Source organism: Macaca fascicularis, chromosome 1 (genome assembly GCF_037993035.2).
Source record: "Macaca fascicularis isolate 582-1 chromosome 1, T2T-MFA8v1.1".
NCBI classification, from domain to species: domain Eukaryota; kingdom Metazoa; phylum Chordata; class Mammalia; order Primates; family Cercopithecidae; genus Macaca; species Macaca fascicularis.
In genome coordinates, this window is record NC_088375.1 from 205,391,715 (window position 1) to 205,463,803 (window position 72,089).

The following is a 72,089-nucleotide window of genomic DNA, read 5'->3' on the forward strand; positions in this document are numbered from 1 at the left end:
AATTAGACAGCTGCCGACAGACACCCGGTTCACAATCACAGAGCATCGATTACAAAAGTGATGCTGGGCTGAAGGGCTTTAATTGGCTTCCGTGTTCTGTCTTTGTGGAGAGGGACCTTTGTAATGAAATGGCTCCCTCTCTGGGGAAATGAAGCTATTTGGGGATAGGATCGGGATTTGGCAGAGTGCAGGAATGGAGGGATAGTGGTGGGGCGGCGGGGGTGGTCATGGTGTTGGGGTCTGTACACGCTTCCTTCACCCAGAGCTTGGCTGTCAGGCTCTGAGGCCCAAAATGAAAAGTAAGGGCCATCTACTGACCAGCTGAGTGACACGGGCATCAGCCTCTCTGACCTCAATATTCCTCATCTGTAAAATGGGCACAACAATGGAACCTTATCAGGGGGTTGTTCTGAGGATTTTGGTGACTTGATTGATGCAATCCTATTGGCAGAGGGCCTGTCACAAAGGGAACGTTCTCTATCTGGAGGCTGGTGTTGATGTTTCTTACTGAGTGTCCCTGAACATCAGACACTCCACCAAGTATTTTCATTGCCTGATCTTATGTAAACGTCACATCAACTTTATGAGGGGTGGTTTCCTTTAAACAAACAAGGAGGATTTCAACAGATATTAAATCTGCTGGGAAATGGCAGCTTTGGGTTTCAAACTCAGGTCTGTCTGACACCCAAATCCACTTCTATCTCAGCCCATCCTTTCCCTCTCCTGCTGCTGCTCCTCCTCCTCCTCCTCCTCCTCCTCATCCTCTTTCTCCTCCCCCTCCCTTCCTCGTCTCCTCTTCCTCCCACATCTACCCAGCCAGGCCATCTGCTCACAGCTCCTTCATTTCCTGGGGCCCCCTCTCCTCTGCCTGGGCACCTGCCGGCCTTTCCCTCCCTCCAGCCTTCATATTCTGTCCACTGTCAGGGCACGGCCCCTCCTGAGACCCTCCCCAGTTCCCTGGATGGCAGTGCTGTGTTGACTGACTGCCTCACTGCATCTCACCCAGCCTCACTGCTGTTGCATCCCGTTTTCTGATGTTTTGAGGGGCACCGTGGTTCAGGGAAGCTTTGAGCCAGACAGACCTGGATTCAAATCCCAGTTCAGCAACTTCAAGCTCTGTCATCACCATTTAACTGCTGACTCCCAGTCCCTTGGGATAATCATACCCACCAAGGCCACCAGGATTAAATGGGAAGAAAATCAGCCATGGTCACCCTGCTGAAACTGGAAGTCCCCTGGGTGCAGACAGAGTTGGGGGGGGTATGAGGAGGGAGGCGGGGGCAGAGTCACCACCATTCACACCTCCATGGTGCCCGAGGTGGTCATATATTTCACCAAATATTTTCACATCAGCCCGCTTCAGGGACCATGCTGGAAGTCTCCTGCCATCCCCCTGTAGAGAGAGAAAGTGAGACCTTGTGGCTAGTTCTGGGCAATGAGTTGTGCAGGCGGAAACACTGTGTGTCACTTCCCTGTTAAGTGTCTAATGGCTGGTACCAAACCCATCGGAGTTCTCCTCTCCCCTGGTATGAGAGCTGCTCTATCACCCAGGGTCCCTGGGTGGACATGTTGAGCACAGCTACTCCACCCCGCCCTCAATAGATTTGTAGGATTCACAAGAAATAAATATCTGGGTGTTTTAAGCTACTGTGCTTTGAGAGTGTTTGTTCCTGAAGCATAGCCACCTCACCTATCCTGACTGGTCCAGTGCTCAGCATGGGGAAGGCCTCCAGCTAGACGCCCTCCATGATTGGCTGTTGAACTAAGGGCAACTGCCCCTCTGATGCTGCTCCAGTGGGTCAGGCATGGGGGCAGCAGTGAGGAAGGCAGGAAGGGAAAGAAAGAAGAGAAAGAAAGAGAGAGAGAAAGACAAACAGAAAGAAAGAAAGAAACATACAGAGAATAACAACAAGTGATAGAGAAGAGATGCTGTGTAGCTGTAAAGAACACAGACACGGGAGCATACACCAGGCCAAGGTTCAAGACCTGACTCTGCCACTTTCTTGTCATGTAACTGTTGGCAAACCCCTCTGTGCCTCAATTTTCTCACCTGTATCATGGGGATAATATCAGAAACATCAGAAATATCGGGGATGCCGTGAAGATGAAACAAGGCCCATACCAGGTGCTCAACAGGGCCCTGGCTCCTAGCTGGATCACAGCAGATAACCATTTTGTGAAGCTGCAGAGATTAAAGCTGACCCATTTTTACTGATGACCTGCAGGGTGCCATTAAGGGCCTCCTGAGGATAGGGAAGGACCCAGCGCCCTGTCCTATGACGCCATCTGCAGCTGTGTCTCTAGCTGTCCCTGGGGAGACACACAAATATGTTTCATGAAGAAAGAACTGGAACAAAAGAAAAGGGGCGGATATGAGTGAGGTGCCAGCCAACCATAGAGAAGGACTTTGTGGAACCCCCCCAGTGCTCTGACTCCCAAGTCCAATCGTCCTGGCTTGGCATTCCAGGCCCCACAGGTTGAGGCCCCACCTCTCCAGCCCTTTGCCCTCTGACTGCAGACACCGACCTGCAGCTGCCCCAGCTGTCCACCCAACAGAGTGGCCTTTCCTTTCTTGTCCCCACAGGCCAGCTCTTTACGGTTCTCCAGGAACCAGCTCAGAGAGCCCCTCCTGCCCAGGTCCACCTCCTCAGTCCCTGGAAGGGCTCCACAAGTGTTCATTGTTACTATTTTTAATCAGTTAGGCTGAGGCTCAAATGGAGGCTTTGCCACTTCCTGGTCATGCATTCTTGAGTATGTGACTCAGTCCCCCTGGAACCCCACGAAGCCCATCTCACCAGGCTGCTGCAGGGAGGGGGCGACATCCTGCATGTGAAGTACTACGCCCAGGGCTCAGTCCAGGTGTGAAGCCAGCAACAAGACACCAAGGTCCACACTGCAAGACAGCCCACCAGCCTCCCAGGGCCCAAGGAGTGGGCATGAGGCAAGACATTAATTTGCAAGAGAGATGGTTGGTTACCAGAAAGGATGTGAGAGGAAGGAAAAAGAAATCACGATCCTCCCGCTCAACTTTGTAATCAGCATTGATCTGAGGCAGGAGTCACCAGTGTTGCAGGTGTATTGATTGACGGGGCCAGGATGGGCCTCTCAGGGCGATGCGTGCTGCATACACAACGGGTTGGGAACCTGCCCTCTCCGCACATGGATTACAGGGATTAAAGGTGTCCATAAAGCTCTGAAGGATGTGGTCAGCCTCCAGCTGTGTGAGGTGAAGCAGGGTACCCAGTAGTGTCAACAGCCCTAAAGGGAAGGCAGTGCTTAGTGTGGCATACCCTGTGTCCCCATCTCCACAGAGGGGTTCAGGCCATGCTCCCCTGCTGAGGCCGGATTGCAGCCAGAGGAGGGGCAGCAGTGAACACAATGAACAAAATTCCCCTGCCTGCCTGGAGCTTACGTTCTCTATATTATAGTCTCAGCTCCAGGATGTATATTCTCTGAGGTCAGAGGCCAGGTCTGTTTCCCTAGGATACAGCCTTGTGCCTGGCACATAGTAGGTGCTTACTTGTTTAATAAATGAGGTCCTTTAGCTCCCATTCACCTGGCTCACACTCCTGGAACATTCAGACTATGAATGCCAGAAATGACGTAGAAGGTACTAAGGCCTGGGGAGGGGAAGGGACATTCCCGAAGCTCCATGGCCAGGTATCTGCCCCACCAGCACCGGAACAGGAGTGCTGACTCCCTCAGGGCAAAGCCTCTTTGGCTCCTGCTCACACGTCCTCAGCATGTGCAAGGCTGCAGAACAGTGATTTTATTAGAGTGTAAAGACAATGTATTTCTCCCTAAAAATAACTGAAAAATAAATGACTGCAGGAGATACTCAAATGTTTGTAAATGTATTAAAACCACGTTATCAGCATATAAAGTGCAGAAGCGTAAACGAGAAGGCTCCAGCCTGCCAGGTGATGACGGGCCTGTTCTGTGTGTGTCCATAAATGAGCAGGCTTAATAGGCACCCACTAAACTGGGTGAGAAATCCCATTCAGGGGGGGAGACAGACCCCATAAAATGAGTTTCGGATCCCTTCTCTATTCCAACTTATCAGCAGTCAGAGTAGAAGACAAAATCTACGTTGTCTTGTATCAAACCAGCATCTTTCACAGAAAATTCCCAAATCACTTTAAGAGGGAAAAATGGCCACTTCTCATGTAGAAGGTGACAGGTTCTAAGATAGAAAAGAAAATGTTACAGAACAAGGAGAAAAAAAATATGTAATTTATTGAGATTCTACTGTGTCTGACATGGAGATGAGCAGTTTCAACTCATTTTTTTAAGTCCACCCACAAACCATGTGGAGCAGGTATTATTATTACCAAAGCCCACCTCGAGGCCTGCTCCATAAATATCTGCTGATATCAAACCCCCACTATTTAAGCGGGTCCATGCAATTCACTCTAGGGCAGAAAACAGTCACTCCACCTAATGGCATCCATTAGTCAAGTGTGACAGTGTCTGTTTCAGCAGTTACCTGTTTGCTTGGTCCCACACCCCAGCATCTACTGTTTCCCAAGGAAGGACCACCAGCCTTGGGCATCTCTTGCAGGGGACAGGCGTGTCCTCGAGTGACAGGCAGTTGACAGAGATGGCACGCTGAGCCTCACAATTGGCTCCAGCCCATCTGCCCTGCTTTGTAGAAAAGTGGTGTCGAGATTTTATGGAGAAGGCACAGGCTTTGAGACAGAAGAGCTGGGTTCAAATCATACCTCTAATCCTTATGCACTGTTTATCCTTCACTAGCCCCTCTGAGCCTCAGTTTTCTTGTCTGTAAAGTGGGGATAATACTACTTGCCTTGCAGAGCAGGTGTGAGGACAATATGAGATGATGGATGCTAAACAATTTGCTTGGTCCTTGGCACTTAATAGATGCTCAATAAATGTTGCTTTTTTTCCTCCCCTGACAGGAGGAATAATGACCTCCCAAAGATATCCACATGCTAATCTCCAGAACCTATGACTATGTTATTGATATAGTTTGGATATTTGTCCCCTCCAAATCTCATGTTGAAATTTGGTCCCCAGTGTTGGGGGTGGGGCCCAGTGGGAGGTGTTCGGGTCATGGGGACAGATTCCTTTTGACTGGCTTGGTGAAAGAGCCTGGGCTGGGTGTGGTGGCTCAAGCCTGTAATCCCAGCACTTTGGGAGGCAGAGGTGGGTGAATCATGAGGTCAGGAGTTCAAGACCAGCCTGACCAACATGGTGAAACCCCTCCTCTACTAAAAACACAAAAATTAGCCAGGCATGGTGGTGTGCACCTGTAATCCCAGCTACTCAGGAGGCTGAGGCAGGAGAATCACTTGAACCGAGGAGACAGAGATTGCAGTGAGCTGAGATCACACCACCGCACTCCAGCCTGGGTGACGGAGCAAGACTCTATCTCAAAAAAAAAAAAAAGGCCTGGCACCTCCTCTTCTCTCTCTTGCTTCCTTCCTTTTACCATGTGATGCTGGCTCCCTTTCCCCTTCCACAATGATTGAAGCCCTCACCAGAAGCAGAGGCTGAGACTATGCTTGTACACCCTCAGAACCGTGAGCCAAATAAACCTCTTTTTTCTATACATTTCTCAGCCTCGAATATTCCTTCAAAGCAATGCAAAATGGACTAAGACAGTTATCTTATATGGCAAAAGGGACTTTTCAGATGTGATTAAGGTCATGAACTGTGAGATGGGAGACTGTCTCAATCTAATTTGAGTGAATGAGGTAGGCCCATTCTAATCACATAAACTCTTAAAAGCAGAAGAAGGAGGCAGAGAGATAAGATGGGAGAACACAGAGGAGAGACTCAGAGTGTGAGAGGGAGTCAACCTACCATCACTGGATTTGACGGCAGAAGACAGGGGACATGAGCCAAGGAACGTGGGTGGCCTCTGGGATCTGGGAACACATTCAGCTGGCAGTCAGCAAGGAAATGGGACCTCAGGATCCTAAGGAACTGAATTTCTTTAACATCCCAAATGAACAAAGAGACAGACCCTCCCCCAGAGCCTCCAGGAGGGAATGCAGCCCTGCCATTTCCTTATTCTAGCCCTGTGATATCTGCACCAGACTTATGGCCCCCAGGACTATAGAGATAATGAATGTGTGCCGTTTTTGAGCAGTTAAGTTTGTGATGGTTTGTTAAAGCAACAACAGACACTCAGTACATCCTTCCCTCTGCCCAAGCACTCAGGGACACTGGGATATGTTCACCCTTTCCCAAACCTGCCCCTGTCCTTCATGCTTCTGTCCAGGGAGGTACCACAATGCTTCCACCTGGAGAACTCTTACTCACCCATCAAAAACCCTCTTGCCGGTCACCCACTCTCCACAACACTCCCATATGGATCCATGAGTGCTGGGCCAGGATCAGGTGCAAATGGCCAATGCCCAGCAGTACTTACAGTCTCTGTTCAGTGTTCTTAGAGTCAAACTTCTCCTGCCTTCCTACTTTACTGGCCTCTCTCCTTGAACTTCTGCCATTTCATCCAGCACTCAGCTGTGCTTGGTCTGCTCACATGCTCGGTTGGCCCTTGAGGTCTAGGCCTGCTTTGACCAGGTGAGTGCATTTAAAGCAGGGCCCGGGCAGCAGCAGATCCATTGGCCAGCAAATCTTGACCACATTCTCCAACTCAGCTTCAGCAGAAATAAAGGAGATATTTTGTGTTCCATGTGCCTGACTTGTGGGTCTTTCCTCCACCTGGTTCGTAATTCAGGTGAGGGAGTGCAGGTGTTATTAGATACATGGAAAGAGCCCCGTGTGCCCCCACTTCTCACCATCCCTGTGCAGCTGCCCTGCTCTCATCTGTCCCCTATGCCACAAAAAAGGCCACTTAAATGACCTCTTTGCTGCCAGAACCTCCGTCCCAGTTCACTTGTCCCCAGGTGCCTTCTCAAAAGGCAACTGCCCTGAGCCCATCCTCCTGCCGAAAAAGAAACAAGCCGATGAATCCCTGTGACCCACAGGTGACATGTAAAAGCCACACCCAGCACTCAAGGATCCTCCTGCTCTGAGTCTCGTGGCTCCCGACCTCCCATGCTGCTTCCCCTTCGCAGACACCATTGCCGCAGAGGTCCAGAATGCCTCCCTGACTGCAGGGCACCCGCACCTCTGTCCTTGGCCTCTGCACAGCGCCTCAGCCCTCCATGTTCTCCCCGGTCTCTGCCTGGTGAATCTGGTACATCCTCTAGGACTCAGCCCAGAGGTGACCCTGCAGAGCTGACCTTGACCTCTGCCCTGCACCCCCATCAGGGTAGGAGTGTCCATTCTGCTCAACAATAACCTTTAACTGTGGTGGTCCATGGAGCCCCCATTTGTGAGCCCCTGAGGGCAGGTGGGGCCTTTCTCCTATGGACTCCCTCAGGGCTTCTCAGCCCCATCGCAGAGCAAGACCCAGCCCCCAACCACGCATCATGTGTGGAGTCTCAAAGGCATCCAAACTGGATATGCACAAGCCCAAATTCATGAGCTCCCCCTGCAAACCGGCTCCCTTCTGGGACCCCTGCTTGCTGGGGGAATTGGATTCTGGGGGCTATTTACACCTGCAGGGTAGCCCAGCCGGGGGTCCTCAGACCCTGATGCTCAGTGGTATCAGCATTCTCATAACTAGACATCCCTAAAGACCCAGCAATGGGCAGAAGAGGCACACTGGCTGCACCATCCTCAGACCCTCCAAAGCCAACCTATTCACTCTTTAATAAGGAGCCCAGGGAATGTCCACACGGGCCTCAGGCTGGGACCCAAATCACAGTGGTAATGAATTTCTAAGCCCCTTCAAAGGCTCCAGTGTCCTCAGCAAACACAGAGCCACAGATCAGAGCCTCTTGTATCCCCCACAGGCTCCTTTCTAAATCAATAGATGAGAAGTCAGGGGAGCCAACCAGGATGGGCCAGAGTGCAGGGTGGGCCTGTAGGAGGTGAATGGAGGGTGGGCGGGCTTGTGGATGAGGCTGCTCGCTGTGGCACTCAGGTCAATCAGTGTCCTTTGCTGGGCAAATTTTACCATGGTGAGCCACATGTGGCTCAGATACCGGGAAGAAGTGTCTTTGCCAGCTGTTAAGAGGCCCACTGGACGGGCACCAATCACCAGGGCTGGCCAAGCCCCAGGGACAGATCCCGACAGGCCTGGGTTTGAGTCTGGCTCTGCCATCCACAGATGGAGTGGCCTCGGGAGAGTCTCATCACCTCTCAGAGCCTCAGTTTCCACACCTGGATAGGTGTGGGTGGGGTGGGAGGGGAAGGGGCAGGAGCTGGGCCTCACAGGGGCTTGAAAGCAGCGCTGGAGGTCTGGATCTTTGCTTTAGGAGCAGGAGGAGCCCCTGGGGGGTTTAAACAGTGGGAGGACTGGAGGGGTTTGCATTTCAAACAGATCACCCAGGACCTTTATCTCAGCCCTGCTGCGGCTTGTGGGGACAAAACGGTAAAATACTGCTGAAAAGCTTAGACCGGTGACGGCTCCAAGCAGCTTCCGGGAAATGGCAGCAAATGTTTCAGGGTGGAGGTGCGTGGAGTGTGAGGTAGACCCGTGGACCCTGCAGCCCTGCCAGTCTGAGCATGTTACTCACATTTCACTGTGCCCTCATAGTGCCGAGTGAGACAGGTGTTATTACAACTCATTGTACAGGAGGTGAAACTGAGGCTCAGTCCTGGAATGGGAGGGACCTTAGAGATGTGCTCTCAAGGCCCACCCACACCCCTTTCACAAAAGAGAAAAACTGGGGCCCAGAGAAGGGCAGTGGATTGCCCGCAGCAAATTGTCCAGTTCAGTTCCATTCTAGAACATTTAATAAGGACCAAGCTATCACCAGGGACTGAGAACACAGAAATGAATCAGGCACAGCCCCCACCCTGTCTCTTAGCAGGGAGAGAGCAGCAGAAGTCCTAATACAAATCAGGAATTACAATTTAACATGAAATGAACAAGGCACAGAAATGATGCAGAGAAGAGATGAACTCCATGTAGGTCTGGCAGGGGTGAGGAGAGGTAAATCAGGGAAGGATGCCGGGAGGAGGTGGCAGGACTAGGACCAGAGGCCTGAGCTCCTCCCTCCCCATCTTCTTCCCTCCAGCCTCAGGAAAGAAGGGGAGTCGGGCAGGGCTGGGGCACATAGGGTCTGCAGGTACATCAGGATATTGTCATTCATACAAGAGCAATGAGGAGACACAAAAGGGTTTTAAGCCAAGATATAACACGGTTAGACTTTTATTTTCAACGCATCACTTGGAACTGGAGGAATATAGTCATCTCTGCTATTTTTTCCCTCTAAAAACACTTTTTAAATTGTCAGAAACAAAAATGAAATGCCCTGTAATCTCACCTCAAGATATTTATTTCTACATTTTTTACTTACCTAAATAAACATGTCAGTTTTACATAACAGGCATGCACACATACACATATGCATTTTTAAATCCCTCTAGTTGATTTTTTTCCATAACTGTTGCTGAGTGCCTACTATGTGCCAGGCACAGTCCCTGGGACCCAGCAGTGAACAAGGCTAATGAAGGGCCACTGTGCTCAGCAGCTCCAAAGTCCTCAGCAGGAGTCCTGGCGCCCACAAGCAGCCACAAGCAGCCAGACACAGCGTGGGCTTCCCAGGGAGACACACCTGGGCTGGAATCTGGCTTTGCTCAGTCACTCACTGGGTGAACTTGGGCAGGGGGCTTTACTTCTCTGTACCCTATGTTCCCAACTATTAAATGAGGACTATAATCCCCACCAAACAGAAACAGAATAAAATGAGCCCAGGAAAAGCAAAGCCCTGAGAAGTTTAATAACCAGAGGTCTCCACTCTGCTCTGTTCCCCTGACCCTGCCCCCACCATGATGCTGTCAGAGTTCCAGCTGTGGGCGTCTTTCCAGCACCATCAGGATGTAGTTGAAATGTGGAATGGATGATGCTGGGCAGTCAGTTCACCCAGTTCCCTTTGAGTCCCCATCCCTCTGCCCAGGTTGTGATAGGAACCTCTCAATTTCAGCTGGGCTGTCCATGCTCTGGTTCCCAGTGTCCAATGTCTCCTGAGGCCTCTAAGGCAAGATGACACAGGACGGGAGGCTGGAGAGCCAGTGGAAATGAGGGACTGGGGGCCTGAGGGGCTGGGGTCTAGGAGACTGAGGGGCTAGGGAGCTGGGGGGCTGGAGGACTGAAAGGATGAGGAGATGGGGGGCTGGAGGTCTGAAAGGATGAGGAGATGGGGGGCTGGAGGACTGAAAGGATGAGGAGATGGGGGGCTGGAGGACTGAAAGGATGAGGAGATGGGGGGCTGGAGGACTGAAAGGATGAGGAGATGGGGGGCTGGAGGACTGAAAGGATGAGGAGATGGGGGGCTGGAGGTCTGAAAGGATGAGGAGATGGGGGACTGGAGGACTGAAAGGATGAGGAGATGGGGGGCTGGAGGACTGAAAGGATGAGGAGATGGGGGACTGGAGGACTGAAAGGATGAGGAGATGGGGGGCTGGAGGACTGAAAGGATGAGGAGATGGGGGACTGGAGGACTGAAAGGATGAGGAGATGGGGGACTGAAGGACTGAAAGGATGAGGAGATGGGGGACTGGAGGACTGAAAGGATGAGGAGATGGGGGACTGGAGGACTGAAAGGATGAGGAGATGGGGGGCTGGAGGTCTCACAGGAGGAGGACTGAGGAGCTGGGCAGCTGGAGGGCTGAGGGGCTGGGGGGCTGGGAGGCTGGGGAACTGGGGGTCTGGAGGGCTGAGGGGAAGAGGGGCTGGGGAGCTGGGGGTACTGAGGGACTGGGAGGTTGGGGGACTGAGTGGCTGGGACGCTGAGGGACTGAGGGACTGAGGGGCCAGAAGGCTGGGGAACTGAAGGACTGAGGGGCCGGGAAGCTGGGGGACTGAGGGACTGGGAGCTAAGGGACTGAGGAGATGAGGCGCTGGGGGACTAGCTCCTGCTCCACTTAGGACCTGGGTCACAGGGAGGGGGAAAGTGTTGGCCTCAGAAGTGAGGAAGTTGGGGATCTGGCTGGGAGTAGAGAGGACTGTCTGCTTTCAGCTTTCACAGAAAACTAGGCATTCCCACCTTCACAGGGGAATCCAGAGAAGAGAACACTGGTGGAAAGGGGCCTTAGAGCCAGGCAAGGACAGGGAAGTGGCGCCACCAGCCACTGCTCCTGTGAAGCCTGGTGGGGCGTTAGGGTGAGCGGGCCCAGCTCCTCTTGCTGTTCCTGGTGGAACAATGGGACGGGAAGTGAAGGGGAGGGAGACTGTTTTGTCACCATTTGAGCTGAGACGGTCACAGAATCTCGGAGCTGAGCAGGTCTTAGCTTTAGCTCCTTGAGTCCAGGTCGCTGCCTGGAATCCCCCTGGGGTCCAAGGATCGTTGGATGAGCACAAGGAACACAGCAGGGCACACACTGTGCTCAGCCTCAGAGCCAGGGGCGCTCAGGGGTGGGGGCCGTGTGTACCCAGAGAGCCCAAGGCTCCCTGTGGAAGCAGATGCTGCCGGATCCAGCCCACTGTCCGGGCCACACCCAGTACGGCCAAACCTCCTGGTTTTTCAAGAGAAAAGGAAATTAGATTTTTGCATGTAAAATCTCACTTCTTAAACTTTGCCAACTCATTTGATTTTTTTCAAAAGACATTTTAAGGGGGAAACAAAGCACATCCGCGATGTGGATGCATCCTGCTGGCTGCCCCTCTGCAAGCCCCGACCAAGTAAATTCACAGTGTACTCAGCAGGGATGAGGTTTCTTTGTCAGGGGCCTTAAGTGAAGTCCAGGACAGGACAGAGGGAGTGTCTCTCCCTCTCTCTTTCTTTCTCTCTGTCTCTCTTTGTCTCTCTTTCTCTCTCCACCTCTCTCTCTCTCTCTGTCTCTCTATCTCTTTCTGTCTCTCTGCCTCTCCCATACTTGTCATCTCCTCTCTGCCTCTCACTCCAGCCCTCCACCTCCGCCCCCTCCTTTCTCTCCCTCCTTCCTTTCAGTGACTGTGTTTATTTTCAGAACCTCAAAAGCCTTCCCACGCCTCTGACATTTACTCTTTGGAATTAGAATATTTTCTATTTCTTTTTCCCAAAGCGAGGCTGCTGGGTAAGATTTCCCTGGGGTTCCCACCTGCCCTTCTGGAGGTGAACTGCTGGGGCCAAACCTGGCATAACTCAGCCCAGAACTGACTGCATCAGCCAGCAATTATTAGACACCCACTGCGCACCAGGCTCTTCTCATGAATTATCACCTTCAGTTCATGTAAGAACTCTGGGGGTTTGGTGGTACCATCTGCACATATCAGATGCATGAACTGGAGGTTAAGTAATGAGTCTGTGCTCCTTCAGCAAGTAGGGGATGGAGCAGGGATAAAACTCATACCTCTCTCACTCCAAAGCCCATTTCTTTCCTCTGTGCTCTGCTTGCAGCGTTCATGGGTTTACTGGTGCATTGAAGGGCATGCAGCACTTGGGCAAACCAAGAATTTGGGAGAGGGACATTCCAGACAGAAGGAACTACAAGAACCAAGGCCCAGAGTTAGGAATAGAACCTGTTTGAGGAGCCAGTCAGTGAGGCTGGTGCAGAAGCTTCAAGCCCTGGAACAGGAGAGGATGGGCACAGCTGCGGAGGCAGATTCTGCTCGTGTAGGCCAGGGTTCTCTGGTTGCAAGTGACAGAAAACTTAACTCATCCTCACTAAACTTAAAAGGAAATGCATTGACTCATCTAAGTGGGAAGTGCATGGGGAGAAGGGGCTGCTCTCAGAGGGAGAATGTCCTCCTCAGTCAAGAAGAAGAATGAGAAGAAGGGGGAGGAGGAGGAGGAGGAGGAGGAGGAAAAGGAGGAGGAAGAGGAGAAATAACTAACAGATCCCATGAATAAGCACATACCAAGAGTTTTCTACGTTCCAGGCATTGCTCTAAGCACTTTATATACATAACTCATTTATTCCCATAATTCTATGAAGTCCATGTTACTGTCTCCAGTCTATAGTTGAGGAAACTGAGGCTCAGAGAGGCTAAGTAACTCCTTCAGAGCCACAGCCAAGCCAAGGTTTTGACCAAGGGAACCTGGCTTCACAGTTTGAGCCTTCACCACTGCACTGCACAGCCCCAAAGCAGGACTGCCAGTGAGCCTCATCAAGGTCCACCTCAACCACAAAGCTGAGTGACTCCCTTCAGTAGGAGAAGAGCCCTCAAATGTTCCTAAGCAAGGGGCTCATGTAGTCAGGGCTGTATCTGAGAAAGAGCACATGGCAACAGCATGACGGCAGGTCCTGGGGGGCAGGAGTTCTGGGCAGGAGCCCACAGGGAGCTGACAGGGACAGGGCAGTGAGAAGCAAAAGGAGGGACCCATGTGAGATGCTTGTTCATCTCTCCTTGGCCACTTGTCTTTGCGCTGGTTGCACAGTGGCGAGCACAGGAGTTTGCTGTGACACCCAGCCTGGCTCTAAGGGTCCACCTGCATTGGCATCCTTTGCCAGTGATCGTTGCCTCCAGAGGGAAGCAGCCAGGGAGGGCCCTGCCTATGCTCCCCAGTGCCTGGCCATAGAAGCAGGCCTGGCTGCAGCAAGGGCCCCCAGCGGGCTCTGCCCAGCATGGATGGAAAGCACGTGAGCTGCCTGCACCCTGCCACCCTGTCCTCCCTCAAAAGGAGAAGGCAGGCAGAGGCCAGGGCTTCACTGGGGATCCAGCGGGTGTCAGGAACGCAGCCTGTCTCCCTGGGTTCTAGTCTGGACATTGGATAGAAGGCTGGTTGGCTCCAGGTAAGATGGATGGAGCTGCTCTTCACAGGGTGACTGACTTTGCTGGAAACAGGAAGGTAAGTCGCTGCCCCATTTGGAACCTGAAGGGAAGCAGAGAACAGAATCTGGCTCTGGAGTGGGGACAAGCAGTTCCTTTCCCCTGGCAGCATGGGGAGCGGCAGTGCAGACCCACTGTCATTCTTCCTCATTGTCACCCACCAGGGAACTCCAGGAGGCTCTGATCACCAAAGACCAGTAAGGGCCATGGACCAATGACATCCCTTTCCTCAGCTCCCAAGTGACCAACCCAGCTGTGCTGCTGGACTTGGCCATCTCTTCTCACCATGCCTTGTCTCAGTTCAAAACCCATTACCTATGGAATAAAAAATAAACCCACCCGGCACTCAAGATCTCCGAAGATATGGCCCCATTTGATCATCCTGGGAGTCCCTGCCAGTTGTCTGGGCTCCAGCCCATTCAAACAACCTGCAGTCCATTTGTTCATTCATTTTTCCATTCATCCACAAACATTAATTGAGTGTCTATTATGCGCCAGGCTCTGTTGTTAGGGATACAGAGGTGAACAAGACAGGCACAACTGCCCCCACCCCAGGGGAGGAGATAGATGTTCCACAAGCAAAAACTGCCCCTCATTCTAAAGCCCCTGCCACTGTGCATTCGCTCTTGCTGTGTCCTTTGACTAATCCATCTATTGACCTATCTATCACCTATGTCCGTGTAATTCTGGACACATAACTGTAATTGAGGAAACTCAGGCCCAGAGACGCTGTCCAAGTCCTGCTCCTCCTCCTCCTCCTGTGTCTGCATCTCAGAGATGGCCTAGCACCCCAGGCCAAAAACTTGTGTGTCTCCCTTCCTTTCTTCTCTCCTCTTACTCTCCCCTGAAATCAATCATCAAGACCTAAACTCTAAATCCTGACTCCCCTAGCCTGCTCTAGTTCTGCACCGTGCCCTCTGTCCTGGTCCTCTGGGCCAGCCTCCATCCTGACCACACTGTTCTCAGTCTCTCCATCCCCAATTCAGCCCACACCAGCAGCCTGAGGGGGCTCTAATGCACAAATACGACCGGATGATTCTTCTGCTCAAAAGCATTTAATGGCCACCCAGAGTGATTCCCAGACTCCCCCACATGGCACCCAGGCCACGCATGACCCATTTTTCATTTACTTTTCTGACCTTGCCTCTCCCTATCACAGACCATTTCAAGGTTCCCATTGCACCAGGTTCTCTCCTCCGGCCTCCGCTCATGCTGTTTCCTGTGCCTAGTGCACTTTCTTTTTCAAGGCCTTGCACAGGCATCAGCCTCTCTGGGAAGCCTTTCCTGATCCCCAGGCTGGGTTAGATCTTCCCATCGTGCACACACTCACTGCACCATCCCTGCCCCATCAAGCCTTCCACTTTCCCCACCCTCTCCCACCCCCATGCTCTCCTCCAACACTGCTGGCCAGCAGGTGGCTTTGCTCCATGCAGTGATTCAGGGACCCAGGCTCCTTTTATCTATAGCTCATGGCTCTGCCCTCCTCTAAGGCCTCCAATCCTTCTGCTTTCCCTGGCAAAGGGAAAAGAGAGAGTGGAGAAAGCACACTTGCTTCTTAATGACCTTGGCCCAAAAGAGACACACACATGGCTTCCCCCAACCCACCAGTGAGAACTGGTCATGTGGCCCCACCCAGATGCAAGGGGAGCTGGGAAGTATAGTTCCGGCCTGTGGAGCCCCTTCCCAGCTGCATGTCTGCACAATCCGTTACATCTGTCACCACCTTTTGGTCATCATCACTCCTTCAGTTTGCCTAGGCTCCTGCAATAAGGTACAACAAACTGGTGGCTTAAAACAACAAAAGTATTCTGTCTCAGAATCAGAAGGCCAGTGTCCCAAATCAAGGTGTGGGCAGGACCGCGCTCCCTCTGAAGACGCTGGGGAAGGATCTGTTCAGGTCTCTCTGCAAGCTTGTGGTAACCTGAGACATTCCTTGGCCATCTTCTCCCCACATCTCCTCACATCATCTTCCCTCTGTATCATCTCTGTGTCCAAATTTCTTCTTTTTATAAGAACCTCAGTCATGTTGGATTAGGTCCCACACTAATGATCTCATTTTAATTGGATTACCTTTGTAAAGCCCTCATTTTCTTCTCTTTTTTTTGAGATGGAGTCTTGCTCTGTTGCCAGGCTTGAGTGCAGTGGCATGATCTCAGCTCACTGCAACCTCTGCCTCCTGGATTCACGTGATTCTCCTGCCTCAGCCTCCCAAATAGCTGGGACTACAGGCATGTGCCACCATGCCCAGCTAATTTTTGTATTTTTTAGTAGGGACGGGGTTTCACCACGTTGACCAGGCTGGTTTCGATCCCCTGACCTCGTGATCCACCCGCCTCGGCCTCCCAAAGTTCTGGGATTACAGGAGTGAGCCACCATGCCCGGCTGGCCCTATTTTCAAATAAGGTCACATTCCGAGGTACTGAGGGTTAGGGCTTGAATATATATTTTTTGGTGGTGGCAGGGACACAATTCAACTTATAATCATCATTATCTCCACTTCATTAGCTACACTGCTGCCATTTCTACCATCATCATCAACTACATCTTCTGGGGTCCTGGTGGAGGGTGGAAAGGGAGGTAGTTAAGAGTTCAGGCTTTGGGTCAGACAGAAGTGGATTAAAGGCCATCTTTCCATGGGCTAGGACTTCTTTCTTAGTCTTCCCAGAGGAGGCAATGCCCGTGCGAGGTCTGGAAAAAGTAGGAGGTGGCCAGTGGGAGAGAGAACACGCACGGGGCAGAAAGTAGAGGAGCACTGCCCTGGGAGAGCAGGGGAGGGAAAGGTGCTGAGGAAGGACAGCAGCTCAGAAAACAATGTTTCCAGCTGGCTTTCAGCATTACAGGTTTTGAAATGTGATACTCGAAAAGCAACTCAGTTGAAATGGAAATGTGTTATGACGGGTAAAACAGGGAGAAAATGGAAACCCCACATCTTTTCAAGACATGTTTTACATCACTCCTGAAAGGAGATCTCCTAATAAAAGTGGCCCGAAGCTCTGAGACCATGGAGATGAGCACGCCGAGCTCCAGGTGCAGTGATGCTGGCAGTAACTATAGCCTACTTCTGTCAATCTTGGCTAATCTGGGACGCAGCCAGAGGAGAGGGGGGCCTCACACTGAAAATGGGGGGGGGGTGCTGAGAGGAGCCAGGAGCCCCACTTGCCATCAACTTGCTGAGTGACCCTGGGGAAGTCACTTATAGGCTCCACACCTGCTTTTCATCTCTGATCCCCAGCAGACACAGCCCAACCTCCCTTCCCAGCCTCCCTCCATGGAGTATTTCATGTGGCTGAGTAGGGAAACAAGAGAACACAGGATTTTATCAGCACTGCAGGGGCCTGGGCTGCTGTCTAATGTCCACCTTCTGCAGGTGTCAGTTACCGTTTCCTGCTTCTCTGCTGAGTGCCCAGCCCTGTGAGAGGCCTCAGGACCCAGTGCTCACTTCCAACATCGCCGAGCAGGAGGCATCCTCCGTGCAGCAATTCAGAGCCCAAAATCCCTTCCTGTTACTCTCTTTGTCTTTGGGGCTGTGGGACAGGCACCGTGCTGAGTGCTTTGCACACAGTGATTCAGTCAAACTCATGGCAACCCTATGAGGTCTGCACCGTTATGTCCCCCTTTCATAGACAAGGAAACTGAGGCTCGGGCTGGTTAAGTATTTGCCCAGTGTCACCTAGTTAGTGAGCTGGGATTTTGACATCGGTCCTCTGGCTCCAGAGTCAGTACCTCCAGACCCTAACATTCATGCTAACATGCCTCTCATAATGAAAATGATAGCAATAGCCAACATGTACTCAGCACTCAATGTATGCCAAGTGCTGCACTAAGTACCTCACAGCCTTAACTTCCTGAGTCTCACATCTGCTCTAGGAATCAGGTATTATCATTAATCTCATTTACATTCAGAGGAGCTAAGTAACCTGCCTAATGTCACATAGCTGGTGCTTTTCAGAAGAAAGATTTGAACCCAGAGCCTTCCCATCATATCACAACCCCACTGTTCTCTGCTCCTCTCCAACCACGGATCTCAATAATCCATCACAGATAAAGATAAGTAACATTTAAAGAGCATTTACTAAGTGCCAGGCACATAGCTTAACCCAGGGCCTGACATGCAGTTGGCACTCAAAACACGTCTGTCAATGAGTTCACTTCACATCTGGGAACTCATTAAGGCCCCACAAAAGTACCCAAGTGGATCTCGTTTCCATTTTTTAAGAAGGGAGACTGAGGCTTAGAGAGGTTAAGTGACTTGGAAGAGGTGGGGTTAGGGTTTGACAAAGCTGGTTGGTTTGCAAGACACTCTCCAGGGGAGACCAGACTCTCCCCAGCCTCACCCCATGGAGCTGGGGAAACATAGAGAGAAGAGGTCTCATTTCTCACAGCCTAGCTGGCAAGTGATGACCCAGTGGTTTTGCCAAGGTCTGAGGCCGGGAGCCACAGGCTGCCATCTGGGTGAGGAGTCCAGTTGTATCCATTTTAATACTCATGTAACCAAACAGGAGCTTGTGAATCAGCCCCATGTGAGATCAGAAGCTGCAACTGTGGTGTTTGCTCCAATCGTGCTTCATCCCCCAAAACTCCCCAACCAGGCTGATGGCCCCCACTCCAGCGGGGCCCAAGTCTCTGCCACAACATCTCCCTCCAGGCCTCACCTGGCCACAGCTCCGCCACCTCTGGGGAGAAGCAATGATCCCTGCCCTGTTCTGGCAGCTCACCAGATGGTAAAGTCCCTTCTCCTGAGCTGGACTGTGCCTCCTGGAAGTTCCTCTCGAAGGCCTGGGCTCTGCATCTGGGAACAACACAGAACAAGTAGAATCCTCCACCCAACAGCTTTCAGACAACGCCAACCATGTCAATAGCACCAACTCTGCTAAACTGACATTTGTAGAGCGCTCCCTGCCTGCCAGACACTATACAGAAATATTCAGTCTCATTATCTCTTTCAGCCTCTTAACATCCTGGGAGGCATGGGTTGTTGTTATCCAATTGTACAAATAAGGAAACTGATGCCCACAGAAGCTAAAGGGTCTACCCAAGACCATGCCAAATTGAATGCCCAATAAACACCAGCTGTTGTTGCCCTCTCCTCTCTTCCCCACCCTTGGGTCCTATTGACATAGTGCTAGGGAACCTTTCTTCATTCTCCTACAATCCTAGAATGACCCTTGGGCTACAGAACCAACCAAACCTGAAACCTCATTCACCCCTGGATTCTCGTCACATGTACTGATGAATGTCATTACTATATAAGGCACTTTGAGGTGTGGCTTTATATATTTGAAATCTGAGATTATAGATTCAAAGGCCATGATAATTTACAGGACTGATGTGATTGTGAAGAGATTATCGATGAAGTACGCAGAAAGTCAGGAGAAAATAGAGACATCAACGTGATTCTGAATCCACACTATTGCCACCTCCTACCCATTTCTCATTTCACAGCTCTGAAAACATGCTTTGCACAGGACACCCCCTCCCTAACCCTCTGGCACAGTTCTGATGAGACCCATCCTCTGCACATGAGTAAACTAAGGCTGAGAGATGGAAAGTCACTGGACTGAGATAACTCAGCTAGCAAAGGGAAGGGCCCAGAAGTGGACCCAAGTTGTCTGATGCTGAATAGTGAGCCTTTCCCCGCACCGTGATGCTCAGTTGTGCCTGGCACCAATGTGTTGCCTCTCAACTCCAAATCTAACCTCCTTTGCTCTCTTTTGGTTAGCAAAGCTAGATCCTGTAAACATTCTTCCTTTGCCAGTTGGCTTGATGGTAATCTTTGTCAATGGAGGGTTCTGGAAGGAAACAGCAGGCACGTAGCAGTGGGGAGCATGCTTTCATCCCTGCTTCAGGAGTGCTGACTTCCAGATAGCACCCAGGAGGACACCCAGAAAGCACACTGAAGGGCCTACCTACACAGCCAAGCTCCAGCCACCACGCTTCTCACCTCCACCAGACTGGTCCTAGAGACCCTCTAACCATACCCCGCAGCAAGCTTCCCCACCACCTGGACCAGCTCTAGCTGAGCCCTGAAGCAACTCTCTTGGCCAGTGGCAGAAGACGTGTCACACCTTCTGAAGAAATCTGAATTTCAGCATTGGCGGGGAGTGGTGGAGAGAACTCTTCTAAGTTCCTCCTTCTTTCCCGGCTCACTCACCCTTAGTCCTAGGGGTAGCAGACGCTTTCTGTATTTGCTGTTTCTAGATCCTTCATATTCTATATCCTCTTCGTAGTTTACTAGTTAACAGTTCTTAAAGATATTAAATTTTTTCTGTTCAAATTTGTGACATGCCTTCTGTCTCCTGATTGGATCCTTACTGATACAGAACTGATGCCGAGAGTGCTCCCAGGAGACAGACCTTCAAAGGCAGCATCTTGATATTGGTTTGATCATACCCCTGGACTTGAGCACAGCGCTAGCTCCTTGCTAATGGGAAGCGGGCTGCTAGTAACTCTCAGCAGGGAGTGGGTCACAATTAACTGAATCATCTCACCACTGGTTGATTGTGATGAGGTGCCAACTGAAGCAAGTGCCTCGGAGCACGAGGGGCCCTTCCACAGGGCCACTGTGGCAATAATGATGATTTCAAGAACTGGGGTGTGTGATGGATGCTCCTGGATGCACTGAATCATGCACAGAAAGAAGTGAAAAGCTCAGTTCCTTAAACTCTTAGCTCATATCATTATCTGAGAACCAGAGGGATCCCATAACAACCCTAAAACATTTTATTTTTATAGCCACAGGACAGATATTGCTGAAAATCAGATACAATTTAATTGTGTGGGTTACAGAATGACAATGTCAATTGAATTCACTTATGAGTTCCTCCTCCTCCTTCAAAGAAGTGCAAATGAGAGATGGGAACTGGAGCAAAAACTTCTGGACAACGCTCCCAAGAGGGTGGAGGCTCCTATTTCCAGGGTCAGTGGGGAAAGGGGGAAAGGGAGAAAATGGTGTCTCCACTACACCCACCATTAATAGAACATCAACATGGCCACTGACTGCAGGAGCAGGTGAGGTCGGCTGAATGTCTTCCCGGGCCAAGCCAGCTGAAGTGCACCCTTCCCCTCCCCTCCCCTCAGGAGGGCACACTGGAACCCAGGGAAGAGGTCAGGCAGGCAGAGTGTCTGCCGGGCTCCCTGGAGAACCCACCCCAGGCCTTCCTGGAATCGGGGTGAGTGGTTTCCCAAAAGAGAAAGTGCTTCAGCTCTTTGTGCCCTGAAAGGATTGATCTTTCTTTTTTATGCCAAGGCTCAAAGTGCCCAATTTAATATAGAGAAGATTTTACACTCAGTTGTTAGACAAGAGTGAGGTCAGTAAGGGCTAATGGGGACCATTTCCAACCACAAATGTGGTCACAGCTGCTGCCAAGGGAAGGGCTTTAGCAGCCATGGCCTGTCCGGTACTCAGGCCTTGACAGTGAAGGTTTGCGTCGGATTCATTGTGGCAGCCAATGCTTTTCTCTGGATTCTCTTTCCTGCCCCATAGGCTGCTGTGGATCTGGCTGTGATCTGTACAAATTCAGACGTTTGGGATCCCAGGAAACAAATTGGTTGAGGAAACCAAGCCACTATCACCCCAGCACCCCAGTGACAGATGCACCTTCATAGGGACAGCAAAGAATCGCAATGGCCTTGGCAATTCCCTAGAAGTAGAGTCGGATCTGGGAGACTGCCTGACTGCGGAGGCCCGGATCTCCCTGCTCCAATGCCTTCAAAGGCTCCCTGCATCCCCGGTTAGAGAAACAGAACGTCTCCTGGGCCCAAGCTTGCCCCAGTCTCATGTTACCCCACTGCTCCTCACTTTATCTGCTCCAAACACACGTGCCTCCTGGCCATGCTGACCTGCCACCCCAGAGCCTTTGTACATGCTATTAATTTTGCCTGTATTGCTTTTTTCCTCCTTTTACCTGAGAAACTCCTCTTCCTCACTTCTTCAAGAGAGTTTTCCCTGACCACTTATGACAGCTCTAACTGTGCATGCATTTATGATTTATTTCTGATATTGCCTGCTTCCACTGTAGTCTAAGCTCCAAGAGGGCAGGAACTGGATCTGATTCTGCTCTCTGTTATATCTCCAGCAGCTAGCACAGTGACCATCACAGAGTGAATATTCAATAAATATTGAATGAATGAATGAATGAACAAGGAGACCAACAGTAGTCACCATAGATAGATAAGGCTCTGCCAATGTAAACATTAACTAATTATCTAAATATTCCATGGTCTCGCCAACTTGAGGGATCACAGAGCTAAGACTTGATTCAAGAGAGCACTGTGGGAGATCCAGATCAAGGCAAGGAAAGAACCACATGTCAGTGCCAAGGTTGAGAAAGATGGAGGGGAAAGGAGGTCTTAGGGGTGGGAGGAATGGTGAAAAGGGCAAAATGGGCCCTTCTCCTTCCCATTCCCACTGCCACTCCCACCTCAGTTCCCAGAAATACTCCCTTAATCTACATTCCTGGTGTAGATTAGGTGGGTCTGCCACTGCCCATCTCAATAGAGTCTCTTGTCTTCCTTTAGAAACTGAACCTCAAACTGTAGCCTTGTAAATGGCTGCTCAGAAAAGACAACATTTTCCAACTCTGAAAAATCTACACCTCAACCCATTCCCCCTGCCTTGAGTTGGGCAAAGCCAGACCACAGAGCAGGGAAGGGGAAGGAAAGGGACACTTCTGGGGCCGCTGATGGGAAGGACAGTTTTGGCTATCTGGCTCCTGCCCATCACACCCTCCGAGAGAAGCCTCTGGGCAGGGCTGAAGGACCCAGTTCTTACTGCAGGGCCCACTCTGGCCCCTGTCACCAGACCTAGAGGAGTCATCAAATAAATCCAATATTTAGATAAGGGGGTGGGAGTGGGCTACTGCAGCTGACATTTTCCTGAAATCCAACAACAATAAAAGAGAAAAATGGGCCAGCTCACTTCAGATAACCACCGCCAGAGAAGTAATTACCCTGCTTCTGGTCCTGAGCGAGGATACTGGCGCCAGAGGCACCTGCACAGGTAATTCATCAGCCTGAGATTTGTGGACAGACTCTGCCCTCTAGTTCACTCGAGACAATGCTATTTAGATTTTGTGAAGATTATTGCTCTTCTCTGCCATCCCTGAGTGGGGAAGCAGGCTCCTCTGTGAATCCGCTGTGAAGACTGGCCTGCTGGTGTCAACTCAGAAGACAAATCCTCACACGTGAGCCAGTTGTTTCCAGTTCCTGAGACCTCCCCAGGGCTTGGTTCCTCCCTCTCTTTGTCATGGAACTGCTGGTGTGACACTAGGCAAACAAAGAGCCCAGCTTTGTGCTCCTAAGGGGTGAGGCTGTGTCATATAGAAAGTGCCACAAGCCTCTGTTTTCTCATCTGTAAAGTGGGAATAAAGGTGTGAGATGATGGAGGCTCTCACTTTCTCTGCTGTTTGAAGTTGTTTTAATGATCATATATTTCTGTCTTTTCTTTTTTTTTTTTCTGAGACGGAGTCTCGTTCTGTCACCCAGGCTGGAGTGTTGTGGTGCGATCTTGGCTTACTGCAACCTCTGCCTCCTGGATAATGAGCATATATTTCTTTTGTATGGAGAATACTAAGCACAATGAAAAGATAAATAAAATGAAGATATAAGCAGGCACACCATTGGGTGCTCAGGACATCCCTGCACAGGGCCCAACTCATGCTGAGCACACGATGCCTGTGGCTGCCAGGCCACCCTGCTTGTTGCTGTTAGAAGTCAGAGTTCTTAGAAGCTGACTGGCCAAGACAGATGAAAGATCTTTTCGTGGCTGGGCATGGTGGCTCACGCCTGTAACCCCAGCACTTTGGGAGGCTGAGGCAGGTGGATCACCTGAGGTCAGGAGGTCGAGACCAGCCTGACCAACATGGTGAAACCCCGTCTCTATTAAAAATACAAAAATTAGCTGGGTATGGTGGTACATGCCTGTAATCCCAGCTACTCAGGAGACTGAAGAAGGAGAACCACTTGAACCTAGGGAGGTGAAGGCTACAGTGAGCTGAGATCACACCACTGCACTCCAGCCTGGGCAACAAGAGCAAAAATAAATAAATAAATAAAAAACCAAGGAAGGAAGGAAGGAAAGGAGAGAAAAGAAAAGAAAAGAAAAGAGAACCTTTTCATGTCATTTCTAATCCCTGAAGTCCCTGTTTGTGAGTCACCTTGGGGTTGGTGACTCTCGATGTTCACCCTTCCGGAGAATAGGAGGTGGCTGCAGAGGCCCTTTCCCTGTTCCATGGCCCAGTGCCTTTACTCATTCATTATTCTTTCATTCATTCATTCATTTAGACACCAGCAATATTTATTGAGACTGTTTAGCACAGTCTTCCAGGAGCCTTCTGCCTGCTGGGTGAGGAGCACACAGGAACAAGTGAGTCTCGTGCAGTGGGAGGTGTGGAGGAGCTCTGGGCAGGGCTTGTCTGAAGCTGCCCAGGGAGGTCAAGGAAGCCTCACAGACATGATACTGAACTCAGCAAGAAGGGCAAATAGGAGTTGTCAGGGGACATAATGGGAAGAGCACTCCAAGTAGAGGGAACAGCACGTGCAAAGCTCAGAGGCTTGGGAGCATTTTGGTCTCTTCAAGGAGGATCACATGGTCAGGATGGCTGGAGAATGGGGTGTGGTTTAAGGGGTAGAGCAAGAGATCAGAGATGAGGATGGAGAGGCCAACGTCTGGGGTCCCTTCTCCCTGTTTCCCCATGAATGATGCTTGCAGGACTTCTTTCCATCTCTGGGTTTAAGTCCCAGCTCTGCTGTTGATCTGCCATGTGACCCTGAGTAAGTGGCTTCACCTCTCTGAGTCTCAGTTCTTCAATGATGAAATGAAGATAAGACATATCTCATAAGCTCATAAAAGGAGTAAAGGTCTCATTCGTTCATTCATTCATTCGCTCATTCAGCAAGTGTTTATCAGGTGGTTCCTCTACGCTAGACACAGGGCCACAGCTGAGGACAACATAGACCTGGCCTCATACAACAAACAGTCTCATGAGAGACTGCTATGAGGACACAACTGAGCCAGACAGGGGGCCAGGGATGGAGCAAAACAGATAGAGGGACCAGTATTTGTAAGTGCCTTGGGGGAGGCCCATCAAGACGTGTTTAAGGAACATTAATTAGGCTGGTGTGGCCAAGGCAGCTGAGTGAGGAGGAGAGATAAGGATGTGCACTCGTAAGTGTGGCCAGGGGCCAGGTCATGGAGTCTTGGAGACAGAGTTCAGGACCACGGATACTACTAAAGGCAAGGAGGATGTTTGAAACCCTGAGCCTGTTACTGCTGCATTTATTCTGAGCCCCTAGTAATCTATGGCTGATGTGACCTACTGTTACTGTGATGGCTGCTGGTGGTGACCCTAAAGTAACCCTCTAGACACAACCACACCGGCCTGGACACTGGGCGAGGAAGCAGCTGCCAGGGAAGGAGTTGGGACTCCCGCTGTGGGAAGCAGCATGCTTTCTTCTTGGGGCCTTCCCAACCATTGTCCTCTGCCCATCCTTTTTCCTCCCTGCCCTTTGGGGCCTCTCTATGTCCTTGTCCAGGGGCCTACACAGTAAATAAACAGTAAATAAGCACAAGACCAAACAATTTTGAAAAAGAATAAAGTAGGAGCTAGGTAAACATAGAGAGAAGGGGTCTCATGTCTTACTTTACAGAATAAAGTAAAAGGACGTATACTATTCAATTTTAAAACTTACTATAAAACCACATTAATCAAGACAGTGTAACATTGGCATAAAGATAGGCATACAAATCCATCTGTAGGAAAGGTAGGCATACAAATCCATCTATAGGAAAGTAATTGAGAGTCCAAAAATAATCCCTTAAATTTATAGTCAATTAATCTTCAACAAAGATACCAAGACAATTCTTTGAAAGGATAACTTTTTCAACAAATGGTGCTGAAGCAGTTGGAAAGCCACATGACCATCAACCCTCATTTTATCCCAGACACAAAAATGAACTCAAAATGGATCAATGACTTCAATGTAAAACCTAAAGCTATACAACTTCTAGAAGAAAACAAAGGGGTAAATCTTGATGACCTCGGGTTAGGCAAAGAGTTGTTAGAAACGCCACTAAAACCATGATCTATAAAAGAAAAAAAATCAGTAAATTACTCTGTCACAATTTAAACCTTTTGCTTCAAAGGGCACCATTAAGAATATGAAAAGATAAGCCACACACTGGGAGGAAGTATTTGTAAACCATATATCTGGTAAAGGACTTGTCTCCAGAATATATCAAAAATATTTACAACTCAATAATATAATAAGATGACAAAAATAAAAATTTAAAAATGGTTGAAAGACTTGAGTAGACATTTCACCAAAGAGAATATATGAATGGCTAAGTAGCCCATAAAAACATGCTTAACTAATGAATTAGTAAATGCAAACTAAAACCACAATGAGATACCAATACACACCCACAAGATGTCTATAATTTTCAAAAACTGACAACACCAGTGGTAAGAATGTGGTGAAACAGGAACTCTTATATACATTTTTTTCATAACAGTGACTCTGTTCTTTATAAGTGGATGATACCAGACTTCAAAAATTGGCAAATTTTTCAAAATAATTTTTCTTTGTATTTGGAAAATGTGGTCTCATTTTAACATCACTTTTTATATTTTTTTAAAGTTTTATTTTAGGTTCAGGGGTGCATGGGCAAGTTTGTTATATGGTAAACTTAGGTCACAGGGGTTTGTTGCATAGATTATTTCATCACCCAGGTACTAAGTCCAGTACCCAATAGTTATTTTTTCTGTTCCTCCTCCTCCTCTCACCCTCCACCCTCAGGTAGGCCACAGTGTCTGTTGTTTCCCTCTTTGTGTCCATGTGGCACTCTCATATATTACTGTTGGAAATGTAGGAATGTAAAATGATACAATCACTTTGAGAAAACAGTGTGGTGGTTTCTTAAAAAGCTAAATATAAACTTACCATTAGACCCAGCAATTTCATGAGCAGGAATATCCCCAAGAGAAATGAAAATATATGGCCATAAAAAGATTCATACTCAAACATTCATAGCATTATTCATAACAGCCAAAATGTGGGATCAACACAAATGTCCATCAACTGGTAAGTGAATACACAAATGTGACTTTCATCCAATGAAATATCTCAGCAATAAAAAGGAATGAACCACTGATACATACTACCGAGGATGCACCTTTAAAATTTTATGCTAACAGTCCAGATGCAAAAGACTACATGTAGGAGGACTCTCTTTATATGAAATGCCACACATTTAAAAAGCAAATTTATAGAAACAGACATCAGACCAGCGAATGCCTGGGATGTTGGGGAGTTGTGGAGGGTGGGGATGAACTGTAAATGAACATAGGGGAACTTGTTGAGTGATAGAAATGGTCACCGCTGGACTGTGATAGTGGTTGTGCAACTCTGTAAGTTTATTAAAAGTCATTGAATTGACCGGGCGCGGTGGCTCACGCCTGTAATCCCAGCACTTTGGGGCCAAGGCGGGCAGATCACGAGGTCAGGAGATCGAGACCATCCTGACTAACACAGTGAAACCCCATCTGTACTAAAAATACAAAAAATTAGCCAGGCGTGGTGGTGGCTACCTGTAGTCCCAGCTACTCAGGAGGCCGAGGCAGGAGAATGGTGTGCACCCGGGAGGCGGAGCTTGCAGTGAGCCAAGATTGCACCAGTGCACTCCAGCCTGGGTGACAGAGCAAGACTCTGTCTCAAAGAAAAAAAAAAAAAAGTCATCGAATTGCATTCTTTTTAAATTTTTTGTTACATAATAATTATACATATTTATGGGGTTTGTGCAATCTTTTAATAATGCATACAATGTGTAAAGATCAAATCAGGGTATTTAGGATGTCTATCACCTCAAACATTTATCATTTCTTTGTGTTGGGAATATTTCAAATCTTCTCTTCCAGCTATTTAAAAATATACAATATATTGTTGTGAACTATAGTCACCTTCCTGTGCTAGCAAACACTAGAACTTCTTCCTTCTATCTAACTGGGTTTTTGTACCATTAACCAATCTTTCTTCATCATCCCCCCCAAAACTGTACTTTATAAATAGGTGAACATTATTGTTAATTATATCTTAATAAAAATATTTATTTAAAAATACTACATGAGTATGCCCCACAGAGATGGCTAAATGAGGAAAATGGTAAGGAATAAACACAAGTTCTCCATCTTCTCTTTCTGTCCCAGCTTTTGCTTCCTTCTGAGAAGAGACAGGAGATAGAAAGCAGCCTCAGTGATTTGCATCAGTCTTAGCATGAAGGCAAAACTCCCCTGCTCATAGGATAATGGCGGAACTCTAGCAAGGGTAAGGCTCCACTCCTCCTCACCCTTACCTTCCACCACATTCCCACCCCTCATTTCCACCCTCAAACACACTGACCTTCTTTCAGAACCGCATATTGGCATAGTCCCATCTCACTTTCTGCCCAGCTAACTTCTACTCAGTCCTCAGACCTCAGCTCAATTGTCTCTCCCTGGGTAAGTCTTCCTTGATTTCCCGGGCTAGGTCAAATTCCTCTACTCATTGATATCATAGATCTCACCCCTTTCTCCTTTATATAACTTAACACAACAGCAACTTTTCCTTTATTTGAGACATCATTTGATTAATGTCAGCCCAGTCCCCATGAAAATAGGAACCATGTCTACTTTGCTCACCAGCGTATCCCAGGGCCCAGCACAGTGATTGGCACAAAGCAGATGCTCAGTTACTTGTTAAATGACTTGCTGAAAGTTAAAATTCTAAACTTCTTAAGAAAAGTGATTGTGGCACCCAAACTTTTCTCATTTTGAGATGTAATACGCCATCAAATTATGCAATTATTACGTCCCTGAAATATGTCATGTGTCAAAGAGTCAAATACTACAAAACACTGTTAAAACCTGATCCTGTAGTTCGTAGTTTCATTACTTAAGGAGTTTTTTCCCTCCTCCTAGCAAAGAAAAAAAGGAGAGAATATACAAATTACCAATATCAGAAATTTAAGAATGATCCCCACTATTAATCCCATGGACATCAATAGGATAATAAGCGACTAAGAAGGAAATAACTCTGCATACACAAATTGAATAACTTAGATGAAATGTACCATTTCCTTGAAAGATACAAACTACCAAGACTCATAGAAGGCCAGATAACCTGAATAGCCCTATATCTATTAAAGAAATTGAATCAATAATTGAAGACCTTCCAAAAAAGAAAACACCAGGCCCAGATATATTTACTGATAAACTCTACCAAATATTTAAGAAAGAAATATTACCAATTCTCCAGAAATCTTTCAGAAAATAGAGGCAGAGAGAACATTTAACTCATTCTATGAGGCCAACATTATCCTAATACCTAAACTAGATGAAGACATAACAAAAGTCAGATCAATACCTCCTATGAACATCATAGACAAAAAAATCATCAACAAAATATTAGCAAATCAAACTAACTGTATATGAGAAGAATTACACAGGACAATCAAGTGGACTTTATTCCAAGTATGCAAGGATAGTTCCATATTTGCAAATCAGCCAATGTAATCTACCATATCAAGAGGCTAAAGAATTCATATATCAATTGATGCAGAACATTTGACAAAATCCAGTACTCATTCATTATCACCAGAAAAAAAAAAAAAAAAAATTCTCAGCAAACTAGGAGTAGAGGAAAACTTCCTCAGCTCAATATAGAACACCTAAATCCACAGCTAACACCATATTTAATGGTGAGACTAAAGTCAAGAATAAGGTAAGGACATCCTGTCTCACCACTCTATTCAACATTGTACTGGAAGTCCTAACTAGCACAACAAACAAGAAAAATAAATGAAAGGTATATCTGTTTTTATTCACTGATGGCATAATTGTTTACAGAAAAATCCTAAAATTCTGCAAAAAAAAACCTCCTAGAATTGATAAGTAAGTATATCAAGGTTACAGGATACAAGTTCAATGTACAAAAATCAGTTGCTTTCCTGTATACCATCAATAAACATTAGAATGTTAAGTATTTTTTAAATACTATTTATAATAGCACTGAAAAATGAACTATTTAGCTATAAATATAACAAAATATGTACGGGATCTGTATATTTAAAAATTCCAAAACATTGATAAAAGAAAGTTTTAATGATCTAATAGAAGAGATAGTCCACGCTCATGGATTGAAAGACTCGATATTCAATTTTTTCCAACTTGATATATAGACTCTATGCAATAACAATCAAAATACTACTAAAATATTCCATAGATATTGACAAACTGATTTTAAAATTTATATAGAAAGCAAAGGACCTAGAATAGCCAATACAATACTGAAAAAGAACAACATTTGAGGACTCACGTAATCTATTATCAAGACTAACTATAAAGCTACGGTAAATGAAACAGTGAAAATTAGTCACATAGATCAAAAGACCAGAACAGAGAGCCCAGAAATAGACCCACACAAATATAATCAACTGATTTTTTTGCAAAGGAGAAAAGCAATTAAAAATGGGTGCTTGAACAATTGGATTTCCATATGCAAAAACAAAACAAAACAAAACAAAGAACCTAGGCACAAACCTTACATCTTTCATATACATATATTCAAAATTGGGGACAAATCTAAATATAAAATGCAAAACTATAAAATTCCTAGAAGAAAATGTAGGAAAAAACCTAGGTGACCTTGGATTTTGCAGTAAGTTTATAGTTACAACATCAAAAGCATGATACATGGAGGAAAACTGACAAGTTGGAGTTTATTAAAATTAAAAACTTCTTCTGTAAGAAAGACACAGTCTAAACATGAAAATATAAGGCAGAGACTGACAGAACACACTTGCAAAACACATATCTGGTAAAAGATTTGTATCCAAAATATATGAAAAACTCTTAAAATTCAATAATAGAAAAACAAACAACCTAATTTAAAAATGAGCAAAAGATTTGAACAGACTCTTCACAAAAAGAAGGTAGCAACTAAGCACCTGAAGAAATGCTCAACATAATTTGTCATTAGGGAATTGCTAATTTAAACAACAGTGAGTTAACACTACATACCTATTAGAATAGCTAAAAGCCAAAAAGCACTGATGATGCCTGTTGCTGGCAGGGATGTGAAGCAACAGGAACTCTCATTCATTACCAGTGGAAACGCAGAATGGTACAGCCCCTTCAGAAGACAGGTTGGCAGTTTCTCACAAAGCTAAACATAGTCTTACTATAAGGCTCAGTAGCCATTCTCCTAGGTATTTACTCAACTGATTTGAAAATTTATGTCTTCACAAAATATCCATACAAATGTTTGTAGCAATTTTATTCATAATTGCCCCAAACTGCAAGCAACCAAGATGTCCCTCAATAGGTAAATAAACTATGATACATCCATAAAATGGGATATTATGTAGCAATGAAAATAAATGAGCCGCCAACCCTTGCAAAAACATGGACGAATTTTAAATACGTATTTCCAAGGGAAAGGGGCCTATCTGAAAAGGCTACACCTCTGTGATTCCATATATATGACATTCTGGAAAAGACAAAACTACAGAGATGATAGATCAGTTTCCTCAACACACACTTGCACATCTCAAAGAACCTCAAACTTAATTTGTCAAATATGGAACTTGGTCTTCCCTTCTACACCCGGTCTTCTGTTATCACTGTGTCTGTGGATGGCCCCTCCATCCACTCACCCAGTTACCCAAGTTGGAAACTCAGGAGTCACCCTGATACCTCCCTCTTCCTCACCTCCAACATCCAGCCTCTCACCGAGTCCCGATGATACTATCTCCTAAATATCTTTTAAATCTGCCAGCTTTACTGCTTTTCCGTGTCCACTTTCCTACACCCAGCTCATCATCTCGTCTGCATGACTGTGTCATAGCCAATATCCCTGCAGTCTCTCTGGTCACCCTCACTCCAGTGCATTCCCCACTCATCAGCCACTGTGATTTTGGCAAAGCAGTTCTCATCACGTCATCCTTCCATATACAGATACTTCAAAAGCCTCTAGTTTCCCTTAAGTTCAAAACACAGTTATTTGGCCTTTCAAATCAGATATGGTTCAGCCTTTGCCCATCTCTCTGGGTCGTCTCTCAGCATAATCCCTGTCTCCACCCTGGGTCTGGCCTCACTGGGCCTTTGTACTAAAGTGATGAAGTTCCCTCCTCCATGACCAATGGTTCCTGACTCTTCACTCTCCCCCATCTCAGCTGCACTCAAAGCTCATCTACCAAAACCCATTGTTTTGCAAGTAAACAAACAAATAAAAGGAAAGTTATCACTGCCACACAGCCGCAGGGATTCACAATCCCCAAACAACAGAGGTACGAGCAGGTTTTAAAATAAAAAGGACAGGAGTTCGAGACCATCCTGGCTAACACGGTGAAACCCCGTCTCTACTAAAAAATACAAAAAACTAGCCGGGTGAGGTGGTGGGCGCCTGTAGTCCCGGCTACTCGGGAGGCTGAGGCAGGAGAATGGCGTAAAAACCCGGGAGGCGGAGCTTGCACTGAGCTGAGATCCGGCCACTGCACTCCACCCTGGGCGACATAGCGAGACTCTGTCTCAAAAAAATAAAAATAAAAAAAATAAAAAATAAAATAAATAAAATAAAAAGGACAACTCAAGGGTGAAATAAGACAGGGCGTGTGCCTAGTGGGGTTCCTGAAAACTCTGAAAAGGTGCTGCTCGCTCCTCATCTGCCTTCTCTGGGTGTACCTGGGACTTGTTTTTATTAATGGATTTTTCATGGTAGCTTCAAAAACCATTCTGTTAATATGTTACCCAATGTTTTTCAAAAAGCTGAACTTTGGTGGAATACGCCCAGTAATAATAGAAGTAGGTAGAGCAGCTAATCCCCTTCCCATCTCTCAGCTACCCTTCTGTCTATAGTCGAGTCCCTTCTGGCTACCCCTCCAGCCCGGGAGACCAGGAGCAACTCTTCATTCTGAACTGCTGGTTCGATTTGCTTATGCTTAGTCTTGCTAAATTGCCTGTGGCATCAGCTCCCCAGGTAAGTTCTTCTTAAAAGCTTCCTCACTGAGAGAGCTGACAGTGTCAGTTTCCTTTTGAACACATACCTTTTGTTTATTTGTTTGTTTGTTTGAAATGGCGTTTCGCACTTGTTGCTTAGGCTGGAGTGCAACAGTGGGATGTCAGCTCACTGCAACCTCTGCCTCCCAGGTTCAAACAATTCTCCTGCCTCAGCCTCCTAAGTAGCTGGGATTACAGGCGCCCACCACCCCACCTGGCTAATTTTTTGTATTTTTTTAGTAGAGACGGGGCTTCACCATGTTGGCCTGGCTGGTCTCGAACTCCTGACCTCGTGATCCACCCATCTTGGCCTCCCAAAATGTTGGGACTACAGGCGTGAACCAGCGCCGGCCTGAACACATATCTCAATCATCTTTGCTCCCCCACAGTGCCACAGTGCCAAGCACAGTGTCTGATTTTAGTAGTAACAGGAAAATACTGGTTGAATTGGACAAAACTTGAAACAGAAAATGAACACATTTTTTAGAGTTGCACTGGAGTGCTAAAGTCAAACTGAAATCTAAGGACGAATCTCTAAATTAAGCATTTCATTTGGGAATCACAGAATTGCCATTTGAGGCATACACACATACTGGAGTGGTACATCCAAAGAAGAAAGAGAAGATGGAAGGTTTTATTAGAAAGAGAAAAGCTGCTGTGCCAGGCACAGCAGCTCACGCCTGTAATCCCAGCACTTTGGCAGGCCAAAGCAGGCGGACCACTTGAGCCCAGGAGTTCAAGACCAGCCTGGGCAACATGGTGAAACCCCGTCTGTACAAAAATATAAAAATTAGCTGGGTGTGGTGGTGCTCCCATGTAGTCCCAGCTACTCAGGAGGCTGAGGCAGGAGCATTGCTTGAGCCCGGGAGGCAGAGGTTGCAGTGAGCCGTGATCGCACCACTGCACTCCAGCCTGGCTGACAGAGCTAGACGCTGTCTCAAAAAACTAAAAGAAAGAGGCCAGGCGTGGTGTCTCATGCCTGTAATCCCAGCACTTTGGGAGGCCACAGCAGGCAGATCATGAGGTCAGGAGTTCGAGAAGAGCCTGGCCAACATGGTGAAACCTCATCTCTACTAAAAATACAAAAGTTAGCTGGGTGTGGTGGCGGGCGCCTGTAATTCTAACTACTCGGGAGGCTGAGGGAGGAGAATCTCTTGAAACTGGAAGGCAGAGGTTGCAGTGAGCCAAGATCACACCACTGCATTCCAGCCCAGGCAACAAGAGCAAAACTCCATCTCAAAATAAATAAATAAGTAAATAAACAAAAGAAATGTTATGTATTGTTTTGAAAGAAAGTTCATTGGCACTAGAGAAGCTTTTGGGAGCTGTCGAGCTCTGATTGGTGACTGATGGTGGTAGGTAAAACGAATCTTAGAGTCACATCAGGTCATTTCAGCAGTTACTACAATAAACCTTGTCTAAGAGTTACAGTAGTTTGTTTCAGCAGCTGGGCTTGCAGAAAATTCAATTTTTGGGGAACTGGAGCTGTGTGCCCCAAGTGCTTTATTCCCCTGGCCTCCTGACTCTGATGTAGTTGGATATGAGAAAAATTTGTATAATCAGCTTTCATATTTCCCCCTTTTATTAATATATTTATTTGGAAGTATCACTGAAGCATCTTGAAGTCAAGCTTCATTGTCCCACTGTACTGGAATGGTCCTGTCCCAGTTTCTGTCCCACATCGGGGAGAAGGTACAGGAATCTATGTCAGGGACCTAGGCTACATTTGAGGAACAAAAAGGTCAGAAGGAAAAATTTTCTCAGGGCAGGCTTGTCTGGGGTCCAGTATTGAGTTTCCTTATATTAGTTCCATGGGTATTAGCAATCATCTTAAAGCATTGGGCTAACATTATCCTGTTGGGAGAACTGGCTTTACAAAGATTAAACAGGCAACAAGAACAAAGCTTAAGGATTGTGACATGAAAAAAATAATTAGCGACAATATAGTAAGTTTAGTTTGTATAAGGGTTTTGAACCAAGAGCCCAAGGCTAAGGGAAACTAACTAAACAAATCAAAAGACTATGAGGGAACTGAATGAGACCTGTTGTAGTTGAGTTATCATTTTACGACTGGGTCGAATTAAAGCAGGGATTGCCAGCTCTATAAGAGCAACTACTAGCACAATTTTAATAAGAAGTTGTGTTAGGGATACTGTCAAAATTACCCACTAGGTAGATTAAAGGATTTGCAGCAGGGTGTTGGCGGTGTCAGGTTCTGTCTAGTGAAAAAGATAGGCATTAAGAGGGGTTAAGAGTCTCATTATAGGCCAGGCACAGGGGCTCATGCCTGTAAGTAATACCAGCACTTTGGGAGGCCGAGGCAGGTGAATCACGAGGTTAGGAGTTCAAGACCAGCCTGGCCAACATGGTGAAATTCCGTCTCTACTAAAAATATAAAAATTATTTGGGTGTGGTGGCTCGTGCCTGTAATCCCAGCTACTCAGAAGGCTGAGACAGGAGAATCACTTGAACCCAGGAGGCGGTGGTTGCAGTGAGCCGAGATCACACCACTGCACTGCAGCATGGTGACACAGCAAGACTCTGGCTCAGAAAAAAAAAAAAGAGTCTCATTATAATATGAAGTCTTGTTCCACCACCTTGGGAAAGGCTGTCTACAGTATGAAAATATCAACTTCCTATTTTAGTTTACAGTTTGAATGTCTCTGGTTATGGCAATGGGTGGTTTAGTGAATTCTTTATGTGGTCCATACATCAAGCGCAAGACTTGTTCCTTAAAATTTAGTTTAGGCCAGGTGCGGTGGCTCAAGCCTGTAATCCCAGCACATTGGGAGGCAGAGGCGGGCAGATCACCTGAGGTCAGGAGCTCAAGACCAGCCTGACCAACATGGCGAAACCCTGTCTCTACTAAAAAAAAAAAAAATACAAACATTAGCCCAGCATGGTGGCACATGCCTGTAATCCCAGCTACTTCGGAGGCTGAGGTAGGAGAATCGCTTGAACTCGGGAGGCAGAGGTTGCAGTGAGCCAAGATCTCACTACTGCAGTCCAACCTGGGTGATAGAGCAAGATTCTGTCCCCAAAAAAAAAAAAAAAAAAAAAAAATTTGTTGTAACTTACAAGGCTTCAGGAACAAAGTAGTTCCTGTTTTTAATCGTTTTATGGAAGAAAGTTAGGTTGGAGGAATCTAGAAAAATTCAGAATTTAGTCAAGTCCACAGTAAAATAATGAAGACTTGAAAACAGTACACAGAGCTACAAGCTGGTAACTGATATATATTATAGCTTTTCTTGAGAAAAACAATTTTTTTCTCTATGCTGATAACAAAGGAATCTCAGATTTTAAAAATCACTTGAGTCTAGCAAGCCAAACCAAGACAGACTCTACAGTTTACCTATAGTCTTAAGATTCCTGGGCATGCCAGGAAGTAGCAATTTTTATTTACTCACTCTAAGGCTGAGAACTCTTGAAGTCAGGCATTACATGCATATTTTAAAATATGACATTTCAGTCAAAGCCTTGGCAATATAATCAATGTCTTCAATTGTATCCTACTATAAAGAGAGAGCAGATTTTTACTGGACTTGTGTAAATAACCATACTGCCATAAGAATACTCATGAATAGATTCTAAATTCTGAAGGAATCCAGTAGAGATAAAAAGCAAATGTTTCCAACTTGTTTACAAAAGTATGCTTTACCAAATTGCTGTAAACTATAGTTAGCTTAAGGGAGAAAATTTCTTAAGTCTAGAAAACAGAACAGTTAAGAACCAATAATGTTTTAAATAAAAGTCATAAAAACATTGTATTTATCAATCTCATGTAACTAATTTTTGTTCTGCTTGATCTTGATTAGTAGTTTTATGAACCCGTCAGTTTTTTATTAGAGCTTTGAAAAACATTTCATTTAGTCCATTGATCTTAAAGGTATTATAAACTTGTATTTTAAGAGTATTTGTTAGTCTTCTGTAAATCTTATTGTAAATGCCTTTAGAGAGGAATTTAAAATGATAAACTATGGATGACAAAAACTTAGAATTGCCATGGTTAAAAATCTGATAGAAGTTCATCGTAATCAGAAATTGACAAGAAAATTTAGTTATTTTGTAGCATACAACACAATATCTAGATTTATAACTGATGACATATTAGATTTTGAAGAATTGTATATAATTTTGGAACATTTATATCAATAACATACCCATAAATGTAACTGAAAGAAAATCTAGCATCACTCATCATTTGATAATGTTTTCCATACTTATCAAATAAGCCTAGTCATTTAATATATCTATGAGATGAGAGATGCATTCCTTGAAGCTCTCCAGGGGCCCAACTGGAAAATTCCAAAGTTAATTCTAGGTCAAAGAGACTTAATTTAGAATTTGATTCTGGGAAAGTTTGTCAAAGATGTCCAAAGGCTCAAACATTTGATCAAAATAAGATCGTAGTTCACTGACATAATAGTCATTCATTTAATCAGAGTGATACCCAGAAGGCTTAAAAATCAATACAGAAAGTTACAAGAATTTTTAAAACCTTAATTCTTTCAGAGCTCAGTTTTCCTAAGTGATCAAAAATCTAATAAAGATAACACTGAAAGTTATCTTGATAAAATGTAAATGTTTTGTTTTTCAGGCCAGTTACTGAAACAGTAAAGAAAAATCTTTTGCAGTGTGATTGTTTCTCCTTATGGAAAGCCCATTTAGACAACTTGGAAGTTTAACCTGGTGAAAAGGTACTTGAATTTCATGAGACACAGGAAGAATATGTGTGTAAGATGAAGAGTATACACTATATTACAGAGGAATGTAAACAAGAAAACTAGTACCTTAAGCAGGGGAATATGTGGCTCTTTGCAACAGGATGGAAAGATTCACAGTGTTATGAAACAATTCAGACACATCAAGAAAAGCCAAGAGTACAAAATTAAGTTACACTGAAGAAAAACATTGTTTTTCTGGGCCTTTAAGAGAAACATTTCAGCATCAGGCCATAAGACCAGTGTTAGAACCACAGAAAAAATTATAGGAGCTGATGAAAAAGTTGAAGGAGAAAGTTATTATCCTAGGCCTTCTCAAGAGAAGAAAGTACAGAAGGCAATAATGTATGACTTGAAAATTACATGCAGCGAGATACAGCAAAAGTTTAACTTCTGAAATAAGAAACTAAAAAGCTTCAAGAGGAAAACTCTCCTTCAAGAAATAAAATTTGCATTCTGAATGAAAAAGATACCATTTTTAACATGAAACTAGGAAAATTAAATGAAGACTGTAAAACAAAAAAAAAGCTACAATTAATTAAAAATCAAAACCTCAAGCCAGGTGCGGGGGGCCCTGCCTGTAATCCCAGCACTTTGGGAGGCCAAGGTGGGTAGATCACCTGAGGTCAAGAGTTTGAGACCAGTCTGACCAACATAGTGAAACCTGATCTCCACTAAAAATACAAAATTAGCTGGGCATGGTGGTGGGCACCTGTAATCCCAGCTACTTGGGAGGCTGAGGCAGGAGATCACTTGAACTTGGGAGGTGGAGGTTGCAGTGAGCCGAGATCACGCCATTGCACTCCAGCCTGGGCAACAAGAGTGAAACTCCACCTCAAAAAAAAAAAGAAAAAAAAAATCAAAACCTCTTGACATTTTGCTAAAAACAGGCCAATCTTTTAAGAACATCTTGTTGTGTAAATATAGGGGACCACATTTTTAGTTTTACATTAGTTTATTTTAAATATCAAAGCTCAATTTTTAGGAAGATTTATAAATAATTCCCTTTTAATTATAGCCATTGTGATCACACACATAATTCATTTTATAAATTTATCCTTTAGAAACTTTATCATGACTCACTCAGGCCTTTGACGACATGCTTAGGCTTTCTTCTTTGTCTTGCACTTTTTCTAAAAAATCAGTCATTTTATTTTAGAACAAAAGTGTATCAAAAAATGTTTTTATACAAAGTTATTTCTCTTTTTAACCTTTTAAACCAAAAATACATCTTTAAATCTATAACTTTCTTTATATCTCTCCTTCCTACTTATGATTTACTTTATATCTTAATTCTATTTGTTAAATACATATTTTGAAATAACCTTTAAGTAACCCCCAAATTAGACAAAATATTTTTCTTTTTAATAAAAAACACATTTTATGTTTTTCTTATCATTTTATAGGTATTAATGCACCCAACTATATTTAGTCTTTTTATGAAATTTAAGAAACCAAGAACACATTTATGTTCAGCAATTTGTTTCCATTTTTTATCTCATTTTTAGAAATGACCCACTTAATACGTACCTATTATTTAATTTAACATAACTTTAAGATTTCAAATTATATAAAAAGTCTGTTTATAAACATTTATCTCATTTACATTGACTTAATTTATTTTTAATAATTTATTCAGACTACTTATTAGAACTGAGATATTAGACAAAGCTACTCATTATTTCAAGTTATTTTTCTATTAACCATTTTCATAGCCTATGAATATCTGATATTCACCTAAGTAAGAACCTTAAAGTTAAATATATGGGTACTTTTAGGGGGTGGAGAAAGATGATGGAAGAGAAGTCTCCACCAATCATCTCCCCCTCAGAAGGACGCTAAAAGGCATTTGAGTTAGTTACTATATATTTTATATGAACACTCATTTAGTTAAGCCAATCTGAATAGAATTCTTTAAAAGATTTCTGGCCAACTATGCCAGATTTTACCATGTAGACACACATATAATACATGTACATATACCTAAGCCTGCCTAAACATATATTTATACATACACACAAAAATTTTATAGTTTTCATTTTAGTCATGAGACAGAAAAACACACAAAACTCACCAGTTTATAAAAGACAGTTGGATCTAAATTATATTTCTGACAAAATGAATTAAGCCCAAACGAAGATCATTTTTTCCTAATAAGCAACCTTATAATGGCTATGAACCAAATTTTAATTTAAGCAATTTGAGTCATTTAGCAATATACTGGATTGGACAAAGAATAGTTAACTGTGAAAACGTGACTGAATTATGCAAGGAGGCCCAAAAGATGAGAGTAATTATAACAAGATCTGCAGAGTGTTCTCTTGGTCTCAATTCCTTATCCTTGATAAGAGTGTTGCCTTCCTTTTACTACAGAGATTTCCTTTACATGGGAATTTCATCATTTTGCTTTTAAGAAACAGCACAGAGGTCAAAGTGATTTTCTTTTGTGTCTACTGGTTTTCATGTATCTTTATTTAAATAATCAGTATGTCAGAATAGTTGAGGAGTTTTGGAAAAAAGAGAGTTTAGCGGCCGGGCGCGGTGGCTCAAGCCTGTAATCCCAGCACTTTGGGAGGCCGAGACGGGCGGATCACGAGGTCAGGAGATCGAGACCATCCTGGCTAACACAATGAAACCCCGTCTCCACTAAAAATACAAAAAAATTAGCCGGGCGTGGTGGCGGCGCCTGTAGTCCCAGCTACTCGGGAGGCTGAGGCAGGAGAATGGCGGGAACCCGGGAGGCGGAGCTTGCAGTGAGCCGAGATCGCGCCACTGCACTCCAGCCTGGGCGACAGAGCGAGACTCCGCCTCAAAAAAAAAAAAAAAAAAAAAAAAGAGAGTTTAGCTTAGAGAAAGAGAAAGAGCAAGAGATGTAGAATGGAGGGGGAAAGGCTTTGGAAAGAGAAAGTCTCAGCTAGAATTGAGACAGTATTTTTCAGTAAGGCAATCTTTGAGTCCTGAATGTGTTTTGTAGTCTTGACATACCAGTTGAGATATGCATCCTGTCTAGACTGTATGATTTTATAGCTGCAACCTTTTAGCTCAGTTTTCAGAGAAACAGACTGTTTGAATCATCTCCATAATGTCTGAACATGTCACCCACCATCGAGAGTCCCAGAAGTAGGAAACACTCGTGGCATACCTTTGAACTTTAAGAGTCCATTTGTAAATAAATGTATCTAAGGGATTCCGTTTAATGGTGAATACACAAAAGACAAACTAAATCTAAGTATCCAAATGAATTGGAAAATAAGGTAAGTAACTACCAAGAAGGATGGTAAGCCATCTTCCATGGGAGGAAAAAATCCCTTTAACCAGGCCTCACAACCAGGAGGAGGAAGACCGTTCCTAACCAATTCCAAAATAAAAACAAATTCAGCCAAAGAAAATGGAAGTCTGGGGCCGGGCGCGGTGGCTCAAGCCTGTAATCCCAGCACTTTGGGAGGCCGAGACGGGTGGATCACGAAGTCAGGAGATCGAGACCATCCTGGCTAACACGGTGAAACCCCGTCTCTACTAAAAAAATACAAAAAAATGAGCCGGGTGAGGTGGCGGGCGCCTGTAGTCCCAGCTACTCGGGAGGCTGAGGCAGGAGAATGGCGTAAACCCGGGAGGCGGAGCTTGCAGTGAGCTGAGATCGCGCCACTGCACTCCAGCCTGGGCGACAGAGCGAGACTCCATCTCAAAAAAAAAAAAAAAAGAAAAAAGAAAATGGAAGTCTGATCTGACAAAGACTAACCAAGCGGTAAATAGGTGACCCATGGAAGACAAGGAGCTCAAGGGGCCCAAGTATGGATACCTCACGCCATAGTTCCAGGGGCCATTGATGTCTCCAAGGTGAGTCTGCTGTGAAACCTACTCCTGACAGCCAGTATGTCAAAGTCAAAATAAAATATAGACAAATCTCTATATTAAACTTTGGGGGTTTTTTGTTTGTTTTTTTTTGTTTGTTTGTTTCTTTGCTATGGAGTCTTGCTGTCACCCAGGCCGGAGTGCAGTGGCACTATCTTGGCTCTCCACAACCTCTGCCTCCCGGGCTCAAGCGATTCTCCCACCTCAGCCTCCTGAGTAGCTGGGATTACAGGCATGCACCACCAAGCCTGGCTATTTTTTATATATTTAGTCTACTAAAACAGGGCTTCACCATGTTGGCCAGGCTGGTCTCAAATTCGTGACCTCAAGTGATCCGCCTGCCTCAGCCTCCCAAAGTGCTGGGATTACAAGTACGAGCCACCACACCCGGCCTAAACGTTTTATTTGAAAATCACAGATTGCAATTTAGGGCATACACACAGACCAAGGTGGTCTTCAGTATGTCTAAAAATCAAAGAGAAGTTTGGGAGTTTTATTAGAAAGAGAAATGTTACTTACTGTTTTGAAAAAAAGCTCATTGACACTAGAAAAGCTTTTGGTAGCTGGCAAGCTCTGACTGATGAGTGGCTGTAGGTAAAAGACTGATGAATGGCTGTAGGTAAAAGTAGTCTTAGAGTGCCAGCAGGTCATTTCAGCAGTTAGTGCATAAAACCAATCTTAGGGTTACAGCGATCTGTTTCACTAGCTAGGCTTGGGGAAAAATTCAATTCTTGGAGCTAGCGCTATGTGCCCTGAGTGCTTCTTTCCCTGGCCTCTTGACTCTGATTTAGTTGGGTATGACAAGAATGGCCCAATCCATATAATCAACTTTCACAGGAGCATAAAAGAAATGTGTTTATAAATCAAAATCATTTTTGTAGGCCCCTAGAGAGTGCAACATTTCAAGGAAGGCTTTGGCAAATCTTTTTGTAAAGTGTGGAATTGTTTCATATTGTAAATAGTTCTTACTTATAAGGCTGTTTCACACTCAGACGTGTGTGTGTGTGTGTGTGTGCGTGTGTGTGTGTCAGACAGAAAATTATAAGGGTAATTAATATGTTACTTTTGTAGAAAGAAAGGGAGTGAGGAATGGAGGAAGAGGGGAAGAGAGAGGAAGGAAGCAATAAAACAGACAGAAGAAAGCAAAAAAGGAAGGGGGAAAGAAGGGTGGAAGGGAGGGAGCAGGAGCAGTTGGATGTACAAGGCTTGAAATCAGGGAGAGATAAGGCTGAGATGTAAATTTGGGAGCCATGAGCATATGAACAGGATGTAAAGACCCAGGATCTGGTGACATCCCCAAGGGAGTGAGTGAAGATAAGAAGACCAAGGGTGGACCCCTGGGATAGCACAAAGTTTACAAGACTAGGAGGCAAGAATGAACCAGCAAAGAAAACGGAGGAGGAGCAACAAGGAGATAGAAGAAAAACCAAGAGATGGTGGAGTTCCAGGTGCTGAGGGGAGAGAGAGTTTCAGAGGGGAGGAATGAGCAACTATGCCAAATACCAATAGGTCAAGTGCAGTTGAAAGTTGACTATTAACCCAATGCTGAGGTTGTTAGTGACCTTGCCAAGAGCATTTGTAGCAGAGTGTGAGGGGTGAAATCTGGGTAGAGTGGAGTAAAAAACATTGGAAGGAGAGAAATTGGACATAGCAAGTATGATGACAGCTTTGTTTTACTGCAAGAGAAAGCAACAGTAGCAGGAGAGATTCAGTATTGACTTGTTTTTGTTTGGAGGATTAGAGAATCAGCGGTATGTTCGTACACTAATGGAAATGATCCAGGGGAGAAGGGAACATTAATAATGAGGTGAAAGGGGAAGGGATTTCAGAAACAAATGGCCTTGGACAAGAGGATGGAGAATTCATGTGGTCAGAGCATCTTAACCCATTAGGAATTTTCCTGAGAATCAACCAATACAGGTGCATATCTTTCCAGATATTTATCTAGGTATAAACCAAAATTATTGTAATCTTTATCATACTGTTCACATTCTCCAGCAACCTGCTTTATTTAAATGCATACCAGCGACATTCTCCCAAGTCACGTCATAGAGGCCAAACCCAACCACTTTAATGACTGCTTAGTATAAAGTAGTATGGATGTGCCATATTTTAGATAATCATAATTTGCCATCTACCAATGGATATTTAGATGTGTCCAATCTTGCAACTGCAAGTAACATTGTAGTGGTGGTCCTTATATAACTTTGTATTCATGAGTATTTCAGAAAAATCAACTACTAAAAGATAAATTAATGAAACAAAGGGTCCCAGCATTTTGAATTTTGATAGATGCTACCCAAATGTCCTCCACTAAGGTTTCCCTAATGAACAACCCACCAGAAGGATGTGAGACAGGGATGTGATGCTAGGGGTAAGGGGAGGTTGGTTTGGGATTGGACTTTTGATACCAGACTTGTTGTTAAAAGTAGTTCAAGCTGAACATTTTGTCAGAAACATAACTGATGAACCATTGACCCCTCCTCTCTCCGATCAAAAGTCCTAGCTGACCCACGCTGCTCTGGGGAACTAGAGAGGCAGAGAAGTGGGACAGAGAGAAGACAGAGGCAGACAAAGGGAGCAGGGGCACCGATTTGGGGAAGCTGTTGGGTGCTGTGGGGCTAGCCTGGCTCAGCCAGCACCTGCCTTTGGGGACCCCGGCAGGCACTCAGCATTTCACTGCCTGTTCACCACAGCCAATGAGCTCGCATGTAGATCCAATGAGGTAACGAATATGAAAAGACAGCAAGTGTTGGTGCAGAGACTGCAAGTTGTCTGTCCACTGACATTTATTTTCTTCTGCTTTCTTACTAACTAACAGAACGCCTGTTTTATCTCGCACAATTTCCCTTACTTAAAAACATTCAGTTTCCCTCTGCAGTAGTCATATGACACAGCTCCAGCCAATGAGATGGGAAAACACTCCATTCCCGGTCCCAGTCTTAGACAGTCATGTGACACAGCTCCCAGCCAATGAGAGAGGGGCAGAGGTTGCTGCAGGGCATTCTGGGAAAGCCTGCAGGACTCCACTAGAACAGTCGCTGCCCCTCCGGACAGGGGACTTGGGGCCCAGAGAAGGAGCAGCCACCATGCTGTGACCTCAGGGCATCCACACATATGGAGGACATGAAGGGGAAATAGAGGAGGCTGGCCCTGATGGCATCTTGGAGCTGCTGGGCCTTCACTGATGGCCACTGCCAGATGTCCCTTGAAGTAGGAAAAATAAATCCCTAATTTGTGTAGGCCTCTGTTGGCCAGGTTTCCATCATTCTGGGCACAGCATTCCTGAGTATACAAGTAGCAGTGGGAGAGGGAGGTTTTGGGGAGTTAGACAGTGCACCAGATTGGACTCCAGGAAACCTGACCCACTCCCTCTTCACTACTGGCCAGCTCTGTGTTGGAGCCGAGGTGGCTGGGCCTCTCTTAGCCCAATTCCCTCATCCATAACTAAGGCAGCAGTCCCAGTGATGCCAGCCTATCAGGGATCAAAAGAGGATAAAGCAGCACAAATTCTTTGAAAGCTTCTGTCCTGGGATGCAGGGGACTGGCCCTGATATCTGATGTGACCCCCTCAGTTGTCTCATGTGTAAACAGGAGAGTGGATACACCTTGCAAAGGGCAACACTGTTCAAGGGGAAGAGGTGGTCAGTGTGTAAGTAGGCATCAGAGTAGTTGATGGTCTCCACCAAGGGCCACGAGGGACTGGTCCAGCCTGGACTGGTCCAGCTCAGGACTGGTGCAGCCTGCAAGGCCAGTGGTGTGGTGGGAGAGTAGTAGAGTGGGAGCCAGGAGACCTTCCACCTGGGATACTCTGCCTGTCTTGCAATGTACTTTCCTTCTGGGCCACAGTCTTCCCTCCTGTAAAATACAAGGTTTTGACTAGATGACTGTGAAGAGCTTCATCATTTCTCATACTCATGGGATTAACTTTTCTAATTTCACAGACCCACAGGGAGGTGAAGTAGGAATGGCAGAGGCTGCGATCATCTGTGCAATCAGGAATGTGAGGTGTGAAGAGCCACAAGATCTTCAGAGAGAGGTCTCCGGCTGGGTCCAGCTGGATGCAACTACTAAGATAGAAGCTGCTCATGCAGGGGAGGGGGTAGGAGGAGCCAGAGAGATGGTAAGGGACCTCCTTTCCCCTGAGCCTAGGGCAAAGTGGACTCTGGTGCACAGGCTACCCTGCCTGGTTTGAGCAAGGGAGAGATTCTTCTTGCAGAGAGTTCACTGTAATTCTACAGCAGCTCTGAGCAGGTGGATGCTTACTGAGATGAGCTTTCTCTGGGAAGACCTGGGTATTTCACCTGTTGTGGCCTTGAGATGGTCATTTAACCTCTCTGCATTTTTCTTGTGTTATTTATAAACATGAGGGTGTCAGATCAGGTGCTTTTGAAGGTCCTTCCAGCACTAAAATATAGGATTCTAGATTTAGGTCAATAGTAGTTGCAATCTTTTTGGATTATTGGTAAGATGAAATGAAATCAGTCATGCTTCATGGACATTAGGATTTTCTTCTCCTCTCCTTCTTGGTTTTATTTAAAACATTTGCTTCTCATGACCTTCACCCCGAGCCCAGAAGAGGATATCTGTGGGCTTTTACCACCAAGTACCTTTGCACTCTTTTACTAGGAAAGCTGTGCCCAGAATTTCCCCCCTGCTACTGTCAGCCCATCCCTGAACCTAAACAGGGTTAATCCTACCCCCAGATTCCAGGATGATCCCTGATTGGATCAAGCCAACCACCATAATCCCTCTCTCTGGCCATCCAGATTGGTTTGGGGTTGAGTGTGTAACCAAGGGGAATCAGCTAGGACCTTTGATCAACTATTGGGAAGAAAAGATCTTTCTTACCTGCTGGACTCTAGTCTGGATGGAAATCATCTGGCCACCAAGAAGGGAGATCTGAATATGGCCTCACATGAGGGAGAGATTTTTTAAAATATGGAGAAGGTGCTGGTGGGATTCATCATTTGAGTCCCTGTGACAAGGCCCTGCCATCCATCCCTGAGCTTTTCAGTGGCATAAAGCCATTAACTCCCTTCTGAGTTCAAGCTGGACTGAGCCGAGTTTCCTATTACATAAAAGAGACTTATGGCTGTCTCCCCTCCAGCACCTATGTCTCCAAGCTGAGACCAGCACAAAACTTTGCTGTCTGCCTCTTCTCTCTAGGTGTGAAGTTCATCTCTCCCTGCCCATTCTCCCCCATTTTCTCCTTTCCCACAGAGAAGGCTGCCAAAACTACCCAGTAATGGCACCTCCAAGGGTGAGGACACATTAGCCCTAGACTCTAATGAACCGAGCAGCCCTGTCACCACCAGACCCAGCATCACACAGTGACCTGGAGGACTGCCAAGTCAGCACTGTGGGTTCCTGGTGCTGACTTGCCTTCTGGAAGAAGGCAGTTTGTGCTGGGAAGCCACTAGGCAGATTTTAGGAGAATTGGGTGGGGTGGGGGGTTGGTACAGCAGTCATCACACAGAACCCTGTGGAGTCAAGGCCTAATCAGGGGAGGGGTTTCAGAAGTGACTTTGTTCTGTAGATGTGCAGACTAAGTACAGAGAGGGCAAGTGATTTGCCCCAGGTCACACAGTTGTTTAGAGACAGAGCTGGGCTCAGAACCCAGATCTCCCAATTGAGTCCAGTAGTTCCTTTAACTCTGCTGTCTCATTCTCCAAAGATAGATCTATGTCCTCCCCAAGAACCCCCATGGGTTCTCCTTCCCTTCTTTATGATGCTCAATAGAGGCAGTCCTAAGCAGCCCCTCCCATAGCATCCTTCCTGTCTCCCAAAGTCCACACCACACTGAACATCTCCAGTTACCAGCAAGTCTGCTCAGTTCTTCCATCAGTGAGTCCTACAATGGTGAATGCAAATACAGAAGGGAATTGCAGACGCTGCTGCACTCTCATTCCCAGGACCTGACCTGGGCTCTGAGCTCGGGCTCTGTCCTTTGTCTACCATCTTAGGGATGCTCCCTTCATCCCTAATCAGGATCCACCCTCCTGGCCTGCCCTCAGCCCCCATAGTGAGTGGAGCTCAGCCTGCCTGAAGCCACACAGTGCTCTGTCTGCTTTGTTGCTGTAACACCTGGCCTGACCCTCTGATCATCGCTCACTTGCCCCTGCCTCTCTAAATGCTGAGCGTTCCTTCCTATCAGCGGTGGCAGGGGCTGCCTCACAACTATCTTGTCTGTTTGGGCAGGAAAGTCCTGTTTGGGCAGGAAGTGCCCACATCTCTGAGTCTCACCTCTGGGCCATCTCAATGTCGACCCACTCTCCTGCTGCTCCAGAGTGCCCGAGGCCTTCTCAGATGGTCAGTAGTGGGACAGGTGAGGGCTGGAAGCCAGGGCCCCACATCACACCTCACCCCAGTCATCTGTGCACACAACTCGAGCCACCGGCACTGACGATTTGAGCACCTGCTGCCAGGAACCATGCTGAGAGCTGCCCACAGGCCCACCCCCATGGCCTCACAACCACCCTGTCAGGAGGGTTCATCTGCTCTGCCTTCCAGGTGGGGAAACTGAGGCATTGAGAGGTGAAGCCACTGCCCCAAGGTCACCCACCTGCCCCTAAGGAACCTGAAGGGTCAGAGGAGAAGGGAACACCCATACCTTCCTCCTTCCCACTGCCCCTGTCTGCGGAGAGGTGGTTTCCAGTAACCTCCAGGGACAACCGCCTAGAATCTCCCTTTCAAATCCTTCCTGGCCAATGTTTACCTGAAAACATCCCATTGATCCCACCAGGCAAATATCTGAGATTGTCTCCTGGAACAGGAGGTCGTGACTATCTGACTGGCAGACCACTGGGTGAAATCCCAGCCCTGCTCCCAAGAGGGACTTGTTCAAGCAACAGTCACTGGGGCATTGGGTCTGCAGAGAAGCCTGCTCCACTTTGAACTTTGTGGCAATTACAAAATGTCTTGTTATCCAAAATGATTTATGGAGGTGGAAAGGTTTCAGATGAAGGTCGCAGTGGTATGACTGCTGAACCCAGGCAGAAATGCAAGGCCATCAGTTAGCCACTTAGGTAAAACACAATGACTGTCATGAAATTTTAATTAAACTCTTACCCGTGTGAATAATGAAGCGTGGATTCTTGAGTGCTGACTTCCTCAGGCCTTCTCTGAAAGGAAAGCTCTGCTTCAGGTGCATGGCTCTGTGAGAATCTGCAGACCAGAGGAAGGTCACGTGCAAGGTCTGGGCCTCTACTGGGGGGCCAAAGGTGGGTCTTCACCACTGTAGGCCCAGAAAGCTGCTCCCATGGTCTCTCCTCCAGGGAGGTGAGTTTCTCCCCGTTTCCTGCCTGGATTGGCCCCGCAGGAAGTGGCAGGTGAAAGGAGTGGATGGGAAGAAGAGAAAAAAAGGCAAGGGGGCGGAGGTTGGAGTCCCGCTGACCCTCAGATATAAGTCATGATGCCGCAGCTTGTTCGCTGTAGGATCTTGAACCTCTTTGAGCTTCGCTTTCCTTATCTAAAGAATACAAACTGCAATTCTCATCTTTTTAGAAATGTTGATTGTTTTCTCCTGTTTATTTTCTCCATTCCTCCCTGCTTAGCCTACAACCCTGCTAAGTTGCTCCTCACCCACCTACCAACCCTTAGCTGATACAGTATTAAGGACACCTGACCCACACTGGCCACATTATCCAATTTTCTCTCCAGAGAATCTCCATTTGGAACATAGAGACAGTCACAAAGCTGTGGGAGAGCCAGATGGAAGAGCACGTGGCTCTGGGTTAGAGGCCACCATCTTGGTAAGGCCATGGTGGGTCGGAAGTGAGCAGAGAGGCCAGTCTACAGTGAGGGGGAAGAAGACCAAAGGGAAATAGAAATGGATTAGCCACAGATCCAGCATGGGAGACAGAGGAAGACCCAGAGAGAAATGGGGAGGGTCACTGTTGGGTGACTTCTAGACGCCAGGACACCTGGCTGTACTTTCTACACTTGGGATCTGAGGGGGCCCCTGCATCCTTCTGCAAAGCCCTTTTTCTGCTTTGCAGATTTTTGTGGGTCTGTGAACCAGTTAAGTTTCTTCTCTGTTACACGTGTCAGAAAACTCAACCCAAACTGGTTTAAGCCAAAGGGACTCCATTGATTCATGTAAAGGAAACTTTCAGAAAGAGTTGATTCCAGAAATGGCTTGAAGGGGTCTCTTGCTGATGTTGTCAAGACCTGGCTTTTCTCCATTTCTCCTTCACACATTGTCTTCATTCTTAGGCTGCACCTAAGATGATGGCAACAGCTGTGGACCATGAACTTCCAGGTGGTGAAGAGCAAGAGTGTCTTCCACAGGAGGCCTGATAAATGTCCGTTGGATCTCGGTGGTTCCCTGGATCATCGCCCTCTCTGAGCTGATGACTGCGCTAGAAAGATATATTGCACGGGTTAGTTTAAGCGTTAGTCCCACGGCCCACTGCTGAGCTATGGTTGCAGCCACATAGAGTAGGGAAAGGAGTGATCCACAAACAGAAGCCCGTGCAGCTGCTGTAGTGAGAGGAATACAAGTAACCTCGCCTCTGGATTGCCAAAGACGAGGGCTCAAGGGACATGGTGAAAGTGAGATGAAGTCCCTAACGACACGCGTCTGTACAGTACCCATACTGATTTCTCTTCCTTGCTTCCAAGTTGGTAGCTTTTCTGTAAAGCTCCTTGAGGCTGGGAATCCAGTCCCTTCTCTTCACCATCCAGTAACTGGGCCATTTTGTGTCCCAGACCTTGCATGTGACCTTCCTCTGGTCTGGACTGCCTTTCCCATACCTTGTCTGCTCAGGGTTTGAAATGGAGAACAGGCTGCCAAGGCTTAGAATAGGGGAGAAGCGGGCAGTGGGGGTGGGGAGGGGTGATTTTAAAGGCACAACAGTAGGGTATACTGATAATGGAACTATTCTGAATCTTGACTGTAGTGGTGGATAACCAAACCAACCCAGGTGTTACATTGTATAGCACTAAATACACACACACACACACACACACACACACACACACACACACACACACTCTATACAAGTACAAACTGGAAATCCAAGTAAGATGAGTGGGTTGTACCAGGGTCAGAATCCTGGCTGTAATTTGTCCTATAGTTTTAAAAGATGTTACCATAGGTGGAAACTGGGTCAAGGGTACACAAAATCTGTTTTCCTTCTTTTCTCTTTTTTAAATTAAACTTTTAAATTCTCCCACAGGGATGAGGAGCACTTCCTGCGCTGGGTGCCTCCTTGCTGGTGTCATGGGTGGAGCTTTCATTAAATCCAGTGGGGAGGAAGAAGCCTACTTGGGCCACCCTCTGGTGGGGGCAGGAGAGAAACTCTGGGCCTGGGCCTCCTGAGTGGGTGAGGGGGTCGAGATGCCCGCTACTATATTGTTCCTCCAGTCCTGGGGTCCTTAACCACTCACATTCCTCGTTTCCTCTGGAAGTCTCCTGTGTTACTTCCAGAGCTGATGGTTGTACTTAGTGGGGAAGAGCAGGGAATGACCTCTGTGTCACTCGTACAACTTCATAGGACTCTACAGTTATCTCAGAATAAAAATGTTAATTTAAATAATGAAATAAATATATGCCAGGGGAGAAAAACAATAAATAACACTAAACACCACCAATCTCACTGGGTCACTGTGGAAAGTGCATTAACATATGCAAAGACCTTAGCCTGCTCAACACCCGGGAGGCACATGATGGATATTCATTGCTTCTCCAATAATTTAGGAGTATTGTGTTCCTAAAGATCTTTACAATTCAGAATATATCTTTTCATAAAACTCTGCTGTAGACTGGGGTTAGTCAGTCAAAAAGCTCTAATGGCTTGTACTGCTCACAACCATGAATAACAATCTTTCTTTCAGAAAATGTAGTCCAGACTCCAGGCACAAGCATCCTCCCTTCCATGGGCCACTGTCGAGAAAGGGGAGTAAACGATTTTAGTAGGCAAAGCAAAGAGAGCAAAGCAGAGGGGGACTGGGCTCTGTGGACTGGCAGCCGGGGTCAGGCCAGTGTCTACGGAGAGCAGGAGCACGGATGAACCCTGGGTTTGCACCCATGGGAAAACCAGGGAGCCCACCCCCTGTTGGCCGGGGCTGTGTGTGTCTGTGTGTGTGTGTGTGTGTGTGTAGTGGGAGTGCTGTACCACGTCACTCATTGTCATGACCACTCACTAAGGAAAGAACTGGTAGTAACCCATTTTTCAGCTGAGGGAGCTGAGACATTGAGAAGTTGAGGAACTTTCCTGAGCTCACAGCTGGGGTCTAAATCCCAGGTCGGTGACTGACTCCAGCCCCTGCCCCAATCACTGCACTCACTGGCACATGCTCCTGGTGTCCACTTGTGCCACTTGGAGGGCTCATCTCCACAACCACCCTGGGAGGAAGGGGCTGATGGAAGCGCTGTCCCCAGCTACAGATGAGGAAAGGGCCCAGAGAGGGGAGGCGGCTTGTCCACAGTCACACAGCAGGGAAGTGGTGGAGCCGGGAATGGAAGTTCTGTGGGCCTGACTACTCCTCCAGGGCGCCCTCCCCTGCCCTCCACCACCTTCCCCTCAACACCTATCAGAGGAAAGCACAGACTGGGGCCCCCTTCTCCCTGTAGTGAAGGAAGCTTTTGGACTCACAGAGGCCTCCATTCCGCAGCATCTCCTGCGTGGCCAAGCCCTTCATCCTTAGTCTACGCGGTACTCCCATCCTGGTCCCGCTCAGAGGCCCCCAGGGCTGTTACTTCCTTAATGTGCCTGCTTTAGTTATTATCTTCAAGAAGAGACTCAATCCAGGAGATAAACACGAAAGACCTGCTGCTGATAATTGAAGGCGTCCTGCCTCCCTGGATGCAAAGGGAGAGCCTGCTGCAACCCCTGCAGTAACATGCCTTAGCCTCCGTCAGGGCTGAACAGCCACCCTAACATGGTGCATCTCCCTGTCCCGCAGGTGCTGGGACCAGCATAGTGCAGGCAGAGGAGGGTGACACCAGCATTCCACAGAGAAGAGGGCTAAATCCAGAGCGCTGGAGCTAACAGCCAAGAATGGAGTGGATCAGGGACGGGGGATCAGCAGACAGCCAATAGCAGCTCCAGAGTGCAGGAGAGAGGTGGCACCATGGCCTCCTTTAGCTAGGAGACCCAGCCACACCCAGCCTGGCCTGGGCACTGCCAGTTCCAGAGGACACCAAGGGACACAATGGGGTGTTCAGGCATCTCTCAGGACCCCTGCCCCTAACCAGGCACTGCTCCCCACATACATCCCTCTGCCTTAACTGAGGGAGTCAGCCTTCCTGGGCCTGGGTCTCAGCTGTCCCTTGGGTCCCACTGTGGAGCAACCCTCCAGGCCCAGTGCCATGGCCTGCCCTGGATGGGAACTGTCCTCTGACCTTGGCCCTGCAAGATGCACCGCTAAGACCAGCCTCAGATCCACACCTAACTAGACCTGCCCCTTCTCCTCCCTAGTCCCCCTTCCCACACACACTGGAAAGAAGAGTTCAGTTGTGAGGAGAGATCGCTTCACATAAAGCCTCTCTCTGTAGCATCACCTGGGGTGGACAGTGGGGTGTAACAACCGCCCTTGTGGCAGCGGAGCCCGGGAAGCACTGTGCTCACCCACAGGTCTGCGCTCTTCTCTGCCACTCACCGTCTGTGTCATTCAGGCGAGTTACTTAACCTCTCTGAGTCCCAGCTTTCTCATCCGGAAAGTGGGAAAAAATACCTCCTTCCCCTTTCTAGAACTCAGTTTCCCCTCCATAAACTGCAAAAAAAGAAAAGAAAGAAAAACAAAAACCTAAAATCATATATATGATGTGTATATATATATATGATGTATATATATGATGTATATACACACACACACACACACACACACGCACACACACATACTCACACCACTATGACCGCTGGCTTGCTCCTGTCTGTGCACTCAGCTAGAATATGAGCTCCATGGGGCAGAGCCAAGCCTGTCTTGCACCCCACTGTATCCCAGCACCCCCAACATAGTGAGCCCTCAAGAAATACTTGTGAAATGAATGCTGTGAAATAAAAGATGGCCTCTCTCAGCCCCTGCTGCTCCATGTGTGGGCTGTGCAGCAGCAGCAGTAGCTCTCAGGGCCCACCCATCCCCCCTGCATCAGAGCTGGCCTTGAACGAGAGCCCAGGGCAGGTGTGTCCGGGTCCCAGGAGCCCTGGAGGCTCAGCCTCCCCTCCCCAGGTCATCCTCCCCCACGCTGACTTGTTGGGCCTCCTCCCTGGGCCTCTGCCTTGCCCGGCACAGTTCCACCTCTTCTCCCTGAGGAAGTTTGGGACGATTCAGTGAGATCGTGGCTCCAACGCACCAGCTTCAGGAAGATGAGCCATAAACAGGGCTCCATCTCCATCTCCGTCTCTCTCTGATCCAGACCTAGGTCACTGCAGGAAGTCTATGAGCAGCTCACTTCCTGCCACTGGCAGGCTCTGGAATTCACTGTGCAGCCCAGGCTGGGAATGCAGCCGCCAGAGGGGATCCCTGAGCCCTGGCTACACCTGAAACCAAACACCCTTCTCTGGGCCCACTCCTCACCCTTCAACATACAGCTGCTGCCCACCCAATTTTCCTGCCTGGCACCGCAGCCCTTTCCAGAGTCCCTGTGGGCCACCCTGAGACCCCAGCCCCTTCCGTGGGGGAGGTCTCTCTCCTCCTCACTACAAAGCTGGCCCATGTGACTCTATGTCACAGCTGCCACCTGCACTCACTGCTGGGCCCTCCCCTTCCACCCCAGCACCGCCTTGATGCTCAGATGCTAGCAGGTCTCGGGTCTCCCCGCTGTGGCCCTGCCTGTCAAGCCGCCCACTGGGGCGTATGTCGAGGTCATCCAGCTCTGATGCTCCAGAATATGTGGCATTAGTTTTCTATGGCTGTCCCCTCTGTCTTCAGCTGTGTTCCTGACCTTCATACCACACCAGCCTTGCCCCTGCCCCCACCCCTCCACTGGGTTCCAACTCTCATCTGCCCACTTGATTCTCCATGTGGATAGGGTTCAGTAAGCCCACATCGACCACAGAGCAGAGCTGATGGCCGGGTCACGGCACAGAAGCCGCACCTGAGCCCACTCTCCACCTGCAGGGTTGAGTTGGGCTGAGGGGGGCCATGGCCATGACGGACCCACATGACCTGGCAGTAGCGTGGGGATGCCCTTGTCTCGGGCGGGGCTGTGTTGTGTTGGTCATGGGAGGGTCGAGTTTGCTGGTTCTGAGACCCGAGTGACCCATGCACAACTTTGTTCTTAGAGACTGTAGCAGATCCCATGGGCGCCCCGCCTCTGTCCCCTGGTCACCAGCCCTTCCTGAATCTGCAGTCCCAGCTCAGAGCCAGGCACAGGCTGGCTCTCGGTAAACATTTGACAACTGGGCATTTAGATGAACTGAGCCCCCTCCTCAGGCCCCTTCTGTGGGGAATGGGTGAGTAGGGGCCTCGTCTCCCTTCTCTAATCGCTGGTGAAGACTGGGGCCCCTGCACCCCCTTTTGCCCAGGGTCTCTGGAGCTCGTTTCTCTACATAGGGCCCAGGATGGGGAAGCAGAGGAGGGGGAGTAATTAAAGGAGAGTGTGGGACCCCTCTCCACCTTCCTTCACCAGGCAAAGCGATCACCCCCTCACCTCCAGCAGTGGGAGAATGACCCAGAGAACAGCAGAGCTGGGGTAAGAATAACAGCAGGAAATGCCACATCACACAGCAGAGAAAATGATCCGGAACTAACAGCCCCCGGAGAACGCAAGTGCAGGCACTTGCTGCAAGACAGGAGTGCAGAGGCACACCACACGTGGCCGCTCGCCCTCCCCTCTTATGTGAGACGGCCCTCCCTTTCCCTTGCAGCACGTGTTTCAAGTGCATTGTTTTTCTTTGTTTGATAAAGTGTAACTCATTTAAGGCTCTGTGATGGTTATTTCACATCTCCAAAGCATACTTTTCACGGAAAGATCAATTCCAAGAGAACACTTAAAGTCTGTGGTAGTTAGATCCATTAACAAGGGCTAAGTGGCCAATCACTCACAGAGGGAGCCTCTGAGTAAGCCCAAGAAATGATCAAACTGACTGGGCACTCTGCCGGGAGCCCTGGAGCAACATTTACAACACACACGTTATGAGCTTTTTCTTTTTCTCTGCCTAAAATTAAACTTCGTTTTTTTGAGACCAAGGAAGATCATTAAGAGGGCAACTAGCCAGCCCTGTGCAGTGGATAGAGGAGGCGCGCCCAGATCACTCCAGGAAAGGGGTCTCTGCTCCTCTGAAAGACTGAATCTGTGCATCCAGCAGCCCATGGAAGGGTGAGTCAGCCATCCTCACACACGTGTGGGCAGTGCAAGCAGGAAACCCAGAACGCCACCTCAATGTCACAGCTCACTGTGCAAAGAAGGCCAGGGGGGAGATTGTGACTCGACAGAGATCATCTCTGGAGGAAGGGACTGGGGGAGAGCAAGGAGAGGCAGGCACACACTGCTAATCATCCGAGATAAATGATGGGGTTGACTTCGTTTAGGCCTCCTGATAATCCAGTGGATTAGATGGTACTGTGACCCCACTTTACAGATGAGGAAACTGAGGCTCAGACAGGGGAAGTCCTTTACCCTGAACCACCCAAGTTGCAATTCAAATCCAGATCTGTCTGATGCCAAAGCCTGAGCACTTCACTAATATGCCTCTCTCACCTCCTGGTTGTATACCCCTAAGGATGGGAAGCTCACTATCTCTCAAGACAGCGCATTCCATCTTGGGACAGCTTTGACTTGGAAAATCCTTCCTTCAGGCCACATTGAGGGCATCTACTTCATATTCCACATGGCAGCACATGTGTTTGAAGGTAACTCTCATCCTTCCAGAGATTTTCTGTCCCCAGGTTCTACGATCCCATTCCTTTGGCATTCCTCATTAAACAGCCCCTCCAACCAAGCTCCTCTCTCTCTTTTGAGCTTTCTGATGCAACTTCCTAGGGAAGGTCTGCCCAGGGTAGGTCCTAACTGAGACCTCTGTCTGTCCCAAGTCCCCAGCAGGGCCCTGGGTCAAGTTTCCCTCTTTTGTTTCTTGTTTCGCTTTTGTTTTTGTTTTTTTTGCTGACCCTTCCTGCCATCTGCCCAGACATGGGGTTGGTCATGGACGATTGGGTAAATTCTCCTTTATTCCCCAACCCATTCACCTGATTCCTGTCAGAAATGTTCCCCCTGAACTGTAATAGACAATCTGAACAATAAGAATTTTTTAACCATTTTATTGAGATACAACTGACTTGAAATAAACCGCTTGTATTTAAAGTGTATAATTGGCTATATGTCTTGATGTAAATATACATCCTTGAAACCATCGCCACATCAAGATAATAACTTCATCCATCACCCTGAAAGTCTCCGTATGCTCCTTCCTCATTCCTCCCTCCTGTCCTCCCTGCCTTTTCACATCCACATCTCCATCCCCAGATAACTGTGGATCTGCTTTCTGTCGCTACAGTGTGCATTTCCTAGAATTTTATGTAATTGGAATCATACCAAAATGTAGTCCTTTATGTGTGTCTTCAGTGCAACTATTTTGAAATTCATCCATGTCACTGCATGTAACAATAGTTATTCTATTGCTAAGTAGCATCCCATTGTATTTATATGCCAAATGTGTTCATCCATTTGCCTAAGGATGGACATGTGGGTTGTCTCAGTTTGGGACTACTATAGTTAACATTGCTATGAATCTTTCTCATAAATAACAACAAGTGGAAAGGCGGCATTATACGGTAGATGTTTGTTTAACTTTTTAAGAATGGCAATCATTAAAAAGTCAGGAAACAACAGATGCTGGAGAGGTTGCAGAAAAAATAGGAACACTTTTACATTGTTGGTGGGAGTGTAAATTAGTCCAACCATTGTGGAAGATGGTGTGGGAACTCCTCAAGGATCTGGAATTGGAAATACCATTTGACCCAGCCATCCCATTACTGGGCATATATCCAAAGGATTATAAATCATCCTACGATAAAGACACATGCACACATGTGTTTATTGCAGCACTATTCCACAATAGCAAAGACTTGGAACCAACCCAAATGTCCATCAGTGATAGACTGGATTAAGAAAACGTGGTGCATATACACCATGGAATACTATGCAGCCATAAAAAATGATGCATTCATGTCCTTTACAGGGACATGGATAAAGCTGGAAACCATCATTCTCAACAAACTATCACAGGATCAGAAAACCAAATACTGCACGTTCTCAGTCGTAAGTGGGAGTTGAACAATGAGAACACATGGACACAGAGAGGGGAACATCACACACCAGGGCTTGTTGGGGGTTGGGGGGTAGGGGAGGGATAGCATTAGGAGAAATACCTAATGTAGGTTAAGGGTTAATGTGAGGAAAGAGAGACACCCTCTCATATTGTTTTATATTGTTTTATACTCAGTACCTGTTTTAAGAAAAAACAAGGAAGTAAAACCAAAGATAGGCAACCAGGCCTGGGCCTGCCTGGCCTAAATCCAGTAGTTAAAAATCAACTAATAACTTAGAAACCAATGTTATTCATAGATTCCAGACATTGTATGGAAGAACATTGCGAAACTCCCTGCCCTGTTCTGTTTCACTCTGACCACCGGTGCGTGCAGCCCCTGTCACGTACACCCTGCTTGCTCAAATCAATCACGACCCTTTCATGTGAAATCTTTAGTGTTGTGAGCCCTTAAAAGGGACAGAAATTGTGCACTTGGGGAGTTCGGATTTTAAGGCAGTAGCTTGCCGATGCTCCCAGCTGAATAAAGCCCTTCCTTCTACAACTCGGTGTCTGAGAGGTTTTGTCTGCTGCTCGTCCTGCTACAGATGGGTGCAACAAACCACCAGGGCACGTGTATACCTATGTAACAAAACTGCACGTTCTGCACATGTAACCCAGAACTTAAAGTATAATTAGAAAAAAGAAATTGTCAAACTGTCTTCTGAAGTCGTTGGACCATTTTACCCTCCCACCAACAGTTCATGAGAGTTCCAGTTCCTCCACATCCTGGACAGAACTTGATATGATCTTTTTAATTTTAGCCATTCTGACACCCCAGATGTGTAGTGATATCTCACTGTGGTTCTTAACGTATGTTTCCTAATGACTAAAGATGTCCAATATCTCTTCATGTCCTCATTTGCCATTCACATTATCTTCTTGGGTGACGTGTTCAAATCCTTTGCCTATTTTTTATTGGTGGCTTGCTTTGGGAGTTATTTACATACCCTAGATATAAATATGTTATCAGATATATGCTTTGAGAATATTCTCCCGGTCTATGGCTTGTGTTTTAATTGTCTTAGCATATAATTTTTATAAAACCCAATTTATCAATGTTTTATGAGTCATGCTTTTGGTGTTGTATTTAAAAAATCCTTGACTAATTCAAGGTAACAAAGATTTTCTCCTCTGTTTTCTTCTTAAGTTTTATAATTTTGGATTTATTTTTAAGTCTATGATCCACTTTACATTTTTATACCATGTAAGGTATGAATGAAAGCTCTTCTTTTCTGCATATGAACATCCAATTGTGCCAGCATCATTTGTTGAAAAAGCTCTCCGCAAATGGCCTTTGCATTTTTGTCAGAAATCAGTTGTTCTTATATGTGTGGGTCTATTTCTGAACACTCTATTCTGTTCCATATAAATCTTTTTGTTCACATTTATGCCAATACCACTTTGTTTTGATGATGCCAACTATATTTTGTTCTCTTTTTCAAAGTTTTTTATTTTTTATTCAAGTCTTTTGCATTTCCATATGAATTTTTTAAGGAGTTTGTAAATTTCAACTGGTAAACCAAAAGCCTCTTGGACTTTCAGTTGGGATTGACTTGAATCTAGTTATCAATTTGGGGAGAATTGACCATTTTATCAATATTAAATCATGCGGCCCATGCATAATTCGTATTTCTCCATTCATTTGGGTCTTCTTTATCTCAGTAATGTTTTTCATTCAGAGTGTATAGGTCTTGCACATCTTTTTCAGATTTATCTCTAAGTATCTTATATTTTGTGATGCTGTTTTAAATGGTAACTTTGGTTTCAATCACTGATTGTTCTGCTATTGGTATTTGGAAATACAATTGACTGTTCTATGTAGATCTTGTATCTTATGTTCTATGTAGATCTCGTATGTTTAGATCTTGCTAAACTCACTTAGTTCTATCATGTTGTCTTCAACTAAAAGGCTTTATTTATTCCTATCCAACATGGATGCTTTTAATTTCTTTTTCATTCTGTATTCACTGGTTGGCACTTTAAGTAAAATGTTTAGTAGAAGTGGAAGAGCAGATGTCCTTGTCTTGTTCCCGATTTTAGGGGAAGAATATTCAGTCTTTCTCCATTAAGTATGATGTGATGTTTGCTGTTGGTTTTTCATAGGTGCTTCTTCTCAGTTGGCAGAATTTCCCTTCTATTTCTAGCTTCCTGGCAGTTTTTTATCAAGAATATAAATAGTGAATAATGGGATGTTAAAAAGTGAAAGATTGATTGGAAAACAGCCACCGTGCTCCTCAATTTGTATCTCTATCCAGTCCTTTGAAATGTGACTTTGCTGTTCTTGCTATCAAGCGGTGAAGTCTATTTCCCCAACTCTTGAATCTAGGCTGGCCCTGTGACTTGCTTTTACCCATAAAATATGGCAAAAGTGATGTGCCAGTTCTCAGCAGTTTTAAAATGTACCCAGGATTTGTTTTAATCAGGTATTTACAAGACACATAGATATGGAAATGATTGTCATGAAGGAAAATGTTTATTCTCACAGATTCCTGGAAACAAGAGGCATAGCATGCCATGCAGGGAAGTAGCAGGGTAAGTCAGGAGGCAGGGGGAGAAGAGGAAATCAAATGGCCCAGAGCATTCATTGGGGCTCTCATGGGCAGGAATGGGCGAGGCAGGGTAGGTTGCTGAGTAAGCTTACAGTTGGGTGGTTGGATAACTTGAGTGAGCTTTGCCCCATAAGGGTGGTCCCTAGATGTCCACTACCTGGACCTGGGGTGATTTAGGGCAGGGCAGGGAGAATATTGGCTTGGTATGGGAGAGTTAGATAAAGGAGGTGGTTGGGGACGTGGGCTCTCGATCGGTTGGTTTGAATATCAAAGATGTGCTCTCAGGAGAGTCCTTTGCTATCCCTGGAGAATAACTAGCCCTGGTAGGGGCGGTGTCTCCAGGATCAAGGCCCCAAATGCCAGAGCATCAATAATACAGAAATGAGAATATACAGTCAAGATACCCACCTATGCCTCAAAACACCTTGTGTGCTTTCACCCTCTCTTTTGAACATGAAGATGCGTCTGGGCTGGCCTGCACTCAGTGAGACCACATGAAACAGAAATGAGTCAACTCCCCTGAGACTATGCCAAGCCAGCCAATCCACAAGCTGATTGCAGATGCAGGAGTATATCCATTCAAGATCAACCAAACCCACCCCAGATCACCAGAAGCACCCAGCTTACATACACACTCCTGAGCTCAATAAATGCTTGTTAATTTAAGCCAATAATTTTGTGGTGGTTTGTTATGCAGCAGGAGCTGGCTGATACACCATAGCTCTCTCACCACAAAACTGTTTGGCTCAATTGCCTTGCAGTATTTCATCAAGCATCTTGACTCTTCTCACTCCTCTCTTTATCACCATCTTTGTTCCTAAAATTCCACGGCGTTTCTCCCGTGCCTAGAGAAATTTTAATGGAGTTGCTAGGACCCATTTCCTGCTTTCAGTGCCTCCTTTCTTCAACCACTCAACAAACATTTAAAGTGTGCCATTACATGTGTCAGGCATGGAGGAAAAGACAGTAAGTAAAATAGACATAGGATTGCCACCAAAGAACTTCCAGGAGATGGGAGAATTAATTAAGTAACTGCAGCAGAATCCCATGTAGCATTTTACCCAGAATTTGTGTCATTCTCCATGCCAAGTGCTCCAACCTGCAATGAAATTGCAGCCTCCATGCTCAGCCAGAATACTCAGTGCTCACCTTACGAAAGAGCAGGCGCTCACAGTGAGGAGAAGCCACACTCAGAAATGAGCAGCTGGGCTAGAAACACCGGCTCCGAATTGCAGTAGCCACCGCAGGGCTGTGCCCGGCCCCTCCAGCTTCTACTGACAGAGGGTGGCAGGGCCTGCCTGTCTGCACGCAAGGCTGGAAAGAGAAATCATGGGTCTTCATACCTCCCACCCATGAGACACAACCTGCCTAAAAGTCACATCAGGGAGAGGTGCCAGCAGCAATTTTCCAGATGCTTGTCATTTTCAGGGAAAACAAATGCCTTCCAGCAAGGCCTGAGTTCTGGCCCTTTACACAGAGTCCTCAGTGTCTGTCCCCAGGAGGAGGCTGGTTTGTCCCCAACACCTCCTCCACACCATATCCACATTCTCTCTGTGCCATTCTCAGTGACTCTGGCCCCATCCTATGACTGTGCCCAGTTCCCCAGGGTCATTTTCCCCACTGGGATGTGAAATCCATGCCGTGGTCATCTCTATGCCCTATGGTACCTGGAACAGGTTGAGTCCTCAATGAATGTGAGTGGACTGTGGGATCTGGGACTGCCCTGGCTGCTGGGCTAGACCTCAGGAAGGGGGTCCACTCCTTCATGTTCCACCTGGCCCCGTTTAACCTCTCCCCAGTGACCATCCTGGGGCTGGTTCGGCCAGGATGCAGTGCAGAGTGGGAGGGACCAGCGCGTCCTGAGCGCCTGCTGTGTGTGGAGAACTGTGCCTTCATCAGCTCATTTGATCCTCACAGGAAGCCTGTGGGGTGGCGAGACTCAGCCCATTTTGTTGATGAAAAAACGGAGCCTAAAGCAGTGATGGCCCAGGGCTCATGACCAGGGCTTCCTGAGCCGTATGTAAGTTAGGGTCCCCCTTGTTCCTCAGCCCTGTGGGGTCTACCTCTGGCTCCTGTGTGATGGCGGAGAGAGCCCCTCCCCACACAGCCCCCATAAAGATGCTCCAGAGTCCTGGAGGAGAGGTCGGAAGACACAGCACCAGGAAGCAGGCAGCGGGGCCTTGTGGGGGAACCTGCACCAGGGTTTGGCCAACCTGGGCCTATCTCTCTCCCACCCACAAGCTGGGTGACCTTGGGCAAGTCACTTAACTCCTCTCAGCCTCAGTTTCCTCATCCACAACCCCGGGCCATAAATCCCTGTCTGCCTGGGTTTCTGCGACGGTAGCTGAGTTCAATGCTTGTGCAAGTGCCCAATGCAGATCTTGGCCTGCCAGAGAGGGGCTGGAACTAAGCCTCCTGCACTACGTGGAGAAGGCCTGGAACCAGAACCTGGGACACTGATGCGTGACTCAGCCCTCCTGCCCTCCCAGCTGTTTCAGAGGCTGCACTCAGCTTCCTCCCAACCCCTTTGGACCCAACAGTGAGGCACATCGGGCTCCTCCTCTGGCCACGTGCCCTTTGCAGACATTCAAAGATGCCAGAATTAATCAGGGCACAGCTCACAGGGCTGACCATGACCACAGCTCCAGCAACAGCCCCTTTTCCGTCTCCCTCCCTCCTCTGATGATCCCACACCCTGCAGTAGCTGAGCCAGTCTGTGGGAGCCCCCAGTGCTGGGTGGGGCCCCTCTGAGGACTGCGGCGCATTCCCTATAATGACGTTCATTAGTCTGTCTGACATCAGTACCGTTCTCAGGTTAATATATTTAACTTAATGAGGCATTTATTTCCTGTTAGAAAACTCCTGAAGAAGCATGTTTGCTCCTGATGAGCTCAGCTGATGAATAGATTAATACCAGGCTTGAGAAACTGACCGAGAAAAGCAATCTAACCAGCTTGTGTTTCTTCTTCAGGTATGGGCTGAGCTTGAATTAATTTAAGTTAATTGTCATTTCTTAGAGGAAGAAACAGGAAGAAGATCCCTACCTGGCTCTGGGACACGTCCTCCAAGTGCCTGTTTCCCTCCCCGCACCCCCAGCCCCAGCTCCAAGCGTATGAAAAGACCAAGGGCCAGCAGATGATGAGGGGAGAAAAGAAAGCCTGAAACCAAGCAACAGGAAAGCGAGAGCATGGACAGGAAGCTCTCGCACGATGACAGCAACAGCGACTGCAGCGACAGGACAGGGGGTCCAGTTGGCCCGTCTTAGTCATTTGTGGGGTTCACCATTGTCATCCTAGCACCCAGCACCCAGTGGAGACTCATAGATATTTATTAAAATAAATGAAAAAGATACTCAACAATGATGGTTGTTGCTGTTAATCAAGGAGTCACATGATCTCAACAGAGAGAAGATGCTCAATGTCCCAGACACATCTGATGGGTGAACCAGAGTTCAGTGACTCCTGTCCCAAGGGCCACAGATGACCCAAAGGCTAATTTTCTTTGGTGCCTTTCAAATGGATTTTTCCACATCTCTCTCCCCATGGGCACTTAGAGCCACTGCCATCCGTGAGTGATGCCAGCCAGCGCCTGCTACCCTCCCTCCCAGGAACAGGTTTCCAGGTCACACTGATTCAATGCCTTCCCCGGTCCAAACCAGAAGCAGAAGGAGGCTCAGCACCCTTTTTTACCCACCCTGCTTGCTCAATGACCAAAATTCACTCCAGACAAGTCCAGTCCTGTTTCCGCTGCGTCCGGAGTTGTTGGAAGTCGGGGAGCTTGCTGTGGAATGACGGGGGTGTTTACAGGCAGACACAGTTGATTGCAACTTCACTTCTGCTTTGGTGACTGAACAGCAATGATGCTGCATTAACTGAGCAGCGCTGTGTGCTGGCCGCTGTGCACGCATCATTCCACTGACTCTTCACAACAGCTCTGGGAGTCATCCCCATTGTGAGCGCGCTTTTAAAGATGAGGAAATTTAGGCTAAAAGACACTTGGGTGGTTAGAGTGGAATACGAGCTCCATGCAAGGCTCCTGTTTGCACCAAAGCCAGTGCTCCCGACAGGAGCTGATCACCTGTCAAAGGCCCTCTGTGCCACCTCTAGTTTCAGCCTCATCCTACCTCACCTACTCCTAGATCTCTGCTGCTACAGTTGGTGGCATCCCAGGCACAGCACCTCTTTGAACCATGAGCCAGTCTTCCTAAACATCAATATTACTCAACGATTTGGTAGGAGGGTTTTTTTTTAATCCAAGCAAATATTATGGAATGGAATAAGAATTAACATGACTTTCTTCTAAGATAAATGATCAGTCCTTAAAATGTTCTGCTGTGGTAGCTTGTTTCTGCCCGTGCCCTCAGATGCCCAGAGAGCATTCACGGCCTCCTGCCTTAGGCGGGCTTTGTAGGAAATGTTGCAGGAGCATTGCCCTTAAACCTAACCAGAATCTTAAATATCATCCAAGCCTAAGTCTAATCTCCTCTAGAGGTCAACTTGATCACAAGAGGTGTGAGCCATGAGAATGTCTAGAGAGGACATCCTAGACAGCGGAGCCACAAGTGCAGAGTGACAGGTGCTAGGGAGGTGAGGCCAGAAAGGTCACAGGGTCTTGGGGACCAGTGAAGGACTTTGGCTTTAACCTGGGGAAGATGGGAGCCATGGAGGGTGTGAGCAAGAAAGGAAGTGGTTGCACGGGCATTCTAAAAGCCTCCCTCCTGCTGCTCAGTGGAGATGAGACCACAGCGGGTGAGAGTGGAATCAAGGAGATGGTTGGACAGCGCCTGCAACCATCCAGGCAGTGGGTAGATCAAATCAGGGCAGGAGCTAAGACAAACATGTGTTTTCCAGGGTTGTGGTGAGGGTTATAGATAATGAATAATAGTTAAACAAACAAAAAAGCATCTAGCACTGTGCCTGGCACACAATAGGCCCTGTAGAAATAACAGCTGTTATTATTATCAGTTAGTTGAAGGTGTTCATAAATCTGAAGTCAAATCCTGCAGCTACCCGGCCTCATTTCTCTGAGTTCAGTAGCTCCATCCAGACTCTCAGAGGGAATTGCAAAGAAAAACAAAAACAAACCTCAGGCTGCAAAGAGAAATTGCCAATGGTGCAGCACAGGGGAGAGTCTCTTCCTAAGGTCTTCACAGCAGTGGAGAAAGGCTCAATTAAGTGATAAAACACTCACATTTCACAGGTTCCCCATGCCTGAGTGACAGCTATCTGGAGTTTTGTTTGTTTGTTTGTTTGTTTTTGAGATGGAGTTTCTCTCTTGTTGCCCAGACTGGAGTGCAACGTTACAATCTCAACTCACCGCAACCTCTGCCTCCCGGGTTCAAGCAATTCTTTTACCTCAGCCTCCCGAGTAGCTGGGATTACAAGCGTGCACCACTACACCAGGCTAATTTTTTGTATTTTTAGTAGAGACGGGGTTTCTCCATGTTGGTCAGGCTGGTCTCAAATTCCCGACCTCAGGTGATCCACTCGCCTCGGCCTCCCAAAGTGCTGGGATTACAGGTGTGAGCCACCGTGCCTGGCCTATCTGGAGTATTTTTAAGAGGAAGGTAGACTTTAAAGACAATTCGCTTTTGGTTTAAAAATTAAATAAATGGGAGACATGTGCACGCGTGCACACACATGCACACACACGCACGCACACACAGCCCCACACACACACACACACACTTGATTTTCCCAAATCAAACCCCTTCTTCTGTAATCAACTTTTTCAATGGGATTTTTAAACTAGATGTAATAGCAAACAATATTCATGCAGGCAGTAGATCAAGTGCACCTTATTTGGAATGAAACTGACAGCCACTTTAGATCAGAAAATGTAGCTACTGTTGGGATCTAAAGAGAAGATACAGCTCCAGGGCAAATTAGCCTCCAGCTTTTCAAAGACTGACTTCACACCTGTTGGGCTTCACTCTTGTTGCAAGTATCAGTCGGGAAATTCGTAGACAAGGCTGGACATCTTCCTGGAGCGTAGAGAGTAGGCGCCACATCAAAGTGAGGACATTCATCCTTCTGGGGCTGGAGCTCCTGTGTGGAGCTAGGAGCTGAACCGCAGCTGGCTGGGTGATCTTGAGGCTATTGCTTTCTCTCTTCATGCCTCAGTTTCCCAATGTGTAAAATGAGGGGCTAGCTGGTCTCTGATGATTCTTCTAATATAAAATTATAATAAGTGAAAGTAAAACTAGGATGAAAGAAGGCAAATGAGCACAGTGTGGGAAGGAGGAGGGAAGATCATCCTGGAGGAAAATGCAAAGAACAAGAGTGAGAGGAAACGTCATCTGAGGTGAGAACGCCATGACTGCCCCAGATGAATGAGGCCACAGAGTTGCTCAGACACGGTCACCTCCATCGTCTCAGTCCTCATAGTCCCAGGAGGTGAATTATCCCCATGTCACGAATGTGACAGCTGAGACTCCAAGAGGGGGCAGAATGTGCCCAAGGTCACACTGTAAGTCAGAGAAAGAAAACAGCAGGAGAGGGGGTTTCTGCTGGCGACACTTCCAGGGAGCGTCCAGAGGTGGGGTCAGATCTACCAGCGCTAACTCCAGGGCCCTTTCCCCCAGTCTCTGCATTTCCCACAGCCTGCTGGGCATCTCCTGGACACACTGTCAGTGCCACCGAGATTGGTGCTACCATCTTCCATCACACAGCTGGGCATGGAACAATTGGAATTTGAGCCCAGGACCAATGGACTCTAAAGTTCTTGCACTTTCTGTCCCATGACATCATCCCTCCAGTAAATCACATACCAAGGTCTAGCGTTCTCTCAACGTGAAGTTTTCTGTCCTTCTCTTCCTCTTAGACTCAACTGCCCACCTTTGAAACATAGGAAGATAAGCCCAGGCTCTATCTCCACACTAGTCTATGAACCCCGCAAGGGCAGGACTCATACTTGGTTTAACAAAGACCTCCAGTGCTCAGTAGCACACCTGACCTGTGGACCCCCAGGAGGCAGTTCAGGATGTGAGGGGGGCCCGTCCAGCAAGGAAGATGCCAGTGTGGGGAAGGCAGCCAGGCAATACCAGGTCCAGATGATGCCACCCAGAGTGGCCTGAGAGTGTCAGGACCAGACCTGGAAGGAGCCAACCGCAGGACCCAGGCACAGAGAGTCCTGCATGAAAGACCCAGGGAAGGACCAAGACTGGGAGAGAGAACTGAGCAGCAGGGCCAGGAGACCTGAGGCAGCCCAAGGACCAGGTAAGGTCATGGGAGGGCAGGTTGCTCAGGGACAAGTCAGTGGACGAAGCCTCATACTCTGCTGGTGGGAGTATAAATTGGAAGCACCACTTTGCAAAACTGTTCAGCAGTCTCTGTAGATGCTGAACCTGTGTGTGATTGATGACTCAGAAATTCCACTCATAAGTATCTGCCCAGCAGAAATTCACCCATATGTTCACCAAAAAGCACTTGCAAGAACTTCATAGCAGTACTGTTCCCAACAGCCTCAAACTGGAAAGTACTCAGATTTCATCTGGAGTTAGATGGGTAAACAAATAGCTGCATATTCATACAATAGACAAACATTACACATCAATAAGAATCAACAGTGTGCAACGTAACACGTCGACCTGGATAAAACACACACATGATGTTGAACAAAGTGGAAGCGAAACACATAGGGGCACCGGACAGTGTGGATGCATCTGCATGAAGTTCTGAAACAGGCACAGAGGATACACGGGGTTAGAAGGCAGGGTGCTGCTCACCTGTCCTGACCTGGAGGAAGAGTGACAAGCAGGGGTGTGAGGGGACTCCTGGAGTCCTGGTAACATTCTCTTTCTTGATCTGCACGGGTCCCATAGGTGTATTTAGTTTCAGAGAGTTCTTTAGCCATACACTCACCATTTGTGTACTCTCTTCTGTGTAAGTCTCCCATTTCATTAGGCTACACTAAAAGGTTTGCTTTACAAAAAGATAAGCCCCTTTTTAGTGAAATGCCCAGAATATGCCAATGGGCCTGGCTGCACTCACACCTGACAGACACACCCAACACACTGTATATGAACAAATCATTCATTGTTAAATGATGAACGAATGACCAAAATGACAACTACATGAAGCACTGAATAAATGAATGGACTGAGGAATCATGAATCCACACATGAATGAGGTGACAAATGAAAGAACAATCAATGGAAGCAGAAACAAATAAACTGAGGTGTGGATCAAGGAATACATTCACGCATGATGACTGTATAAGTAAAATGAATGAAAGAAGCAATGAACAAATGAAAAATATCAAAGAGCCAAATGAGCAGGTATAAAAAAACAATACGCGAAAGAGTAATTGTGCAAATGCCTAACGCCTACGTGGACAAATGGTTCAACGTGTTCTTGCTGGACATGAGGCAATGTCATTCGCACAGCAGAAAACACTCACTTCGGGGGAAAGTGTCTCCACTCAGACGTCAGGGACCCAGGTCTTAGCAAATCAGCATGTTCTCCTCCCACTGAAGGTTCCTCAAGTGACTTCAATTCAGATGTAATAAGAGTATGATTGAGCAAATATCCCACTGAGTTGCCGCGCACTCCCCAGGATTAACTCTGTGTTCTGTGGAAAGAGCTAAACGGAATTGACTGCATTGTTTTCCCAATTATGTTGCAGATAATTACCTATTATGTAGCAAAACCCCAGGATGATTTTAATAATCACTATTTAAACAACACATTTTTACTGTCTCCTTACAAATTAACCTCCAGGAAGTATAATTAATGTCAGTGTGAGAAAGTTGGCAGCGTGGCCCAGGAATGAGGAGGAGTTGAGGCTGTGGCTGCGATCCTCCTGTGAGACACCGAGGCCGAGTGATGCTGAGGCCAAAGCTCAGGTTGAGAACTCGGAAAACCTGCGTCTAGGAGATCAGACAAGTATTGGTCACTTTCCCTGTTAAACTAGGATGATTCCCTAAATCTGCAAACTCACTAGGACATTAGGAGATCTGACTGCAGGCCTGGAACAGAGTCAGCGTTAGTCACACAGACACCCCCATCATGTCCCCACCGCGAGGGCACATCCTTCTTTGTGGGGTGGCAACGGAGTCTTTTCTTGACATGTGCCCCCTCCCCAAACTGAGGGTAGTGACCGAGTCTCACTTCTTGGTGCATCTCAGCACCAGCATGGGGCCTGGCACATAGTAGGTGCTCAGTAAGCGTTGGTTGAAAGAACAAATTAACCCCGTCACATACTGTGTGTTTTGTAAACTGCCTTCATAAACACAATATGGTTTGAAAGACACATGGCCACTCACCAAATGCTCCTCCGTCTGCTCATGGTTGTCCAGATCCCACTTCACTCCCGGCCCATCCGTCCTTCCAGTTTACTCCCTCGGTATCTGCCTCACTCGGCCCCTCTCCCACTTCTGTCTGATGCCTCTAGCGGCTGTGAGCCTAGAGAGGGCAAAAAAGCCGTTTGGACTGTGATAAAGTATCTATCGCCAGGCTCTGAATGAGGGGCTGGGAGCTTGCTCTGAAGAAATAAGATGTGTCTGGGTGTCCACACTGACCCCGACAGGGGGCCAGCTTTGACAAGAGTTCAGCTTGCGGAGTGACCTCAGAGCCCAATTCTTCCCCCTCAGGAACAACAGGGACCCAGTCCCACAGAGGCTGCCCGGAGAACGCAGATCCCTTGACCACAGACTTGATGTGTCCCTGCTGTCCATCACGCAGGGTGAACGCCGTGCGTCCAGCCTGCCTTTGTGACCTGGGAGTTTCTGCCTGCTTCCAGAAGACAGGGAGAGCTGGAGAAGAGCAGCCCCAGAGGGAGGTGGGACTCCCCTTCTCAAGTTTGCCACATTCTTCAAATTGTCCCTGATCATCACAAATTGCTCTTAGAAGAAGAAGTTCCAGAAAGGAAAGAGAAATAGAAGTGGCTCCTATGAAATGAGATCAAACTCCTTGTACGCAATTAAACACGGGCATTTAAAGCCCTTTTCACACTGTTAGATTCTTCTCTTAAGTGATTGGAGGTTTCTGGATATTTGGTTTCTCAGGTGTCTGTCCCTAGAAAAACCTAACCTGCATAGACTAGGAAACAAATACGCACCATATTCTCAATGTCACTGGGTCCCTTTCAAGGACAAAGTTCAGAGAGGGATACAGAGATGATAAAGGGGCAAAAGCCAATTGGCCCCATAGAAGGAAGGAATAAAGGTGGCATAATGATATTATTTTTATCTGAACTAATTAATAAATGTCATAACGAATACAAATATTGATTGAGACATTTCTATGTACCAGGCACTGCTCTGTACATTAATTTATTTAATCTTCAGATTTAGAGAACAGGTGCTGAGTGTCCACCACTCCCTGTGAGGCAAGTATCATTTTTATCCCCATTTTACAGATGGGAAAACTGGGACACAGAGGAGTTGAATGGATTAAAGAGGGAAGTGGCAGTGTGTGTGCCCAGACTTGAGAGTCAGGCAAGTCAGAGTTCACATCTCTCTCCATTTGGTCCCTCACCAGCTGTGTGGCCTTGAACCAGTGAGTGCATGTCTCTAAGCCTCCACTTTCTCCTCTGTAAAATGAGGAATAGGATATGACCCCTGCAGGACCTAGGGTATGGTAGGGGCTGGAGAGATGAGACATCCATCTCCTTCCCTGAGTTGGAGTCAATTCTGGTGCCCTGCCAGTTGGCTGCGGGCACATTCAGGCCCGAGCACGCCCAGAGGAGGACGCTGGTCTCTTAGCAAGAGGTAGACTAGCTGATCCACCTGCTGAGGACTGCACTTGGTCTGTGGGACACACAGGAGGCACAGAGACCTATAATCCCAGCGTTCTTTCGAGAGCCTAAGCCCAGTCCCAGCAGAGAGTGGTGGATACTCCGCACCTATTCTGAAAATCTTTTTAGCATAAAAGCTGAGTGCCACAGTGAAGCACAGAATCTTGGGTAAACACCTACGGAGCAGAGTGGCTAGATCATGGTAGATGCATGTTAACTTTAAAAAAAAAAAATGCAAGACTGTTTTCTGCCGTCTAACATTTTATATTCCCTCCAGCAATGTATGAGGAGTCAGTTCTTCCACATTCTCACCAATACTTGTTATTTTCAGTCTTTTTAATTTTAGCCAGTCTGGTGGGTGTAGAATGGCAGCTCATTGTAGCTTTAATTTGCATTTCTTTGATGACTAATGATGTTGAGCATCTTCTCTTGATTTATTGGCCATTCATATATCTTCTTCTTTGATTACTTTTTAATGAAAAACACATTTGCATTCAAACTGAATTATATTGTCAACAGTTAATTATCACTTGTCAAACAAGTGTGTGCCCAGATTGCGGGTTTAATTTTCATGTAGGTTTGCAAATGTCTCGTTCCTCTTATTTGACAAGGACTCTCTGAGCAAAATACATTCATTGTTGGAAATGATGCTTTTTTTTTAAGGAGTTTTAAAAATAAATAGGTTTGACTGGTGTCTGAGTCAGGGCTCTTTGCAAGTAACAGAAAACCATTCATTCTAGCTTAGGCAAAGAAAAATTGTGTGTGGAGGGGTATTGTACTAGGCTGGAGGAGGGCAGGGAAGGGGGAAAGTTTCTAATGGAACTTACAGAAGACCAGCCTACCAGAGCCTGGAACCAGGGCCTGGAACTTCAGCTGGCACCCCAGACAGCCACTCACTCGCCCACCCCACCCTGCAGCTCGTCTCCACTTCTCTCCATGTACCTGTTTTATTCCCTCTATGGAGTGTTTTCTCTGCTTCTCTGCTCTCACCGGAATGACCCTTCCTCTTCCCTTGAAATCACACATCCTTAGGTCAAGGGCAGCAGAAAATTACCTAATAGGTAGGTCATATCCTTGTTTGGCTGCTGACTCTCCAGTGCCCTGGCAAATCCTTAGCCTGACAAATCTGTACCTGTCACCAGGGCCAAGTCCTGCCTGGCACGGTTATGCACTTGCTGCATAATTGTCACAGGCGTAGAGCACTTTAC